The following is a 51,781-nucleotide window of genomic DNA, read 5'->3' as shown; positions in this document are numbered from 1 at the left end:
AGGTTTTAGCTATTTTTTTAATTATTAGGGGAAAGTGCCAAGCCATTTCGACTACATAGCACTGGGAAGGGATCAGGAAAATGATTTGGGATGGGACGGAGGAAAAGAATGGTGCCCAACCACTTGTATGTCTGCAATCCCCGATTATGCAGGTCGGGGATTGAACGCCGACCTGCATAGTCCCTCATTAATGGGGGTCATGTTAACAATTAGGTCTTGGCCGGCATAACTAGACAACAGCCAGGACGCCTGAAAAGTTATCTTTTTCTGGTAGGAAACTATATTAGCACGCAATATATTCCATTATTACGTCGACGTCCTTGCAGAGGAAATTGTCTGCCATATCTGTGTTTTTGTGGATTTTGCAACATTGATGAGAAAATTAAGACACGCAGCTGACTAAGGTCTACGTCTGGGACACCAAGATGCCATCCAGCGGTGCTCAAGGAGATCTTGATGCTTAATTACTTCTAAATCTGAAAAATGTCATGTGATGAATATAGAGATGAAGGGGCCCAAAGGTCATGGTGGACGCTGGAGACACAGAAGATCAGGAGAGACGTCGCGACCAGAGGTCATGGAGGAAGCTGGAGACACAGAAGATCAGGAGAGACGTCGCGACCAGAGGTCATGGTGGAAGCTGGAGACAGAAGATCAGGAGAGACGTCGCGACCAGAGGTCATGGAGGAAGCTGGAGACACAGAAGATCAGGAGAGACGTCGCGACCAGAGGTCATGGTGGAAGCTGGAGACAGAAGATCAGGAGAGACGTCGTGACCAGAGGTCATGGTGGAAGCTGGAGACACAGAAGATCAGGAGAGACGTCGCGACCAGAGGTCATGGTGGAAGCTGGAGACAGAAGATCAGGAGAGACGTCGCGACCAGAGGTCATGGAGGAAGCTGGAGATATCATTCATTCCCACTTGTCTTACTCGTGATAACGGATCATCCACTTACAACTGCATTACTTATTACACTGCATCATACACTTTGATCTGTATTACTCATGGCGTTGTATCATACACTGAGCTGTGTGACCCAGGACCTGACATCATACACGACACTGCCAGTGTTCTCTCCTTCAGCAGCTTATGGACTCAGACCCAGAGCCCATGGACTCTGATCCACAGCCCATGGACTCAGACCCACAGCCCATGGACTCAGACCCACAGCCCATGGACTCAGACCCACAGCCAATGGACTCAGACCCACAATCATGGACTCGTAAACACAGTACCTCACAAAAGGCTGTTACAAAAGTTGGAGCAGCAGGCATGAGTAAAAGGGAAGGTGCTCCAGTGGATAAGGGAGTACCTAAGCAACAGGAAACAGCGAGTAACGGTGAGAGGGAAGACATCAGAGTGGCGAGATGTCACTAGCGGACTCCCACAGGGCTCTGTACTCGGACCCATCCTGTTTCTAGAATATGTAAACGACCTTCCAGAGGGTATAGACTCATTCCTCTCAATGTTTGCTGATGATGCAAAAATTATGAGAAGAATCAATACGGATGAAGATAGACAGAGACTACAGGACGACCTGGACAAACTGGAGGAATGGTCTAGAAAATGGCTGCTAAAGTTCAACTCAGGAAAGTGTAAAGTAATGAAATTAGGTGAAGGGAGCAGGAGGCTGAACACAAGGTACCATCTGGGAGGTGAAATCCTGCAAGAGTCAAAGAGAGAGAAAGATCTGGGGTTGATATCACACCGAACCTGTCCCCAGAGGCCCACATCAAAAGGATATCATCAGCGGCATATGCTAGACTGGCCAATATAAGAACTGCCTTTAGAAACTTGTGTAAGGAATCGATCAGGACCCTGTATACCACTTATGTCAGACCAATCCTGGAGTATGCAGCTCCAGCCTGGAGTCCATACCTAGTTAAACACAAGACGAAGTTAGAGAAGATTCAGAGGTATGCCACCAGACTGGTCCCGGAACTGAGAAGAATGAGTTACGAGGAAAGGCTAAGGGAGCTGAACCTCACATCCCTGGAAAATAGAAGAGTAAGAGGAGACATGATAACCACCTACAAAGTTCTCAGGGGAATTGACAGGGTGGACAAAGACAAACTCTTTAGCGCGGGTGGAACACGCATTAGGGGACACAGGTGGAAACCTAGTACCCACATGAGCCACAGAGACGTTAGAAAGAACTTTTTCAGTGTCAGGGTAGTTAACAAATGGAATGCATTAAGTAGTGTTGTGGTGGAGGCTGACTCCATACGCAGTTTCAAATGTAGATATGATAGAGCCCAATAGGCTCAGGAATCAGTACACCAGTTGACTGACAGTTGAGAGGCGGGACCAAAGAGCCAGAGCTCAACCCCCGCAAGCACAACTAGGTGAGTACACTCCATGGACTCATAAGCACAGCCCATGGACTCATAAACACACCCCATTGACTCATGAACATACTCCAGGGACTCAAACACACTCCAGGGACTCATAAACATAGCTCACTCTGCGTGTATAAATATCCATATATGCCAAGTGAGAACTGGTTCATAACTGTGAATACATTTATACAAAACTGTGAGGACTGTGTGAGTGGGGGCGAAGCTTTGCATGTATGAATACTAGTGAAGTATCCAGAGCCTGTGATGTATTACTGTATACGTGCAAGCAATGTATACGAGAGTTATGATGTATTGCTATGTATCCAAGCATGTATACTGACTGAATGAATACTGACCGATGGGATTATTGTGTTTCTGCAGGCAAAGCATCCTGATTGGTTGTTTAATAATCTTAACTTTATATTAACTATACCTTGAGTGGGCGCTTTATATTTTTATTCAAACTTTATATTCATTTTATTGGTTTTATTGATTTTGTTTAAGTATTTATCTATTGAGTCAGTTATATTAATTTTCTAAACTTTGCATCTCTATCATTACTTAGATATCTTTCTTATATGAATAATATATTAAGTAGATGGACGATAGTTATATATAATTATATATCATGAGGAATAAAAAGTTTTTTCTTTTATATTAGTTTCCCTATAATTTACTACTTTTTTCCCCAATAATTCGATAAAACTTTTTTCTCTGTTTTAATTAATAAAGTAGAAGTATCTCTCTATCTTCGAGATAATTATTCACAAAGTTATGCAAAAATTATGCTTAAGACTAAGTTGTGTACTCAGCTTTACTATTAAGATTGTTTGAGAATACTCAACTCCTGTACCAGCCACGGGGCTAGATTCACAAAGCAGTTACGCAGGCACTTACGGGCCTGTACATCTTTTCTCAATCTTTGGCGACTTTGTTTACAATTATTAAACAGTTAATGAGCTCCGAAGCACCAGGAGGCTGTTTATAATACTAACAACAGTTGATTGGCAAGTTTTCATGCTTGTAAACTGTTTAATAAATGTAACCAAAGCCGTCAAAGTCTGAGGAAAGATGTATACGTTAGTAAGTGCTTGCATAACTGCTTCGTGAATCTGGCGCCTGATCTTCGAGCCTGTTGTGGTCTGATGTGATCTGTATACCCTTTTCTGGCGTCTGAAAATGTTGAATAGGATGAGGCTGGACAACATTGATACGATGAATATTAAAATTGTAGCAGTAGGCATCCATGAGTCTCAGGAGACTATGGAGTTGCGCTCTGGTTGTCGGTCTGGAGTGGCCTCACCAGGGCGCAAAGCCTGGGTAGGTTGATGCGGGGAAGAAGTGGTTACCCATGCAGCAAGTCCCCCCCTCTCCACGGCGCCAAAAAGTCTCCAATTGAAAGACAAACGCTAATACGACTGGTTCCAACGCCGTTCAGCTGCCGCCGTTCCAACGAAGCTGTTCGGTTATTACAGCTATAACGAAGCTTTAGGTGAAAAGGCCAAGACATTACGAGTATTTAGCACTGGGAAGAGGTCAGGATAAGGGTTCTGGATAATCCAGAATTCTGGATAATTCCCGATAGTCAGGATAATCTACTCCTTCCCCCCATTTGGATGGGACGGGGAAAAGGAATGGTTCCCAGCCACTTGGACGGTCGGGGATTGAACGCCGGCCTGCATGACGCCAGGCCGGTCAGCCCAGGTGGTTGGGCACGGCTTCAACAACGTGATGACTTATGGAATATACACATGGTAGAGAGGACACAGGTATACTAAAATTTACATGAAGCATCATACATATACATATACATGGGTTTACCTCGCCCCATCATAGACATTAGAGATGAAGGGCCCTTAATCGTAGTGGGAGAGACGCTGTTTAAGGCTTTTGGTAACTTGCCCCGCTTCATGCAGGTCGGAGTTCAATCCCCGACCGTCCAAGTGGTTGGGCTGGTCCAGGTCCTCACTGACTCACCACATGATTCACTCATTACCCACATGATTCACTTTACTCATTCACCATCCCCTTTCCCCTTGAAGCGCAAATGACTCCATTACCTCTTGGTAAGGAATCAATACAGTGTTGATAATACTTGAGATACTTCATTAAATATGGTGATGAGTTTTAAAGAGTTTTGTTACGAGTTCTTCTTCAATTGCGTGCTGATTGGCTTGTTCGTGTGGGTGTCGTCGGCAGGAGTGATCTACGTCCTGGGCTGCCTCAGGCACCACCTCTTGCACCTGCTGCAGGAGCAGCAGGGCTGCTGGAGCTATCTGCCTGTTGTGGGCAGGTTCTTCACGTCGCAGGATGCCATCAGGGGCCTGACCCAAGACCCGGACACAATGATGACGCAAGTGCCGCTCGCTGGCTCGCTGGTTACTCTCTGCTGCCGCATCTGGCAGGTGTCGGTCCTCTTGTGGCGTGTAGAGCCGCGTCGCCTGCTGGAGGGAGGCGCCCTCTACGGTGCTGGGCAGCTGGCAGCCCTCCTGTGTGTTATCTGTGGAGCTGTTATCGTCTTTATGAAGACTCGAATGGCGGACCTCCGGGTGAGGGCCCGGTCTCCCGGTCCTCCCCACCAGCACCACCACCAGCAGCAGCAGGTGGAAGAGGACCACTCTCCCCACCAGCACCACCAGCAGCAGCAGGTGGAAGAGGACCACTCTCCCCACCAGCAGCACCAGCAGCAGCACCAGCAGCAGGGGGATGAGGACCACTCTCCCCACCAGCAGCACCAGCAGCAGCACCAGCAGCAGGGGGATGAGGACCACTCTCCCCACCAGGACCACCAGCAGGGGGATGAGGACCACTCTCCCCACCAGGACCACCAGCAGGGGGATGAGGACCACTCTCCCCACCAGGACCACCAGCAGGGGGATGAGGACCACTCTCCCCACCAGCACCAGCACCAGCACCAGCAGCAGGGGGAAGAGGACCACTCTCTCCGGCTCCAGCATAGAGTGGTTGCGAATCTCCCTTCCTCCAAAAACGGTTGTTCCCAGCAGCAGCAGGTAATCTGCCTCTCTGAACCCTGCGGACGACCGGAGCCCTGTGGACGATCGGAGCCCTGCGGACGACCGGAGCCCTGCGGACGACCGGAGCCCTGCGGACGACCGGAGCCCTGCGGACGATCGGAGCCCTGCGGACGATCAGAATGCTTCAAGCGGATACTGAAGAAGAGAGTGAGAGAAGACGACTGGAGGCAGTTAGTTCTGCCGCAGGAAGATCAGCGTACCACAAACCGGAGGCAGAGGACACCGCAGGAAGATCAGCGTACCGCAGACTGGAGGCAGAGGACACCGCAGGAAGATCAGCGTACCGCAGACCGGAGGCAGAGGACACCGCAGGAAGATCAGCGTACCGCAGACCGGAGGCAGAGGACGCCGCAGGAAGATCAGCGTACCGCGGACCAGAGACAGATGACGTCGCAGGAAGATCAGCGTACCGCAGACTGGATGCAGTTAATGCTGCCGCAGAGACAGTGTGAAGCATACTGGAAGGTGGTGAGTTTACAGAAGCTTCAGCAGGGTCTCGCAGACATTCCATCGCCAGTACGAGACGCAGAATTCGTCTTGGTTTACTTCAAAGTTGGCGGATGTGCGTGCGCCGCCTGTCTCAAGCACCACTTTCAGTTCTACTTGCAGGCGCATCACTCGCTCACTCCTCTCCACTACGAGTGCTCGGCCACAGAAGGGCATTCCAAGGCACACTCGGGCAGCAAAGAGGGACCTCAGATGAGCTCAATAACCAAAGGAGAACCTGAGGTAGGGGCTCACTCATCCCGCCTCCAGCATAGGATTGTTGCGGATCTCTCTCCGTCCACAACGGGCGAATCCCAGCAACAGCAGGAGCAGACCACTTATATCTCTGAACCCTGCGGACGATCTGAACCCAGCGGACGACCTGAACCCAGCGGGCGATCTGAACCCGGCGGACGACCTGAACCCAGCGGACGACCTGAATCCTCCAGACGATCAGCGCTCTGCGGACGACCTGAGCCATGCGGACGACAAGACTGCTTCGAGCAGATTATGAAGAAATGGCAGGAGAGAGATAGAGGAGACGACTGGAGGCAGGAACATCCCATAGTGCGCTTGGCCCCAAAGGAGGAACCTCGGGACCACTCGAGAACCAGAACAGAATACGAGGTCTTCTCTGATCCCGAAAAGAAGATCGATGATCGTCCGGCATTAGAGGAAAAATCTGGGATTCGATCGGTGCCTGAAGAACACACGCTCATCTCAACCACCGAAGAGGAACCTGAGGTGGAAGAAGTATCTGAGGTGAGCTCCATCACTGTGAAAGAACCCGAGGTGAGCTCCATCACCGAGGAAGTACCCGAGGTGGGCTCCATCACTGAGAAAGAACCTGAGGTGAGCTCCATCACCGAGGAAGTACCCGAGGTGGGCTCCATCACCGAGGAAGTACCCGAGGTGAGCTCCATCGCCGAGGAAGTACCCGAGGTGAGCTCCATCGCCGAGGAAGTACCCGAGGTGGGCTCCATCGCCGAGGAAGTACCCGAGGTGAGCTCCATCACCGAGGAAGTACCCGAGGTGGGCTCCATCACCGAGGAAGTACCCGAGGTGGGCTCCATCACCGAGGAAGTACCCGAGGTGGGCTCCATCACCGAGGAAGAACCCGAGGTGAGCTCCATCACCGAGGAAGTACCCGAGGTGGGCTCCATCACCGAGGAAGAACCCGAGGTGGGCTCCATCACCGAGGAAGAACCCGAGGTGAGCTCCATCACCGAGGAAGTACCCGAGGTGGGCGCCATCACCGAGGAAGAACCCGAGGTGGGCTCCATCACCGAGGAAGAACCCGAGGTGAGCTCCATCACCGAGGAAGTACCCGAGGTGGGCTCCATCACCGAGGAAGAACTCGAGGTGGGCTCCATCACCGAGGAAGAACCCGAGGTGAGCTCCATCACCGAGGAAGAACCCGAGGTGGGATCCATCACCGAGGAAGAACCCGAGGTGGGATCCATCACCGAGGAAGAACCCGAAGTGAGCTCCATCACCGAGGAAGAACCCGAGGTGGGCTCCATCACCGAGGAAGAACCCGAGGTGGGATCCATCACCGAGGAAGAACCCGAGGTTGGCTCCACCACCGAGGAAGTACCCGAGGTGGGATCCATCACCGAGGAAGAACCCGAGGTTGGCTCCATCACCGAGGAAGTACCCGAGGTGGGCTCCATCACCGAGGAAGTACCCGAGGTGGGCTCCATCACCGAGGAAGAACCCGAGGTGGGCTCCATCACCGAGGAAGAACCCGAGGTGGGCTCCATCACCGAGGAAGAACCCGAGGTGAGCTCCATCACCGAGGAAGTACCCGAGGTGGGCTCCATCACCGAGGAAGAACCCGAGGTGGGATCCATCACCGAGGAAGAACCCGAGGTGGGATCCATCACCGAGGAAGAACCCGAGGTGGGCTCCATCACCGAGGAAGTACCCGAGGTGGGCTCCATCACCGAGGAAGTACCCGAGGTGGGCTCCATCACCGAGGAAGAACCCGAGGTGAGCTCCATCACCGAGGAAGTACCCGAGGTGGGCTCCATCACCGAGGAAGAACCCGAGGTGGGCTCCATCACCGAGGAAGAACCCGAGGTGGGCTCCATCACCGAGGAAGAACCCGACGTGGGCTCCATCACCGAGGAAGTTGCCGAGGTGGGCTCCATCACCGAGGAAGAACCCGAGGTGGGCTCCATCACCGAGGAAGAACCCGAGGTGGGCTCCATCACCGAGGAAGAACCCGAGGTGGGATCCATCACCGAGGAAGAACCCGAGGTGGGATCCATCACCGAGGAAGAACCCGAGGTGGGATCCATCACCGAGGAAGAACCCGAAGTGGGATCCATCACCGAGGAAGAACCCGAGGTGGGCTCCATCACCGAGGAAGAACCCGAGGTGGGATCCATCACCGAGGAAGAACCCGAGGTGGGCTCCATCACCGAGGAAGTACCCGAGGTGGGCTCCATCACCGATGAAGTACCCGAGGTGGGCTCCATCACCGAGGAAGAACCCGAGGTGAGCTCCATCACCGAGGAAGAACCCGAGGTGAGCTCCATCACCGAGGAAGTACCCGAGGTGAGCTCCATCACCGAGGAAGTACCCGAGGTGGGCTCCATCACCGAGGAAGAACCCGAGGTGAGCTCCATCACCGAGGAAGAACCCGAGGTGGGCTCCATCACCGAGGAAGAACCCGAGGTGGGATCCATCACCGAGGAAGAACCCGAGGTGGGCTCCATCACCGAGGAAGTACCCGAGGTGGGCTCCATCACCGAGGAAGTACCCGAGGTGGGCTCCATCACCGAGGAAGTACCCGAGGTGGGCTCCATCACCGAGGAAGAACCCGAGGTGGGCTCCATCACCGAGGAAGAACCCGAGGTGGGCTCCATCACCGAGGAAGAACCCGACGTGGGCTCCATCACCGAGGAAGAACCCGACGTGGGCTCCATCACCGAGGAAGTTGCCGAGGTGGGCTCCATCACCGAGGAAGAACCCGAGGTGAGCTCCATCACCGAGGAAGAACCCGAGGTGGGCTCCATCACCGAGGAAGAACCCGAGGTGGGCTCCATCACCGAGGAAGTACCCGAGGTGGGCTCCATCACCGAGGAAGAACCCGAAGTGAGCTCCATCACCGAGGAAGAACCCGAGGTGGGCTCCATCACCGAGGAAGAACCCGAGGTGGGATCCATCACCGAGGAAGAACCCGAGGTGGGATCCATCACCGAGGAAGAACCCGAGGTTGGCTCCACCACCGAGGAAGTACCCGAGGTGGGCTCCATCACCGAGGAAGTACCCGAGGTGGGCTCCATCACCGAGGAAGAACCCGAGGTGAGCTCCATCACCGAGGAAGAACCCGAGGTGGGCTCCATCACCGAGGAAGAACCCGAGGTGGGCTCCATCACCGAGGAAGTACCCGAGGTGGGCTCCATCACCGAGGAAGAACCCGAGGTGGGATCCATCACCGAGGAAGAACCCGAGGTGGGATCCATCACCGAGGAAGAACCCGAGGTGGGATCCATCACCGAGGAAGAACCCGAGGTGGGATCCATCACCGAGGAAGAACCCGAGGTGGGCTCCATCACCGAGGAAGAACCCGAGGTGGGCTCCATCACCGAGGAAGTACCCGAGGTGGGCTCCATCACCGAGGAAGTACCCGAGGTGAGCTCCATCACCGAGGAAGTACCCGAGGAGGGCTCCATCACCGAGGAAGAACCCGAGGTGGGCTCCATCACCGAGGAAGAACCCGACGTGGGCTCCATCACCGAGGAAGTTGCCGAGGTGGGCTCCATCACCGAGGAAGAACCCGAGGTGGGCTCCATCACCGAGGAAGAACCCGAGGTGGGCTCCATCAACGAGGAAGAACCCGTCGTGGGCTCCATCACCGAGGAAGTTGCCGAGGTGGGCTCCATCACCGAGGAAGAACCCGAGGTGGGCTCCATCACCGAGGAAGAACCCGAGGTGGGCTCCATCACCGAGGAAGAACCCGAGGTGGGCTCCATCACCGAGGAAGTACCCGAGGTGGGCTCAATCACCGAGGAAGAACCCGAGGTGGGATCCATCACCGAGGAAAAACCCGAGGTGGGATCCATCACCGAGGAAGAACCCGAGGTGGGATCCATCACCGAGGAAGAACCCAAGGTGGGATCCATCACCGAGGAAGAACCCGAAGTGGGATCCATCACCGAGGAAGAACCCGAAGTGGGATCCATCACCGAGGAAGAACCCGAGGTGGGCTCCATCACCGAGGAAGAACCCGAGGTGGGATCCATCACCGAGGAAGAACCCGAGGTGGGATCCATCACCGAGGAAGAACCCGAGGTGAGCTCCATCACCGAGGAAGAACCCGAGGTGAGCTCCATCACCGAGGAAGTACCCGAGGTGAGCTCCATCACCGAGGAAGTACCCGAGGTGGGCTCCATCACCGAGGAAGAACCCGAGGTGAGCTCCATCACCGAGGAAGAACCCGAGGTGGGCTCCATCACCGAGGAAGAACCCGAGGTGGGATCCATCACCGAGGAAGAACCCGAGGTGGGATCCATCACCGAGGAAGAACCCGAGGTGGGATCCATCACCGAGGAAGAACCCGAGGTGGGATCCATCACCGAGGAAGAACCCGAGGTGGGCTCCATCACCGAGGAAGAACCCGAGGTGGGCTCCATCACCGAGGAAGAACCCGAGGTGGGCTCCATCACCGAGGAAGAACCCGAGGTGGGCTCCATCACCGAGGAAGAACCCGACGTGGGCTCCATCACCGAGGAAGAACCCGACGTGGGCTCCATCACCGAGGAAGAACCCGACGTGGGCTCCATCACCGAGGAAGTACCCGAGGTGGGTTCGATCACCGAGGAAGTACCCGAGGTGGGCTCCATCACCGAGGAAGTACCCGAGGTGGGCTCCATCACCGAGGAAGTACCCGAGGTGGGCTCCATCACCGAGGAAGAACCCGAGGTGGGCTCCATCACCGAGGAAGAACCCGAGGTGGGCTCCATCACCGAGGAAGAACCCGAGGTGGGCTCCATCACCGAGGAAGTACCCGAGGTGGGCTCCATCACCGAGGAAGTACCCGAGGTGGGCTCCATCGCCGAGGAAGTAGCCGAGGTGGGCTCCATCGCCGAGGAAGAACCCGAGGTGGGCTCCATCACCGAGGAAGTACCCGAGGTGGGCTCCATCGCCGAGGAAGAACCCGAGGTGGGCTCCATCGCCGAGGAAGAACCCGAGGTGGGCTCCATCGCCGAGGAAGAACCCGAGGTGGGCTCCATCGCCGAGGAAGAACCCGAGGTGGGCTCCATCACCGAGGAAGTACCCGAGGTGGGCTCCATCACCGAGGAAGAACCCGAGGTGGGCTCCATCACCGAGGAAGAACCCGAGGAGGGCTCCATCACCGAGGAAGAACCCGAGGTGGGCTCCATCACCGAGGAAGTACCCGAGGTGGGCTCCATCTCCGAGGAAGAACCCGAGGTGGGCTCCATCACCGAGGAAGTACCCGAGGTGGGCTCCCTCACCGAGGAAGTACCCGAGGTGGGCTCCATCACCGAGGAAGAACCCGAGGTGGGCTCCATCACCGAGGAAGTAGCCGAGGTGGGCTCCATCACCGAGGAAGTAGCCGAGGTGGGCTCCATCACCGAGGAAGTACCCGAGGTGGGCTCCATCACCGAGGAAGAACCCGAGGTGGGCTCCATCACCGAGGAAGAACCCGAGGTGGGCTCCATCACCGAGGAAGTACCCGAGGTGGGCTCCATCACCGAGGAAGAACCCGAGGTGGGCTCAATCACCGAGGAAGAACCCGAGGTGAGCTCCATCACCGAGGAAGTACCCGAGGTGGGCTCCATCACCGAGGAAGAACCCGAGGTGGGCTCCATCACCGAGGAAGTACCCGAGGTGGGCTCCATCACCGAGGAAGTACCCGAGGTGGGCTCCATCACCGAGGAAGAACCCGAGGTGGGCTCCATCACCGAGGAAGTACCCGAGGTGGGCTCCATCACCGAGGAAGAACCCGAGGTGGGCTCAATCACCGAGGAAGTACCCGAGGTGAGTTCCATCACCGAGGAAGTACCCGACGTGAGCTCCATCACCGAGGAAGTACCCGAGGTGGGCTCCATCACCGAGGAAGAACCCGAGGTGGGCTCCATCACCGAGGAAGTACCCGAGGTGGGCTCCATCACCGAGGAAGTACCCGAGGTGGGCTCCATCACCGAGGAAGAACCCGAGGTGGGCTCCATCACCGAGGAAGAACCCGAGGTGGGCTCCATCGCCGAGGAAGTACCCGAGGTGGGCTCCATCGCCGAGGAAGAACCCGAGGTGGGCTCCATCGCCGAGGAAGTACCCGAGGTGAGCTCCATCACCGAGGAACTACCCGAGGTGGGCTCCATCACCGAGGAAGTACCCGAGGTGGGCTCCATCACCGAGGAAGAACCCGAGGTGGGCTCCATCGCCGAGGAAGAACCCAAAGTGGGCTCCATCACCGAGGAAGTACCCGAGGTGGGCTCCATCACCGAGGAAGAACCCGAGGTGGGCTCCATCACCGAGGAAGTACCCGAGGTGAGCTCCATCACCGAGGAAGTACCCGAGGTGAGCTCCATCACCGAGGAAGAACCCGAGGTGGGCTCCATCACCGAGGAAGAACCCGAGGTGGGCTCCATCACCGAGGAAGTACCCGAGGTGAGCTCCATCACCGAGGAAGTACCCGAGGTGAGCTCCATCACCGAGGAAGTACCCGAGGTGGGCTCCATCACCGAGGAAGTAGCCGAGGTGGGCTCCATCACCGAGGAAGTAGCCGAGGTGGGCTCCATCACCGAGGAAGAACCCGAGGTGGGCTCCATCACCGAGGAAGTACCCGAGGTGGGCTCCATCACCGAGGAAGTACCCGAGGTGGGCTCCATCACCGAGGAAGTACCCGAGGTGGGCTCCATCACCGAGGAAGTACCCGAGGTGGGCTCCATCACCGAGGAAGTACCCGAGGTGGGCTCCATCACCGAGGAAGTACCCGAGGTGGGCTCCATCACCGAGGAAGTACCCGAGGTGGGCTCCATCACCGAGGAAGTACCCGAGGTGGGCTCCATCACCGAGGAAGTACCCGAGGTGGGCTCCATCACAGAGGTGGGCTCCATCACCGAGGAAGTAGCCGAGGTGGGCTCCATCACCGAGGAAGTAGCCGAGGTGGGCTCCATCACCGAGGAAGTAGCCGAGGTGGGCTCCATCACCGAGGAAGAACCCGAGGTGGGCTCCATCACCGAGGAAGTAGCCGAGGTGGGCTCCATCACCGAGGAAGTACCCGAGGTGGGCTCCATCACCGAGGAAGTAGCCGAGGTGGGCTCCATCACCGAGGAAGTACCCGAGGTGGGCTCCATCACCGAGGAAGTAGCCGAGGTGGGCTCCATCACCGAGGAAGTACCCGAGGTGGGCTCCATCACCGAGGAAGTAGCCGAGGTGGGCTCCATCACCGAGGAAGAACCCGAGGTGGGCTCCATCACCGAGGAAGTAGCCGAGGTGGGCTCCATCACCGAGGAAGTACCCGAGGTGGGCTCCATCACCGAGGAAGTACCCGAGGTGGGCTCCATCACCGAGGAAGTAGCCGAGGTGGGCTCCATCACCGAGGAAGTAGCCGAGGTGGGCTCCATCACCCAGGAAGAACCCGAGTTGTTCTCCATCACCGAGGAAGAACCCGAGGTGAGCTCCATCACCGAGGAAGAACCCGAGGTGAGCTCCATCACCGAGGAAGTACCCGAGGTGAGCTCCATCACCGAGGAAATACCCGAGGTGAGCTCCATCACCGAGGAAGTAGCCGAGGTGGGCTCCATCACCGAGGAAGTAGCCGAGGTGGGCTCCATCACCGAGGAAGTAGCCGAGGTGGGCTCCATCACCGAGGAAGTAGCCGAGGTGGGCTCCATCACCGAGGAAGAACCCGAGGTGGGCTCCATCACCGAGGTGGGCTCCATCACCGAGGAAGTAGCCGAGGTGGGCTCTATCACCGAGGAAGTAGCCGAGGTGGGCTCCATCACCGTGGAAGAACCCGAGGTGAGCTCCATCACCGAGGAAGTACCCGAGGTGAGCTCCATCACCGAGGAAGAACCCGAGGTGGGCTCCATCACCGAGGAAGAACCCGAGGTGGGCTCCATCACCGAGGAAGTAGCCGAGGTGGGCTCCATCACCGAGGAGGAACCCGAGGTGGGCTCCATCACCGAGGAAGAACCCGAGGTGGGCTCCATCACCGAGGAAGAACCCGAGGTGGGCTCCATCACCGAGGAAGTACCCGAGGTGGGCTCCATCACCGAGGAAGAACCCGAGGTGGGCTCCATCACCGAGGAAGAACCCGAGGTAGGCTCCATCACCGAGGAAGAACCCGAGGTGGGCTCCATCACCGAGGAAGTAGCCGAGGTGGGCTCCATCACCGAGGAAGAACCCGAGGTAGGCTCCATCACCGAGGAAGTACCCGAGATGAGCTCCATCACCGAGGAAGTACCCGAGGTGGGCTCCATCACCGAGGAAGTACCCGAGGTGAGCTCCATCACCGAGGAAATACCCGAGGTGGGCTCCATCACCGAGGAAGAACCCGAGGTGAGCTCCATCACCGAGGAAGAACCCGAGGTGGGCTCCATCACCGAGGAAGTACCCGAGGTGGGCTCCATCACCGAGGAAGAACCCGAGGTGGGCTCCATCACCGAAGAAGTACCCGAGGTGAGCTCCATCACCGAGGAAGTACCCGAGGTGGGCTCCATCACCGAGGAAGTACCCGAGGTGGGCTCCATCACCGAGGAAGAACCCGAGGTGGGCTCCATCACCGAGGAAGTACCCCAGGTGAGCTCCATCACCGAGGAAGAACGTGAGGTGAGCTCCATCACCAAGGAAGAACGTGAGGTGATCTCCATCACCGTGGTAATACCCCAGGTGAGCTCCATCACCGTGGAAGTACGCCAGGTGAGCTCCATCACCGAGGAAGAACGTGAGGTGACCTCCATCACCGTGGAAGTACCCCAGGTGAGCTCCATCACCGAGGAAGAACGTGAGGTGAGCTCCATCACCGTGGAAGTACCCCAGGTGAGCTCCATCACCGAGGAAGAACGTGAGGTGACCTGCATCACTGAGGAAGTACCTGAGGTGAGCTTCATCACCGAGGAAGTACCCGGGGTGACCTGCATCACCGAGGAAGTACCTGAGGTGAGCTTCATCACCGAGGAAGTACCCGGGGTGACCTGCATCACCGAGGAAGTACCTGAGGTGAGCTTCATCACCGAGGAAGTACCCGAGGTGACCTGCATCACCGAGGAAGTACCTGAGGTGAGCTTTATCACCCAGGAAGTACCCGAGGTGAGCTCCATCACCGAGGAAGTACCTGAGGTGACCTGCATCACCGAGGAAGTACCTGAGGTGAGCTTCATCACCGAGGAAGTACCCGAGGTGAGCTTCATCACCGAGGAAGTACCTCAGGTGAAGTACTCCAGGTGAGCTCCATCACCGAGGAAGTACCTGAGGTGAGCTCCATCACCGAGGAAGTACCCGAGGTGAGCTCCATCACCGAGGAAGTACCTGAGGTGAGCTTCATCACCGAGGAAGTACCCGAGGTGAGCTCCATCACCGAGGAAGTACCTGAGGTGAGCTCCATCACCGAGGAAGTACCCGAGGTGAGCTCCATCACCGAGGAAGTACCTGAGGTGAGCTTCATCACAGAGGAAGTACCTCAGGTGAAGTACTCCAGTTGAGCTCCATCACCGAGGAAGTACCCGAGGTGAGCTCCATCACCGAGGAAGTACCCGAGGTGAGCTCCATCACCGTGGAAGTACCCCAGTTGAGCTCCATCACCGAGGAAGTACCTGAGGTGAGCTCCATCACCGAGGAGACGACTACGACGTGGTAGTCCCCCTCCCAGCGAGTCCCCCTCCCGGCGAGTCCCTCTCCCAGCGAGTCCCCCTCCTGGCGAGTCCCCCTCCCAGCGAGTCCCCCTCCCAGCGAGTCCCCCTCCCGGCGAGTCCCCCTCCCAGCGAGTCCCCCTCCCTGCGGGCTTCCCGACCGGCGGGCTTCCCGACCGGCGGGCTTCCCGACCGGCGGGCGTCCCGACCGGCGGGCGTCCCGACCGGCGGGCGTCCCGACCGGCGGGCGTCCCGGCCGGCGGGCGTCCCGACCGGCGGGCGTCCCGGCCGGCGGGCGTCCCGACCGGCGGGCGTCCCGACCGGCGGGCGTCCCGACCGGCGGGCGTCCCGACCGGCGGGCGTCCCGACCGGCGGGCTTCCCGACCGGCGGGCGTCCCGACCGGCGGGCGTCCCGACCGGCGGGCGTCCCGACCGGCGAGGGGGCCTCGCTGGGAGGGGGACTCGCTGGGAGGGGGACTCGCTGGGAGGGGGACTCGCCGGGAGGGGAACTCGCCGGGAGGGGAACTCGCCGGGAGGGGAACTCGCCGGGAGGGGAACTCGCCGGGAGGGGGACTCGTCGGGAAGGGAACTCGCCGGGAGGGGGACTCGTCGGGAGGGGGACTCGCAGGGAGGGGGTCTCGCCGGTCGGGTCGCTCACCGGTCGGGACGTATTTGATTTGAAGTATAGAGTATCATTCAAATAATTCATTACCAAAACCGCCACCAGTGGCGTCCTGGCCCATTGTCGGCCTGAGGTGACACCAATTTTGTCGGTTCGTGACCAGACCGACCACCAGTGGCGTCCGGTCTGGTCACTGGCGTCCGGTGATGAGCTCCATCACCGAGGAAGAACGTGAGGTGAGCTCCATCACCGAGGAAGAACGTGAGGTGAGCTCCATCACCGAGGAAGTACCCCAGGAGAGCTCTATCACCGAGGAAGAACGTGAGGTGAGCTCCATCACTGAGGAAGAACGTTAGGTGAGCTCCGTCACCGTGGAAGTACCTCAGGTGAGCTCCATCACCTAGGAAGAACGTGAGGTGAGCTCCATCACCGTGGAAGTACCCGAGGCGAGTTCCATCACCGAGTTTCAATGTTTTGTTTCATTATTTTTTTGTATCAAAATATAACTATGGAGAGGAGATATGGGAGGCCCAGCGATCAAGAAACTTTGCTGGGTGACTGGTTTGTGTCCGGGAATGGTCACATTGGGTCAGGTTCGAGCCCCATGCCACCCATTGGCGTGAAATGAGAAATAATCCTGATTTCCAATTGTCGGAAATCCGACACACAAGTTAACATACAACAGTTACCCCTTGAAGGCTTTAGAGAATGGGTGATTCCGTGACGGAATCTTCTCTTGCGGGGTCTTGTTTGAGCATTGTTAATAATAGTAAAGTGTTTCAGGTCAGAGCTGGTGATGAGTGGAGCTGTGTTCGCGCCTCCGTCAACACGTGAAGCACCAGAATGCCACGAAGACCTTCCAACAAGCAAAAAAATCAAAATAATTTAAAATATGAACACCGTGTAAATCACCGTGTAAATCATCGAGTAAATCACTGAGTGTCTCAATGATCCCGAACTGGCGGTTTCATCACCGTATGAAGTACGCTTGTTTTTCTTCGTTCATCAACATAACAGCTTTACAAATGAATAGAAACTCAAAGAGTTGGATTAAACTAAAGCCGATCGTGTCATCACGTGTAGCAGTAGCCGCCGTGTTCAGTGAGATTGTATCATGTCATCATGATACAATCATTGTATTGTATCATGATCAGACGTCATGATGCATGATACAGACATGATACATTGAATTCTATCATGTAGACGTCATGATTGTATCATATAATCATGATACAGATTCATGGAAGACACTCTAACCAGCAGGATTGAATTGATAAATAATTTAATTACATGTAATTTGTGAACTTCCTCGGTTCATCACCGAGGAAGTACCCGAGGTGGGCTCCATCACCGAGGAAGTACCCGAGGTGGGCTCCATTACCGAGGAAGTACCCGAGGTGGGCTCCATCACCGAGGAAGAACCCGAGGTGGGCTCCATCACCGGGGAAGAACCCGAGGTGGGCTCCATCCCCGAGGTGGGCTCCATCACCGAGGAAGAACCCGAGGTGGGCTCCATCACCGAGGAAGTACCCGAGGTGGGCTCCATCACCGAGGAAGTACCCGAGGTGGGACCCATCACCGAGGAAGTAGCCGAGGTGGGCTCCATCACCGAGGAAGAACCCGAGGTGGGCTCCATCGCCGAGGAAGAACCCGAGGTGGTCTCCATCACCGAGGAAGTAGCCGAGGTGGGCTCCATCACCGAGGAAGAACCCGAGGTGGGCTCCATCGCCGACAAAGAACCCGAGGTGGTCTCCATCACCGAGGAAGTACCCGAGGTGGGCTCCATCACCGAGGAAGTAGCCGAGGTGGTCTCCATCACCGAGGAAGAACCCGAGGTGGGCTCCATCGCCGAGGAAGAACCCGAGGTGGTCTCCATCACCGAGGAAGAACCCGAGGTGGGCTCCATCACCGAGGAAGAACCCGAGGTGGGCTCCATCGCCGAGGAAGAACCCGAGGTGGTTTCCATCACCGAGGAAGTAGCCGAGGTGGGCTCCATCACCGAGGAAGAACCCGAGGTGGGCTCCATCGCCGACAAAGAACCCGAGGTGGTCTCCATCACCGAGGAAGTACCCGAGGTGGGCTCCATCACCGAGGAAGTAGCCGAGGTGGTCTCCATCACCGAGGAAGAACCCGAGGTGGGCTCCATCACCGAGGAAGAACCCGAGGTGGGCTCCATCACCGAGGAAGTACCCGAGGTGGGCTCCATCACCGAGGAAGTACCCGAGGTGAGCTCCATCACCGAGGAAGTACCCGAGGTGTGCTCCATCACCGAGGAAGTACCCGAGGTGGGCTCCATCGCCGAGGAAGAACCCGAGGTGGGCTCCATCACCGAGGAAGAACCCGAGGTGGGCTCCACCGAGGAAGTACCCGAGGTGGGCTCCATCACCGAGGAAGTACCCGAGGTGGGCTCCATCACCGAGGAAGAACCCGAGGTGGGCTCCATCGCCGAGGAAGAACCCAAGGTGGGCTCCATCACCGAGGAAAAACCCGAGGTGGGCTCCATCACCGAGGAAGTACCCGAGGTGGGCTCCATCACCGAGTAAGTACCCGAGGTGGGCTCCATCACCGAGGAAGAACCCGAGGAGAGCTCCACCACCGAGGAAGAACCCGAGGTGGGCTCCATCACCGAGGAAGAACCCGAGGTGGGCTCCATCACCGAGGAAGAACCCGAGGTGGGCTCCGTTACCGAGGAAGTACCCGAGGTGGGCTCCGTCACCGAGGAAGTACCCGAGGTGAGCTCCATCACCAAGGAAGTACCCGAGGTGGGCTCCATCACCGAGGAAGTAGCCGAGGTGGGCTCCATCACTGAGGAAGTAGCCGAGGTGGGCTCCGTCACCGAGGAAGAACCCGAGGTGGGCTCCATCACCGAGGAAGAACCCGAGGTGGGCTCCATCACTGAGGAAGTACCCGAGGTGGGCTCCATCACCGAGGAAGTACCCGAGGTGGGCTCCGTACCCGAGCTGGGCTCCATCACCGAGGAAGTACCCGAGGTGGGCTCCATCACCGAGGAAGTACCCGAGGTGGGCTCCATCACCGAGGAAGTAGCCGAGGTGGGCTCCATCACCGAGGAAGAACCAGAGGTGGGCTCCATCGCCGAGGAAGAACCCGAGGTGGGCTCCATCACCGAGGAAGAACCCGAGGTGGGCTCCATCACCCAGGAAGAACCCGAGGTGGGCTCCATCACCGAGGAAGAACCCGAGGTGAGCTCCATCACCGAGGAAGTACCCGAGGTGAGCTCCATCACCGAGGAAGTACCCGAGGTGGGCTCCATCACCGAGGAAGTACCCGAGGTGAGCTCCATCACCGAGGAAGTACCCGAGGTGGGCTCCATCACCGAGGAAGTAGCCGAGGTGGGCTCCATCACCGAGGAAGTACCCGAGGTAGGCTCCGTCACCGAGGAAGTACCCGAGGTGGGCTCCGTCACCGAGGAAGTACCCGAGGTGAGCTCCATCACCGAGGAAGTACCCGAGGTGGGCTCCATCACCGAGGAAGTAGCCGAGGTGGGCTCCATCACCGAGGAAGTAGCCGAGGTGGGCTCCATCACCGAGGAAGAACCCGAGGTGGGCTCCATCACCGAGGAAGTACCCGAGGTGGGCTCCATCACCGAGGAAGTAGCCGAGGTGGGCTCCATCACCGAGGAAGTAGCCGAGGTGGGCTCCATCACCGAGGAAGAACCCGAGGTGGGCTCCATCACCGAGGAAGTACCCGAGGTGGGCTCCATCACCGAGGAAGTACCCGAGGTGGGCTCCATCACCGAGGAAGTACCCGAGGTGGGCTCCATCACTGAGGAAGTACCCGAGGTGGGCTCAATCACCGAGGAAGTACCCGAGGTGGGCTCCATCACCGAGGAAGTAGCCGAGGTGGGCTCCATCACCGAGGAAGAACCCGAGGTGGGCTCCATCGCCGAGGAAGAACTCGAGGTGGGCTCCATCACCGAGGAAGAACCCGAGGTGGGCTCCATCACTGAGGAAGAACCCGAGGTGGGCTCCATCACCGAGGAAGAACCCGAGGTGAGCTCCATCACCGAGGAAGTACCCGAGGTGAGCTCCATCACTGAGGAAGTACCCGAGGTGGGCTCCATCACCGAGGAAGTACCCGAGGTGAGCTCCATCACCGAGGAAGTACCCGAGGTGGGCTCCATCACCGAAGAAGTAGCCGAGGTGGGCTCCATCGCCGAGGAAGTAGCCGAGGTGGGCTCCATCACCGAGGAAGAACCCGAGGTGAGCTCCATCACCGAGGAAGAACCCGCGGTGGGCTCCATTACCGAGGAAGTAGCCGAGGTGGGCTCCATCACCGAGGAAGTAGCCTTGGTGGGCTCCATCACCGAGGAAGTAGCCGAGGTGGGCTCCATCACCGAGGAAGAACCCGAGGTGGTCTCCATCACCGAGGAAGAACCCGAGGTGGGCTCCATCACCGAGGAAGAACCCGAGGTGGGCTCCATCACCGAGGAAGTACCCGAGGTGGGCTCCATCACCGAGGAAGTACCCGAGGTGAGCTCCATCACCGAGGAAGTACCCGAGGTGTGCTCCATCACCGAGGAAGTACCCGAGGTGGGCTCCATCGCCGAGGAAGAACCCGAGGTGGGCTCCATCACCGAGGAAGAACCCGAGGTGGGCTCCATCACCGAGGAAGTACCCGAGGTGGGCTCCATCACCGAGGAAGTACCCGAGGTGGGCTCCATCACCGAGGAAGAACCCGAGGTGGGATCCATCGCCGAGGAAGAACCCAAGGTGGGCTCCATCACCGAGGAAAAACCCGAGGTGGGCTCCATCACCGAGGAAGTACCCGAGGTGGGCTCCATCACCGAGGAAGTACCCGAGGTGGGCTCCATCACCGAGGAAGTACCCGAGGTGGGCTCCATCACCGAGGAAGTACCCGAGGTGGGCTCCATCACCGAGGAAGTACCCGAGGTGGGCTCCATCACCGAGGAAGTAGCCGAGGTGGGCTCCATCACCGAGGAAGAACCCGAGGTGGGCTCCATCGCCGAGGAAGAACTCGAGGTGGGCTCCATCACCGAGGAAGAACCCGAGGTGGGCTCCATCACCGAGGAAGAACCCGAGGTGGGCTCCATCACTGAGGAAGAACCCGAGGTGGGCTCCATCACCGAGGAAGAACCCGAGGTGAGCTCCATCACCGAGGAAGTACCCGAGGTGAGCTCCATCACTGAGGAAGTACCCGAGGTGGGCTCCATCACCGAGGAAGTACCCGAGGTGAGCTCCATCAACGAGGAAGTACTTGAGGTGGGCTCCATCACCGAAGAAGTAGCCGAGGTGGGCTCCATCGCCGAGGAAGTAGCCGAGGTGGGCTCCATCACCGAGGAAGAACCCGAGGTGAGCTCCATCACCGAGGAAGAACCCGAGGTGGGCTCCATTACCGAGGAAGTAGCCGAGGTGGGCTCCATCACCGAGGAAGTAGCCTTGGTGGGCTCCATCACCGAGGAAGAACCCGAGGTGGGCTCCATCGCCGAGGAAGAACCCGAGGTGGGCTCCATCACCGAGGAAGAACCCGAGGTGGGCTCCATCACCGAGGAAGAACCCGAGGTGGGCTCCATCACCGAGGAAGTACCCGAGGTGGGCTCCATCACCGAGGAAGTACCCGAGGTGGGCTCCATCACCGAGGAAGTACCCGAGGTGGGCTCCATCACCGAGGAAGTACCCGAGGTGGGCTCCATCGCCGAGGAAGAACCCGAGGTGGGCTCCATCACCGAGGAAGAACCCGAGGTGGGCTCCATCACCGAGGAAGTACCCGAGGTGGGCTCCATCACCGAGGAAGTACCCGAGGTGGGCTCCATCACCGAGGAAGAACCCGAGGTGGGCTCCATCGCCGAGTAAGAACCCCAGGTGGGCTCCATCACCGAGGAAAAACCCGAGATGGGCTCCATCACCGAGGAAGTACCCGAGGTGGGCTCCATCACCGAGGAAGTACCCGAGGTGGGCTCCATCACCGAGGAAGTACCCGAGGTGGGCTCCATCACCGAGGAAGTATCCGAGGTAGTCTCCGTCACCGAGGAAGTACCCGAGGTGGGCTCCGTCACCGAGGAAGTACCCGAGGTGAGCTCCATCACCGAGGAAGTACCCGAGGTGGGCTCCATCACCGAGGAAGTAGCCGAGGTGGGCTCCATCACCGAGGAAGTAGCCAAGGTGGGCTCCATCACCGAGGAAGAACCCGAGGTGGGCTCCATCGCCGAGGAAGAACCCGAGGTGGGCTCCATCACCGAGGAAGAACCCGAGGTGGGCTCCATCACCGAGGAAGAACCCGAGGTGGGCTCCATCACCGAGGAAGTACCCGAGGTGGGCTCCATCACCGAGGAAGTACCCGAGGTGTGCTCCATCACCGAGGAAGTACCCGAGGTGGGCTCCATCACCGAGGAAGAACCCGAGGTGAGCTCCATCACCGAGGAAGAACCCGAGGTGGGCTCCATCACCGAGGAAGAACCCGAGGTGGGCTCCATCACCGAGGAAGTACCCGAGGTGGGCTCCGTCACCGAGGAAGTACCCGAGGTGGGCTCCGTCACCGAGGAAGTACCCGAGGTGAGCTCCATCACCGAGGAAGTACCCGAGGTGGGCTCCATCACCGAGGAAGTAGCCGAGGTGGGCTCCATCACCGAGGAAGTAGCCGAGGTGGGCTCCATCACCGAGGAAGAACCCGAGGTGGGCTCCATCACCGAGGAAGTACCCGAGGTGGGCTCCATCACCGAGGAAGTACCCGAGGTGGGCTCCATCACCGAGGAAGTACCCGAGGTGGGCTCCATCACCGAGGAAGTACCCGAGGTGGGCTCCATCACCGAGGAAGTACCCGAGGTGGGCTCCATCACCGAGGAAGTAGCCGAGGTGGGCTCCATCACCGAGGAAGAACCCGAGGTGGGCTCCATCGCCGAGGAAGAACCCGAGGTGGGCTCCATCACCGAGGAAGAACCCGAGGTGGGCTCCATCACCCAGGAAGAACCCGAGATGGGCTCCATCACCGAGGAAGAACCCGAGGTGAGCTCCATCACCGAGGAAGTACCCGAGGTGAGCTCCATCACCGAGGAAGTACCCGAGGTGGGCTCCATCACCGAGGAAGTACCCGAGGTGAGCTCCATCACCGAGGAAGTACCCGAGGTGGGCTCCATCACCGAGGAAGTAGCCGAGGTGGGCTCCATCACCGAGGAAGTACCCGAGGTAGTCTCCGTCACCGAGGAAGTACCCGAGGTGGGCTCCGTCACCGAGGAAGTACCCGAGGTGAGCTCCATCACCGAAGAAGTACCCGAGGTGGGCTCCATCACCGAGGAAGTAGCCGAGGTGGGCTCCATCACCGAGGAAGTAGCCAAGGTGGGCTCCATCACCGAGGAAGAACCCGAGGTGGGCTCCATCACCGAGGAAGTTCCCGAGGTGGGCTCCATCACCGAGGAAGTAGCCGAGGTGGACTCTATCACCGAGGAAGTAGCCGAGGTGGGTTCCATCACCGAGGAAGAACCCGAGGTGGGCTCCATCACCGAGGAAGTACCCGAGGTGAGCTCCATCGCCGAGGAAGAACCCGAGGTGGGCTCCATCACCGAGGAAGAACCCGAGGTGGGCTCCATCACCGAGGAAGTACCCGAGGTGGGCTCCATCACCGAGGAAGTACCCGAGGTGGGCTCCATCACCGAGGAAGTACCCGAGGTGAGCTCCATCACCGAGGAAGTACCCGAGGTGAGCTCCATCACCGAGGAAGTACCCGAGGTGGGCTCCATCACCGAGGAAGTACCCGAGGTGGGCTCCATCACCGAGGAAGTACCCGAGGTGGGCTCCATCACCGAGGAAGTACCCGAGGTGGACTCCATCACCGAGGAAGTACCCGAGGTGAGGTCCATCACCGAGGAAGTACCCGAGGTGGGCTCCATCACCGAGGAAGAACCCGAGGTGGGCTCCATCGCCGAGTAAGAACCCCAGGTGGGCTCCATCACCGAGGAAAAACCCGAGATGGGCTCCATCACCGAGGAAGTACCCGAGGTGGGCTCCATCACCGAGGAAGTACCCGAGGTGGGCTCCATCACCGAGGAAGTACCCGAGGTGGGCTCCATCACCGAGGAAGTATCCGAGGTAGTCTCCGTCACCGAGGAAGTACCCGAGGTGGGCTCCGTCACCGAGGAAGTACCCGAGGTGAGCTCCATCACCGAGGAAGTACCCGAGGTGGGCTCCATCACCGAGGAAGTAGCCGAGGTGGGCTCCATCACCGAGGAAGTAGCCAAGGTGGGCTCCATCACCGAGGAAGAACCCGAGGTGGGCTCCATCGCCGAGGAAGAACCCGAGGTGGGCTCCATCACCGAGGAAGAACCCGAGGTGGGCTCCATCACCGAGGAAGAACCCGAGGTGGGCTCCATCACCGAGGAAGTACCCGAGGTGGGCTCCATCACCGAGGAAGTACCCGAGGTGTGCTCCATCACCGAGGAAATACCCGAGGTGGGCTCCATCACCGAGGAAGAACCCGAGGTGAGCTCCATCACCGAGGAAGAACCCGAGGTGGGCTCCATCACCGAGGAAGAACCCGAGGTGGGCTCCATCACCGAGGAAGTACCCGAGGTGGGCTCCGTCACCGAGGAAGTACCCGAGGTGGGCTCCGTCACCGAGGAAGTACCCGAGGTGAGCTCCATCACCGAGGAAGTACCCGAGGTGGGCTCCATCACCGAGGAAGTAGCCGAGGTGGGCTCCATCACCGAGGAAGTAGCCGAGGTGGGCTCCATCACCGAGGAAGAACCCGAGGTGGGCTCCATCACCGAGGAAGTACCCGAGGTGGGCTCCATCACCGAGGAAGTACCCGAGGTGGGCTCCATCACCGAGGAAGTACCCGAGGTGGGCTCCATCACCGAGGAAGTACCCGAGGTGGGCTCCATCACCGAGGAAGTACCCGAGGTGGGCTCCATCACCGAGGAAGTAGCCGAGGTGGGCTCCATCACCGAGGAAGAACCCGAGGTGGGCTCCATCGCCGAGGAAGAACCCGAGGTTGGCTCCATCACCGAGGAAGAACCCGAGGTGGGCTCCATCACCCAGGAAGAACCCGAGATGGGCTCCATCACCGAGGAAGAACCCGAGGTGAGCTCCATCAGCGAGGAAGTACCCGAGGTGAGCTCCATCACCGAGGAAGTACCCGAGGTGGGCTCCATCACCGAGGAAGTACCCGAGGTGAGCTCCATCACCGAGGAAGTACCCGAGGTGGGCTCCATCACCGAGGAAGTAGCCGAGGTGGGCTCCATCACCGAGGAAGTACCCGAGGTAGTCTCCGTCACCGAGGAAGTACCCGAGGTGGGCTCCGTCACCGAGGAAGTACCCGAGGTGAGCTCCATCACCGAAGAAGTACCCGAGGTGGGCTCCATCACCGAGGAAGTAGCCGAGGTGGGCTCCATCACCGAGGAAGTAGCCAAGGTGGGCTCCATCACCGAGGAAGAACCCGAGGTGGGCTCCATCACCGAGGAAGTTCCCGAGGTGGGCTCCATCACCGAGGAAGTAGCCGAGGTGGACTCTATCACCGAGGAAGTAGCCGAGGTGGGTTCCATCACCGAGGAAGAACCCGAGGTGGGCTCCATCACCGAGGAAGTACCCGAGGTGAGCTCCATCGCCGAGGAAGAACCCGAGGTGGGCTCCATCACCGAGGAAGAACCCGAGGTGGGCTCCATCACCGAGGAAGTACCCGAGGTGGGCTCCATCACCGAGGAAGTACCCGAGGTGGGCTCCATCACCGAGGAAGTACCCGAGGTGAGCTCCATCACCGAGGAAGTACCCGAGGTGAGCTCCATCACCGAGGAAGTACCCGAGGTGGGCTCCATCACCGAGGAAGTACCCGAGGTGGGCTCCATCACCGAGGAAGTACCCGAGGTGGGCTCCATCACCGAGGAAGTACCCGAGGTGGACTCCATCACCGAGGAAGTACCCGAGGTGAGGTCCATCACCGAGGAAGTACCCGAGATGAGGTCCATCACCGAGGAAGAACCCGAGGTGGGCTCCATCACCGAGGAAGTACCCGAGGTGGGCTCCTTCACCGAGGAAGTATCCGGGGTGAGCTCCATCACCGAGGAAGTACCCGAGGTGAGCTCCATCACCGAGGAAGTACTTGAGGTGAGCTCCATCACCGAGGAAGAACCCGAGGTGGGCTCCATCACCGAGGAAGTACCCGAGGTGGGCTCCATCACCGAGGAAGTACCCGAGGTGAGCTCCATCACCGAGGAAGTACCCGAGGTGAGCTCTATCACCGAGGAAGTACCCGAGGTGAGGTCCATCACCGAGGAAGAACCCGAGGTGGGCTCCTTCACCGAGGAAGTACCCGAGGTGGGCTCCATCACCGAGGAAGTACCCGAGGTGGGCTCCATCCCCGAGGAAGTACCCGAGGTGGGCTCCATTACCGAGGAAGTAGCCGAGGTGGGCTCCATCACCGAAGAAGTACCCGAGGACGTGGGCTCCATCACCGAGGAAGAACCCGAGGTGGGCTCCATCACCGAGGAAGTACCCGAGGTGGGCTCCATTACCGAGGAAGTAGCCGAGGTGGGCTCCATCACCGAGGAAGAACCCGAGGTGGGCTCCATCACCGAGGAAGTACCAGAGGTGAGCTCCATCGCCGAGGAAGAACCCGAGGTGGGCTCCATCACCGAGGAAGACCCCGAGGTGGGCTCCATCACCGAGGAAGAACCCGAGGTGGGCTCCATCACCGAGGAAGTACCCGAGGAGGGCTCCGTACCCGAGGTGGGCTCCATCACCGAGGAAGAACCCGAGGTGGGCTCCATCACCGAGGAAGTACCCGAGGTGGGCTCCATCACCGAGGAAGTACCCGAGGTGGGCTCCATCACCGAGGAAGAACCCGAGGTGGGATCCATCACCGAGGAAGAACCCGAGGTGGGCTCCATCACCGAGGAAGTACCCGAGTTGGGCTCCATCACTGAGGAAGTACCCGAGGTGGGCTCCATCACCGAGGAAGTAGCCGAGGTGGCCTCCATCACCGAGGAAGAACCCGAGGTTGGCTCCATCACCGAGGAAGAACCCGAGGTGGGCTCCATCACCGAGGAAGAACCCGAGGTGGGCTCCATCACTGAGGAAGAACCCGAGGTGGGCTCCATCACCGAGGAAGTACCCGAGGTGGGCTTCATCACCGAGGAAGAACCCGAGGTGGGCTCCATCGCCGAGGAAGAACCCGAGGTGGGCTCCATCACCGAGGAAGAACCCGAGGTGGGCTCCATCACCGAGGAAGAACCCGAGGAGGGCTCCATCACCGAGGAAGAACCCGAGGTGGGCTCCATCACCGAGGAAGTACCCGAGGTGAGCTTCATCACCGAGGAAGTACCCGAGGTGGGCTCAATAACCGAGGAAGAACCCGAGGTGGGCTCCATCACCGAGGAAGAACCCGAGGTGGGCTCCATCACCCAGGAAGTTCCCGAGGTAGGCACCATCACCGAGGAAGTACCCGAGGTGAGCTACATCACCGAGGAAGAACCCGAGGTGAGCTCCATCACCGAGGAAGTACCCGAGGTGGGCTCCATCACCGAGGAAGAACCCGAGGTGGCGTCCATCACCGAGGAAGAACCCGAGGTGGGCTCCATCACCGAAGAAGAACCCGTGGTGGGCTCCATCACCCAGGAAGTACCCGAGGTAGGCTCCATCACCGAGGAAGTACCCGAGGTGAGCTACATCACCGAGGAAGAACCCGAGGTGAGCTCCATCACCGAGGAAGTACCCGAGGTGGGCTCCATCACCGAGGAAGAACCCGAGGTGGCGTCCATCACCGAGGAAGTACCCGAGGTGGGCTCCATCACCGAGGAAGAACCCGAGGTGGCGTCCATCACCGAGGAAGAACCCGAGGTGGGCTCCATCGCCGAGGAAGAACCCGAGGTGGGCTCCATCACCGAGGAAGAAGCAGAGGTGAGCTCCATCACCGAGGAAGAACCCGAGGTGGGCTCCATCACCGAGGAAGTACCCGAGGTGGGCTCCATCACCGAGGAAGAACCCGAGGTGAGCTCCATCACCGAGGAAGAACCCGAGGTGGGCTCCATCACCGAGGAAGTACCCCAGGTGAGCTCCATCACCGAGGAAGAACGTGAGGTGAGTTCCATCACCGTGGAAGTACCCCAGGTGAGCTCCATCACCGAGGAAGTACCCGAGGTGGGCTCCATCACCGAGGAAGTACCCGAGGTGGGCTCCATCACCGAGGAAGAACCCGAGGTGGGCTCCATCACCGAGGAAGTACCCGAGGTGGGCTCCATCACCGAGGAAGTACCCGAGGTGGGCTCCATCACCGAGGAAGTACCCGAGGTGAGCTCCATCACCGAGGAAGTACCCGAGGTGGGCTCCATCACCGAGGAAGTACCCGAGGTGGGCTCCATCACCGAGGAAGAACCCGAGGTGGGCTCCATCACCGAGGAAGTACCCGAGGTGGGCTCCATCACCGAGGAAGTACCCGAGGTGGGCTCCATCACCGAGGAAGTACCCGAGGTGGGCTCCATCACCGAGGAAGTACCCGAGGTGGGCTCCATCACCGAGGAAGAACCCGAGGTGGGCTCCATCACCGAGGAAGATCCCGAGGTGGGCTCCATCACCGAGGAAGTACCCGAGGTGGGCTCCATCACCGAGGAAGTACCCGAGGTGGGCTCCATCACCGAAGAAGTACCCGAGGTGGGCTCCATCACCGAGGAAGTACCCGAGGTGGGCTCCATCACCGAGGAAGAACCCGAGGTGGGCTCCATCACCGAGGAAGTTCCCGAGGTGGGCTCCATCACCGAGGAAGAACCCGAGGTGGGCTCCATCACCGAGGAAGAACCCGAGGTGGGCTCCATCACCGAGGAAGTACCCGAGGTGGGCTCCATCACCGAGGAAGTACCCGAGGTGTGCTCCATCACCGAGGAAGTACCCGAGGTGGGCTCCATCACCGAGGAAGAACCCGAGGTGAGCTCCATCACCGAGGAAGAACCCGAGGTGGGCTCCATCACCGAGGAAGAACCCGAGGTGGGCTCCATCACCGAGGAAGTACCCGAGGTGGGCTCCGTCACCGAGGAAGTACCCGAGGTGGGCTCCGTCACCGAGGAAGTACCCGAGGTGAGCTCCATCACCGAGGAAGTACCCGAGGTGGGCTCCATCACCGAGGAAGTAGCCGAGGTGGGCTCCATCACCGAGGAAGTAGCCGAGGTGGGCTCCATCACCGAGGAAGAACCCGAGGTGGGCTCCATCACCGAGGAAGTACCCGAGGTGGGCTCCATCACCGAGGAAGTACCCGAGGTGGGCTCCATCACCGAGGAAGTACCCGAGGTGGGCTCCATCACCGAGGAAGTACCCGAGGTGGGCTCCATCACCGAGGAAGTACCCGAGGTGGGCTCCATCACCGAGGAAGTAGCCGAGGTGGGCTCCATCACCGAGGAAGAACCCGAGGTGGGCTCCATCGCCGAGGAAGAACCCGAGGTGGGCTCCATCACCGAGGAAGAACCCGAGGTGGGCTCCATCACCCAGGAAGAACCCGAGATGGGCTCCATCACCGAGGAAGAACCCGAGGTGAGCTCCATCACCGAGGAAGTACCCGAGGTGAGCTCCATCACCGAGGAAGTACCCGAGGTGGGCTCCATCACCGAGGAAGTACCCGAGGTGAGCTCCATCACCGAGGAAGTACCCGAGGTGGGCTCCATCACCGAGGAAGTAGCCGAGGTGGGCTCCATCACCGAGGAAGTACCCGAGGTATAGTCTCCGTCACCGAGGAAGTACCCGAGGTGGGCTCCGTCACCGAGGAAGTACCCGAGGTGAGCTCCATCACCGAAGAAGTACCCGAGGTGGGCTCCATCACCGAGGAAGTAGCCGAGGTGGGCTCCATCACCGAGGAAGTAGCCAAGGTGGGCTCCATCACCGAGGAAGAACCCGAGGTGGGCTCCATCACCGAGGAAGTTCCCGAGGTGGGCTCCATCACCGAGGAAGTAGCCGAGGTGGACTCTATCACCGAGGAAGTAGCCGAGGTGGGTTCCATCACCGAGGAAGAACCCGAGGTGGGCTCCATCACCGAGGAAGTACCCGAGGTGAGCTCCATCGCCGAGGAAGAACCCGAGGTGGGCTCCATCACCGAGGAAGAACCCGAGGTGGGCTCCATCACCGAGGAAGTACCCGAGGTGGGCTCCATCACCGAGGAAGTACCCGAGGTGGGCTCCATCACCGAGGAAGTACCCGAGGTGAGCTCCATCACCGAGGAAGTACCCGAGGTGAGCTCCATCACCGAGGAAGTACCCGAGGTGGGCTCCATCACCGAGGAAGTACCCGAGGTGGGCTCCATCACCGAGGAAGTACCCGAGGTGGGCTCCATCACCGAGGAAGTACCCGAGGTGGACTCCATCACCGAGGAAGTACCCGAGGTGAGGTCCATCACCGAGGAAGTACCCGAGATGAGGTCCATCACCGAGGAAGAACCCGAGGTGGGCTCCATCACCGAGGAAGTACCCGAGGTGGGCTCCTTCACCGAGGAAGTATCCGGGGTGAGCTCCATCACCGAGGAAGTACCCGAGGTGAGCTCCATCACCGAGGAAGTACCCGAGGTGAGCTCCATCACCGAGGAAGAACCCGAGGTGGGCTCCATCACCGAGGAAGTACCCGAGGTGGGCTCCATCACCGAGGAAGTACCCGAGGTGAGCTCCATCACCGAGGAAGTACCCGAGGTGAGCTCTATCACCGAGGAAGTACCCGAGGTGAGGTCCATCACCGAGGAAGAACCCGAGGTGGGCTCCTTCACCGAGGAAGTACCCGAGGTGGGCTCCATCACCGAGGAAGTACCCGAGGTGGGCTCCATCCCCGAGGAAGTACCCGAGGTGGGCTCCATTACCGAGGAAGTAGCCGAGGTGGGCTCCATCACCGAAGAAGTACCCGAGGACGTGGGCTCCATCACCGAGGAAGAACCCGAGGTGGGCTCCATCACCGAGGAAGTACCCGAGGTGGGCTCCATTACCGAGGAAGTAGCCGAGGTGGGCTCCATCACCGAGGAAGAACCCGAGGTGGGCTCCATCACCGAGGAAGTACCAGAGGTGAGCTCCATCGCCGAGGAAGAACCCGAGGTGGGCTCCATCACCGAGGAAGACCCCGAGGTGGGCTCCATCACCGAGGAAGAACCCGAGGTGGGCTCCATCACCGAGGAAGTACCCGAGGAGGGCTCCGTACCCGAGGTGGGCTCCATCACCGAGGAAGAACCCGAGGTGGGCTCCATCACCGAGGAAGTACCCGAGGTGGGCTCCATCACCGAGGAAGTACCCGAGGTGGGCTCCATCACCGAGGAAGAACCCGAGGTGGGATCCATCACCGAGGAAGAACCCGAGGTGGGCTCCATCACCGAGGAAGTACCCGAGTTGGGCTCCATCACTGAGGAAGTACCCGAGGTGGCCTCCATCACCGAGGAAGTAGCCGAGGTGGCCTCCATCACCGAGGAAGAACCCGAGGTGGGCTCCATCACCGAGGAAGAACCCGAGGTGGGCTCCATCAACGAGGAAGAACCCGAGGTGGGCTCCATCACTGAGGAAGAACCCGAGGTGGGCTCCATCACCGAGGAAGTACCCGAGGTGGGCTTCATCACCGAGGAAGAACCCGAGGTGGGCTCCATCGCCGAGGAAGAACCCGAGGTGGGCTCCATCACCGAGGAAGAACCCGAGGAGGGCTCCATCACCGAGGAAGAACCCGAGGTGGGCTCCATCACCGAGGAAGTACCCGAGGTGAGCTCCATCACCGAGGAAGTACCCGAGGTGGGCTCAATAACCGAGGAAGAACCCGAGGTGGGCTCCATCACCGAGGAAGAACCCGAGGTGGGCTCCATCACCCAGGAAGTTCCCGAGGTAGGCACCATCACCGAGGAAGTACCCGAGGTGAGCTACATCACCGAGGAAGAACCCGAGGTGAGCTCCATCACCGAGGAAGTACCCGAGGTGGGCTCCATCACCGAGGAAGAACCCGAGGTGGCGTCCATCACCGAGGAAGAACCCGAGGTGGGCTCCATCACCGAAGAAGAACCCGTGGTGGGCTCCATCACCCAGGAAGTACCCGAGGTAGACTCCATCACCGAGGAAGTACCCGAGGTGAGCTACATCACCGAGGAAGAACCCGAGATGAGCTCCATCACCGAGGAAGTACCCGAGGTGGGCTCCATCACCGAGGAAGAACCCGAGGTGGCGTCCATCACCGAGGAAGTACCCGAGGTGGGCTCCATCACCGAGGAAGAACCCGAGGTGGCGTCCATCACCGAGGAAGAACCCGAGGTGGGCTCCATCGCCGAGGAAGAACCCGAGGTGGGCTCCATCACCGAGGAAGAAGCAGAGGTGAGCTCCATCACCGAGGAAGAACCCGAGGTGGGCTCCATCACCGAGGAAGTACCCGAGGTGGGCTCCATCACCGAGGAAGAACCCGAGGTGAGCTCCATCACCGAGGAAGAACCCGAGGTGGGCTCCATCACCGAGGAAGTACCCCAGGTGAGCTCCATCACCGAGGAAGAACGTGAGGTGAGTTCCATCACCGTGGAAGTACCCCAGGTGAGCTCCATCACCGAGGAAGTACCCGAGGTGGGCTCCATCACCGAGGAAGTACCCGAGGTGGGCTCCATCACCGAGGAAGAACCCGAGGTGGGCTCCATCACCGAGGAAGTACCCGAGGTGGGCTCCATCACCGAGGAAGTACCCGAGGTGGGCTCCATCACCGAGGAAGTACCCGAGGTGAGCTCCATCACCGAGGAAGTACCCGAGGTGGGCTCCATCACCGAGGAAGTACCCGAGGTGGGCTCCATCACCGAGGAAGAACCCGAGGTGGGCTCCATCACCGAGGAAGTACCCGAGGTGGGCTCCATCACCGAGGAAGTACCCGAGGTGGGCTCCATCACCGAGGAAGTACCCGAGGTGGGCTCCATCACCGAGGAAGTACCCGAGGTGGGCTCCATCACCGAGGAAGAACCCGAGGTGGGCTCCATCACCGAGGAAGATCCCGAGGTGGGCTCCATCACCGAGGAAGTACCCGAGGTGGGCTCCATCACCGAGGAAGTACCCGAGGTGGGCTCCATCACCGAAGAAGTACCCGAGGTGGGCTCCATCACCGAGGAAGTACCCGAGGTGGGCTCCATCACCGAGGAAGAACCCGAGGTGGGCTCCATCACCGAGGAAGTTCCCGAGGTGGGCTCCATCACCGAGGAAGTATCCGAGGTGGGCTCCATCACCGAGGAGGAACCCGAGGTGGGCTCCATCACCGAAGAAGTACCCGAGGTGGGCTCCATCACCGAGGAAGAACCCGAGGTGGGCTCCATCACCGAGGAAGTACCCGAGGTGAGCTCCATCACCGAGGAAGTACCCGAGGTGGGCTCCATCACCGAGGAAGTACCCGAGGTGAGCTCCATCACCGAGGAAGTACCCGAGGTGGGCTCCATCACCGAGGAAGAACCCGAGGTGGGCTCCATCACCGAGGAAGTACCCGAGGTGAGCTCCATCACCGAGGAAGTACCTCCGGTGAGCTCCATCACCGAGGAAGTACCTCCGGTGAGCTCCATCACCGAGGAAGTACCTCCGGTGAGCTCCATCACCGAGGAAGAACGTGAGGTGATCTCCATCACCGTGGTAGTACCCCATGTGAGCTCCATCACCGTGGAAGTACGCCAGGTGAGCTCCATCACCGAGGAAGAACGTGAGGTGAGCTCCATCACCGTGGAAGTACGCCAGGTGAGCTCCATCACCGAGGAAGAACGTGAGGTGAGCTCCATCACCGTGGAAGTACCCCAGGTGAGCTCCATCACCGAGGAAGAACGTGAGGTGAGCTCCATCACCGTGGAAGTACCCCAGGTGAGCTCCATCACCGAGGAAGTACCTGAGGTTAGCTTCATCACCGAGGAAGTACCCGGGGTGACCTGCATCACCGAGGAAGTACCTGAGGTGAGCTTCATCACCGAGGAAGTACCCGGGGTGACCTGCCTCACTGAGGAAGTACCTGAGGTGAGCTTCATCACCGAGGAAGTACCTGAGGTGAGCTTCTTCACCGAGGAAGTACCCGGGGTGACCTGCATCACCGAGGAAGTACCTGAGGTGAGCTGTATCACCAAGGAAGTACCCGAGGTGACCTGCATCACCGAGGAAGTACCTGAGGTGAGCTCCATCACCGTGGAAGTACCCCAGGTGAGCTCCATCACCGAGAAAGTACCTGAGGTGAGCTTCATCACCGAGGAAGTACCCGGGGTGACCTGCATCACCGAGGAAGTACCTGAGGTGAGCTTCATCACCGAGGAAGTACCCGGGGTGACCTGCCTCACTGAGGAAGTACCTGAGGTGAGCTTCATCACCGAGGAAGTACCTGAGGTGAGCTTCTTCACCGAGGAAGTACCCGGGGTGACCTGCATCACCGAGGAAGTACCTGATGTGAGCTTTATCACCGAGGAAGTACCCGAGGTGACCTGCATCACCGAGGAAGTACCTGAGGTGAGCTTCATCACCGAGGAAGTACCCGAGGTGAGCTCCATCACCGAGGAAGTACCCGTGGTGAGCTGCATCACCGAGGAAGTACCTCAGGTGAAGTACTCCAGGTGAGCTCCATCACCGAGGAAGTACCCCAGGTGAGCTCCCTCACCGAGGAAGTACCCCAGGTGAGCTCCATCACCGAGAAAGTACCCCAGGTGAGCTCCATCACAGAGAAAGTACCCCAGGTGAGCTCCATCACCGAGGAAGTACCCCAGGTGAGCTCCATCACCGAGGAAGTACAGGAGGTGAGCTCCATTACCGAGGAAGTACCCCAGGTGAGCTCCATTACCGTGGAAGTACCCGAGGTGAGCTCAATCACCGTGGAAGTACCCCAGTTGAGCTCCATCACCGAGGAAGTACCTGAGGTGAGCTCCATCACCGAGGAGACGACTACGACCTGGTAGTCCCCCTCCCAGCGCGTCCCCCTCCCGGCGTGTCCCTGTCCCAGCGAGTTTCCCTCCCAGCGAGTCCCCCTCCCGGCGAGTCCCTCTCCCAGCGAGTTCCCCTCCCAGCGAGTTCCCCTCCCGGCGAGTCCCCCTCCCAGCGAGTCCCTCTCCCAGCGAGACCCCCTCCCAGCGAGTCCCCCTCCCAGCGAGTTCCCCTCCCAGCGAGTCCCCCTCCCAGCGAGTTCCCCTTCCAGCGAGTTCCCCTCCCGGCGAGTCCCCCTCCCAGCTAGTCCCCCTTCCAGCGAGTTCCCCTCCCAGCGAGTCCCCCTCCCAGCGAGTTCCCCTCCCAGCGAGTTCCCCTCCCGGCGAGTCCCCCTCCCAGCGAGTCCCCCTCCCGGCGAGTCCCCCTCCCAGCGGGCTTCCCGACCGGCGGGCTTCCCGACCGGCTGGCGTCCCGACCGGCGGGCGTCCCGACCGGCGGGCGTCCCGACCGGCGGGCTTCCCGACCGGCGAGGGGGACTCGCCGGGAGGGGAACTCGCTGGGAGGGGAACTCGCTGGGAGGGGGACTCGCCGGGAGGGGAACTCGCTGGGAGGGGAACTTGCTGGGAAGGGGACTCGCTGGGAGGGGAACTCGCTGGGAGGGGGACTCGCCGGGAGGAGAACTCGCTGGGAGGGGAACTCGCTGGGAGGGGGATTCGCTGGGAGGGGAACTCGCTGGGAGGGGAACTCGCCGGGAGGGGGTCTCGCCGGTCGGGTCTCTCGCCGGTCGGGTCGCTCACCGGTCGGGACGTTTCAGACAGTGTTCTCTCATGTTTCAGTGTTCTCTCATGTTTCAGACAGTGTTCTCTCATGTTTCAGTGTTCTCTCATGTTTCAGACAGTGTTCTCATGTTTCAGACAGTGTTCTCATGTTTCAGACAGTGTTCTCTCATGTTTCACACAGTGTTCTCTCATGTTTCAGACAGTGTTCTCTCATGTTGCGTGCTGGGAAGCAGTCTGGTCTTCGCTGAGTGTCAGTTACTTGTTCTTCAGTCCCTATAATTCCGGTACAGGTTTAACTTTTAGTTCACTTTCCAACTGTTTTCTTTATCCCTGAAAAGAAATTCTGATAGTCAGGTTAACTACCTTCAGAGTTTGCTATTATCGTCTATTCTCTCTCTCTTCCTCTTTCTCTTTCACTTACGTACAATGATATCACATATATAAAGGGTAATAGACAAGATATCACTCATCGTATATGTGATATCTTTTTAAGCCAATGAAAGAAGAAAGAAAATTATGAAGGAAAAACGATTATCAAGCCAATACGACTATATAGCACTTGGAAGGAATCAGGATATAAGGATTTAGGATGGGACGGGGGGAAAGGAATGGTGCCCAACCACTTGTGGACGGTCGGGGATTGAACGCCGACCTGCAATAAGCGAGACCGAGAGACGGTAATAATAGCAAAGCTACGGAGGAAATTATTCTGAATGTCAGGATTTTTTTATGGATAAAGAACACAGTTGGAAAGTGAAGTAATATTTATACCTACACCCTTCCCCCCCCCCCCGTCCCATCCCTAATCCTTATCTTTCCCACTGATATATAGTTTAACGGCTTGGCGCTTTCCTCCTGATAGTTACCTGCCCTTTATTATATAGGGAATATTAGCACATTATACATGTTAATTTCACTATGTGTGTAACCGTGTCCAGCTTGGTAAACTCACTACTCACTCATGAGTACGTGTCCAGCCTGGTAAACTCACTAAACACACTCATGAGTGTGTCCAGCTTAGTAAACTCACTATATACTCATGAGTGAGTCCAGCTTGGTAAACACACTACATACTCATGAGTACGTGTCCAGCCTGGTAAACTCACTAAACACACTCATGAGTGTGTCCAGCTTAGTAAACTCACTATATACTCATGAGTGAGTCCAGCTTGGTAAACTCACTATATACTCATGAGTGTGTCCAGCTTGGTAAACTCACTACACACTTATGAGTGTGTCCAGCCTGGTAAACTATCTACACACTTATGAGTGTGTCCAGCCTGGTAAACTCACTATATACTCATGAGTACGTGTCCAGTTTGGTAAACTCACTACATACTCATGAGTACGTGTCCAGCTTGGTAAACTCACTACATACTCATGAGTCTGTGTCCAGCCTGGTAAACTCACTACATACTCATGAGTACTTGTCCAGCTTGGTAAACTCACTATATACTCATGAGTGTGTCCAGCTTGGTAAACTCACTATATACTCATGAGTACGTGTCCAGCTTGGTAAACTCACTATATACTCATGAGTACGTGTCCAGCTTGGTAAACTCACTACACACTTATGAGTGTGTCCAGCCTGGTAAACTCACTATATACTCATGAGTACGTGTCCAGTTTGGTAAACTCACTACATACTCATGAGTACGTGTCCAGCTTGGTAAACTCACTACATATTCATGAGTCTGTGTCCAGCCTGGTAAACTCACTACATAGTCATGAGTACTTGTCCAGCTTGGTAAACTCACTATATACTCATGAGTGTGTCCAGCTTGGAAAACTCACTATATACTCATGAGTACGTGTCCAGCTTGGTAAACTCACTATATACTCATGAGTGTGTCCAGCCTGGTAAACTCACTACCCACTCATGAGTGTGTCCAGCTTAGTAAACTCAATACTCATGAGTGTGTCCAGCTTGGTAAACTCACTACACTCTCATACGTGTGTCCAGCTTGGTAAACTCACTACATACTCATGAGTACGTGTCCAGCTTGGTAAACTCACTACACACTCATGAGTGGGTCCAGCCTGGTAAACTCACTACACACTCAGGAGTGTGTCCAGCCTGGTAAACTCACTACACACTCAGGAGTGTGTCCAGCCTGGTAAACTCACTACACACTCATGAGTGTGTCCAGCCTGGTAAACTCATTACACACCCATGAGTGTGTCCAGCATGGTAAACTCACACTCACATTTCTGGTAAACTCTAACGCAACATTTCCCACAAGGTCGGTCACCATATTTACAAACTTTTAAACCACTTAAGATCCTTTACAAAGCAAATCTCTCGCAGTTTTCTCGGTAAATATTGAACATTTCCGCCTCGACTCTTAAATGGTCCATTGGTTCTCAGCTCGGATACGTGTCTGACGGAAACGCTTGTGCTCAGAAACTGAAGCGGGGGTGAAGAGACGTGTCAGGTGAAAAACGCAAAACCATTACAGGTATACTGACCCACCACCGGCAGGTAGACTGTTGACCTAGATATGACGGAATGAAGTAACCTCTGTATATACCTTCCTTGGAGTTCCACACACCATATCCAGGACCCAATTAAACCTGCCGGCTGGTCAGCAGGCTGGTGCCACAGCTTCAATAACTCTTCAGAGACTGACAGGCTCTAGGCCAGACTCAAAGCCAACCACAACAGCCAAGTGGAAACCAAAACTTTAATGATATTCGAATGTAATAACGTTATCTCTTGTACAATTTTCTGCGTCACATTGACAGGAATTTTGTCCACAAAATATTCCGAACGGAACACTAAACCTGCAAACTTTATTAGTGCCTTTACAGACTTTATTGCTCAGCACGCTGTCAGCTGCTCAGTAATATTGCTCAGCACGCTGTCAGCTGCTCAGTAATATTGCTCAGCACGCTGTCAGCTGCTCAGTAATATTGCTCAGCACGCTGTCAGCTGCTCAGTAATATTGCTCAACACGCTGTCATCTGCACAGTAATATTGCTCAGCACGCTCTCATCTGCACAGTAATATTGCTCAGCACGCTGTCAGCTGCACAGTAATATTGCTCAACACACTGTCAGCTGCACAGTAATATTGCTCAACACGCTGTCAGCTGCACAATAATATTGTTCAACACACAGTCAGCTGCACAGTAATATTGTTCACCACGCTGTCAGATGCACAATAATATTGCTCAGCACGTTGTCAGCTGCACAATAATATTGCTCAGCACGCTGTCAGCTGCACAGTAATATTGCTCAACACACTGTCAGCTGCACAGTAATATTGCTCAACACACTGTCAGCTGCACAGTAATATTGCTCAGCACGCTGTCAGCTGCACAATAATATTGTTCAACACACAGTCAGCTGCACATTAATATTGCTCAGCACGCTGTCAGCTGCACAATAATATTGCTCAACACGCTGTCAGCTGCACAGTAATATTGCTCAACACGCTGTCAGCTGCACAGTAATATTGCTCAACACACTGTCAGCTGCACAGTAATTTTGCTCAACACACTGTCAGCTGCACAGTAATATTCTTCAACACACTGTCAGCTGCACAATAATATTGCTCAGCACGCTGTCAGCTGCACAGTAATATTGCTCAACACGCTGTCAGCTGCATAATAATATTGCTCAACACGCTGTCAGCTGCACAATAATATTGCTCAACACTGTCAGCTGCACAATAATATTGCTCAACACACTGTCAGCTGCACAATAATATTGTTCAACACACTGTCAGCTGCACAATAATATTGCTCAACACACTGTCAGCTGCACAGTAATATTGCTCAACACACTGTCAGCTGCACAATAATATTGCTCAACACACTGTCAGCTGCACAGTAATATTGCTCAACACACTGTCAGCTGCACAATAATATTGCTCAACACGCTGTCAGCTGCACAATAATATTGCTCAACACTGTCAGCTGCACAATAATATTGCTCAACACACTGTCAGCTGCACAATAATATTGCTCAACACGCTGTCAGCTGCACAATAATATTGCTCAACACACTGTCAGCTGCACAGTAATATTGCTCAACACACTGTCAGCTGCACAATAATATTGCTCAACACGCTGTCAGCTGCACAATAATATTGCTCAACACTGTCAGCTGCACAATAATATTGTTCAACACACTGTCAGCTGCACAATAATATTGCTCAACACACTGTCAGCTGCACAGTAATATTGCTCAACACACTGTCAGCTGCACAATAATATTGCTCAACACGCTGTCAGCTGCACAATAATATTGCTCAACACACTGTCAGCTGCACAATAATATTGCTCAACACGCTGTCAGCTGCACAATAATATTGCTCAACACACTGTCAGCTGCACAATAATATTGCTCAACACTGTCAGCTGCACAATAATATTGCTCAACACTGTCAGCTGCACAATAATATTGCTCAACACGCTGTCAGCTGCACAATAATATTGCTCAACACGCTGTCAGCTGCACAATAATATTGCTCAACACACTGTCAGCTGCACAATAATATTGCTCAACACGCTGTCAGCTGCACAATAATATTGCTCAACACACTGTCAGCTGCACAATAATATTGCTCAACACTGTCAGCTGCACAATAATATTGCTCAACACACTGTCAGCTGCACAATAATATTGCTCAACACGCTGTCAGCTGCACAATAATATTGCTCAACACACTGTCAGCTGCACAATAATATTGCTCAACACTGAGCCATCAAGGTGACTCTTTATTACTGAGCACAGCGTCAACTGCGTCACTCTTCATTAATAAATTATCAAGTTATGACTTTATTAGTAGTGACTTTATTGTGCACGTGTGTTGTTGTTGTTGTTGTTGTTGTTGTTGTAATTGTTGTAGTTGTTGTTGTTGTTATTGTTGTTGTTGTTGTTGTTGTTGTTGTTGTTGTTGTTCAGAGCGTGGACTCCTACACCTGCGGCCTTATTGTCAAACACACACATCTGTTTTTTATTAATAATATCGTTGGCATCTGTTATTCCAACTATTTACTCAATATAGGGACACTTGTACTCGCCTAGTTGTGTTTATGGAGGGTTGAGCTCTGGCTCTCTCGGCCCGCCTCTCAACTGTCAATCTACCTTTTTACTTGTACTCCTGAATCTTTTCAATTTCTTCAATCGGGTATGAATAGTGTATTTGCAGCTGTATTTTCCGTAATCTCCCGTGTGGGCTGTACAAGGAACTCTCATTAAGTTGCTGTATTGTTGAGAAATTAGTAGGAGCCTTCAGCAAGGGTTCGATCCCCCTGCTGGGGTTGGACTGCTTCTACTCCCCGGCTCCGGGGAGTACAAGAAACTCTCCGCAGGTATGTTCCAGGTAAGCAGTAATAATAATAACCCTTGTTGGGAGAAAGTTGGGCCGAGTGAATATTTCTTGAGAGTCAGAAAGGTTTTAGCTATTTTTTAATTATTAGGGGAAAGTGCCAAGCCATTTCGACTACATAGCACTGGGAAGGGATCAGGAAAATGATTTGGGATGGGACGGAGGAAAAGAATGGTGCCCAACCACTTGTATGTCTGCAATCCCCGATTATGCAGGTCGGGGATTGAACGCCGACCTGCATAGTCCCTCATTAATGGGGGTCATGTTAACAATTAGGTCTTGGCCGGCATAACTAGACAACAGCCAGGACGCCTGAAAAGTTATCTTTTTCTGGTAGGAAACTATATTAGCACGCAATATATTCCATTATTACGTCGACGTCCTTGCAGAGGAAATTGTCTGCCATATCTGTGTTTTTGTGGATTTTGCAACATTGATGAGAAAATTAAGACACGCAGCTGACTAAGGTCTACGTCTGGGACACCAAGATGCCATCCAGCGGTGCTCAAGGAGATCTTGATGCTTAATTACTTCTAAATCTGAAAAATGTCATGTGATGAATATAGAGATGAAGGGGCCCAAAGGTCATGGAGGAAGCTGGAGACACAGAAGATCAGGAGAGACGTCGCGACCAGAGGTCATGGTGGAAGCTGGAGACAGAAGATCAGGAGAGACGTCGCGACCAGAGGTCATGGAGGAAGCTGGAGACACAGAAGATCAGGAGAGACGTCGCGACCAGAGGTCATGGTGGAAGCTGGAGACAGAAGATCAGGAGAGACGTCGTGACCAGAGGTCATGGTGGAAGCTGGAGACACAGAAGATCAGGAGAGACGTCGCGACCAGAGGTCATGGTGGAAGCTGGAGACAGAAGATCAGGAGAGACGTCGCGACCAGAGGTCATGGAGGAAGCTGGAGATATCATTCATTCCCACTTGTCTTACTCGTGATAACGGATCATCCACTTACAACTGCATTACTTATTACACTGCATCATACACTTTGATCTGTATTACTCATGGCGTTGTATCATACACTGAGCTGTGTGACCCAGGACCTGACATCATACACGACACTGCCAGTGTTCTCTCCTTCAGCAGCTTATGGACTCAGACCCAGAGCCCATGGACTCTGATCCACAGCCCATGGACTCAGACCCACAGCCCATGGACTCAGACCCACAGCCCATGGACTCAGACCCACAGCCAATGGACTCAGACCCACAGTCATGGACTCGTAAACACAGTACCTCACAAAAGGCTGTTACAAAAGTTGGAGCAGCAGGCATGAGTAAAAGGGAAGGTGCTCCAGTGGATAAGGGAGTACCTAAGCAACAGGAAACAGCGAGTAACGGTGAGAGGGAAGACATCAGAGTGGCGAGATGTCACTAGCGGACTCCCACAGGGCTCTGTACTCGGACCCATCCTGTTTCTAGAATATGTAAACGACCTTCCAGAGGGTATAGACTCATTCCTCTCAATGTTTGCTGATGATGCAAAAATTATGAGAAGAATCAATACGGATGAAGATAGACAGAGACTACAGGACGACCTGGACAAACTGGAGGAATGGTCTAGAAAATGGCTGCTAAAGTTCAACTCAGGAAAGTGTAAAGTAATGAAATTAGGTGAAGGGAGCAGGAGGCTGAACACAAGGTACCATCTGGGAGGTGAAATCCTGCAAGAGTCAAAGAGAGAGAAAGATCTGGGGTTGATATCACACCGAACCTGTCCCCAGAGGCCCACATCAAAAGGATATCATCAGCGGCATATGCTAGACTGGCCAATATAAGAACTGCCTTTAGAAACTTGTGTAAGGAATCGATCAGGACCCTGTATACCACTTATGTCAGACCAATCCTGGAGTATGCAGCTCCAGCCTGGAGTCCATACCTAGTTAAACACAAGACGAAGTTAGAGAAGATTCAGAGGTATGCCACCAGACTGGTCCCGGAACTGAGAAGAATGAGTTACGAGGAAAGGCTAAGGGAGCTGAACCTCACATCCCTGGAAAATAGAAGAGTAAGAGGAGACATGATAACCACCTACAAAGTTCTCAGGGGAATTGACAGGGTGGACAAAGACAAACTCTTTAGCGCGGGTGGAACACGCATTAGGGGACACAGGTGGAAACCTAGTACCCACATGAGCCACAGAGACGTTAGAAAGAACTTTTTCAGTGTCAGGGTAGTTAACAAATGGAATGCATTAAGTAGTGTTGTGGTGGAGGCTGACTCCATACGCAGTTTCAAATGTAGATATGATAGAGCCCAATAGGCTCAGGAATCAGTACACCAGTTGACTGACAGTTGAGAGGCGGGACCAAAGAGCCAGAGCTCAACCCCCGCAAGCACAACTAGGTGAGTACACTCCATGGACTCATAAGCACAGCCCATGGACTCATAAACACACCCCATGAACTCATGAACATACTCCAGGGACTCAAACACACTCCAGGGACTCATAAACATAGCTCACTCTGCGTGTATAAATATCCATATATGCCAAGTGAGAACTGGTTCATAACTGTGAATACATTTATACAAAACTGTGAGGACTGTGTGAGTGGGGGCGAAGCTTTGCATGTATGAATACTAGTGAAGTATCCAGAGCCTGTGATGTATTACTGTATACGTGCAAGCAATGTATACGAGAGTTATGATGTATTGCTATGTATCCAAGCATGTATACTGACTGAATGAATACTGACCGATGGGATTATTGTGTTTCTGCAGGCAAAGCATCCTGATTGGTTGTTTAATAATCTTAACTTTATATTAACTATACCTTGAGTGGGCGCTTTATATTTTTATTCAAACTTTATATTCATTTTATTGGTTTTATTGATTTTGTTTAAGTATTTATCTATTGAGTCAGTTATATTAATTTTCTAAACTTTGCATCTCTATCATTACTTAGATATCTTTCTTATATGAATAATATATTAAGTAGATGGACGATAGTTATATATAATTATATATCATGAGGAATAAAAAGTTTTTTCTTTTATATTAGTTTCCCTATAATTTACTACTTTTTTCCCCAATAATTCGATAAAACTTTTTTTCTCTGTTTTAATTAATAAAGTAGAAGTATCTCTCTATCTTCGAGATAATTATTCACAAAGTTATGCAAAAATTATGCTTAAGACTAAGTTGTGTACTCAGCTTTACTATTAAGATTGTTTGAGAATACTCAACTCCTGTACCAGCCACGGGGCTAGATTCACAAAGCAGTTACGCAGGCACTTACGGGCCTGTACATCTTTTCTCAATCTTTGGCGACTTTGTTTACAATTATTAAACAGTTAATGAGCTCCGAAGCACCAGGAGGCTGTTTATAATACTAACAACAGTTGATTGGCAAGTTTTCATGCTTGTAAACTGTTTAATAAATGTAACCAAAGCCGTCAAAGTCTGAGGAAAGATGTATACGTTAGTAAGTGCTTGCATAACTGCTTCGTGAATCTGGCGCCTGACCTTCGAGCCTGTTGTGGTCTGATGTGATCTGTATACCCTTTTCTGGCGTCTGAAAATGTTGAATAGGATGAGGCTGGACAACATTGATATGATGAATATTAAAATTGTAGCAGTAGGCATCCATGAGTCTCAGGAGACTATGGAGTTGCGCTCTGGTTGTCGGTCTGGAGTGGCCTCACCAGGGCGCAAAGCCTGGGTAGGTTGATGCGGGGAAGAAGTGGTTACCCATGCAGCAAGTCCCCCCCTCTCCACGGCGCCAAAAAGTCTCCAATTGAAAGACAAACGCTAATACGACTGGTTCCAACGCCGTTCAGCTGCCGCCGTTCCAACGAAGCTGTTCGGTTATTACAGCTATAACGAAGCTTTAGGTGAAAAGGCCAAGACATTACGAGTATTTAGCACTGGGAAGAGGTCAGGATAAGGGTTCTGGATAATCCAGAATTCTGGATAATTCCCGATAGTCAGGATAATCTACTCCTTCCCCCCATTTGGATGGGACGGGGAAAAGGAATGGTTCCCAGCCACTTGGACGGTCGGGGATTGAACGCCGGCCTGCATGACGCCAGGCCGGTCAGCCCAGGTGGTTGGGCACGGCTTCAACAACGTGATGACTTATGGAATATACACATGGTAGAGAGGACACAGGTATACTAAAATTTACATGAAGCATCATACATATACATATACATGGGTTTACCTCGCCCCATCATAGACATTAGAGATGAAGGGCCCTTAATCGTAGTGGGAGAGACGCTGTTTAAGGCTTTTGGTAACTTGCCCCGCTTCATGCAGGTCGGAGTTCAATCCCCGACCGTCCAAGTGGTTGGGCTGGTCCAGGTCCTCACTGACTCACCACATGATTCACTCATTACCCACATGATTCACTTTACTCATTCACCATCCCCTTTCCCCTTGAAGCGCAAATGACTCCATTACCTCTTGGTAAGGAATCAATACAGTGTTGATAATACTTGAGATACTTCATTAAATATGGTGATGAGTTTTAAAGAGTTTTGTTACGAGTTCTTCTTCAATTGCGTGCTGATTGGCTTGTTCGTGTGGGTGTCGTCGGCAGGAGTGATCTACGTCCTGGGCTGCCTCAGGCACCACCTCTTGCACCTGCTGCAGGAGCAGCAGGGCTGCTGGAGCTATCTGCCTGTTGTGGGCAGGTTCTTCACGTCGCAGGATGCCATCAGGGGCCTGACCCAAGACCCGGACACAATGATGACGCAAGTGCCGCTCGCTGGCTCGCTGGTTACTCTCTGCTGCCGCATCTGGCAGGTGTCGGTCCTCTTGTGGCGTGTAGAGCCGCGTCGCCTGCTGGAGGGAGGCGCCCTCTACGGTGCTGGGCAGCTGGCAGCCCTCCTGTGTGTTATCTGTGGAGCTGTTATCGTCTTTATGAAGACTCGAATGGCGGACCTCCGGGTGAGGGCCCGGTCTCCCGGTCCTCCCCACCAGCACCACCAGCAGCAGCAGCAGGTGGAAGAGGACCACTCTCCCCACCAGCACCACCAGCAGCAGCAGGTGGAAGAGGACCACTCTCCCCACCAGCAGCACCAGCAGCAGCACCAGCAGCAGGGGGATGAGGACCACTCTCCCCACCAGCAGCACCAGCAGCAGCACCAGCAGCAGGGGGATGAGGACCACTCTCCCCACCAGGACCACCAGCAGGGGGATGAGGACCACTCTCCCCACCAGGACCACCAGCAGGGGGATGAGGACCACTCTCCCCACCAGCACCAGCACCAGCACCAGCAGCAGGGGGAAGAGGACCACTCTCTCCGGCTCCAGCATAGAGTGGTTGCGAATCTCCCTTCCTCCAAAAACGGTTGTTCCCAGCAGCAGCAGGTAATCTGCCTCTCTGAACCCTGCGGACGACCGGAGCCCTGTGGACGATCGGAGCCCTGCGGACGACCGGAGCCCTGCGGACGACCGGAGCCCTGCGGACGACCGGAGCCCTGCGGACGATCGGAGCCCTGCGGACGATCAGAATGCTTCAAGCGGATACTGAAGAAGAGAGTGAGAGAAGACGACTGGAGGCAGTTAGTTCTGCCGCAGGAAGATCAGCGTACCACAAACCGGAGGCAGAGGACACCGCAGGAAGATCAGCGTACCGCAGACCGGAGGCAGAGGACACCGCAGGAAGATCAGCGTACCGCAGACCGGAGGCAGAGGACACCGCAGGAAGATCAGCGTACCGCAGACCGGAGGCAGAGGACGCCGCAGGAAGATCAGCGTACCGCGGACCAGAGACAGATGACGTCGCAGGAAGATCAGCGTACCGCAGACTGGATGCAGTTAATGCTGCCGCAGAGACAGTGTGAAGCATACTGGAAGGTGGTGAGTTTACAGAAGCTTCAGCAGGGTCTCGCAGACATTCCATCGCCAGTACGAGACGCAGAATTCGTCTTGGTTTACTTCAAAGTTGGCGGATGTGCGTGCGCCGCCTGTCTCAAGCACCACTTTCAGTTCTACTTGCAGGCGCATCACTCGCTCACTCCTCTCCACTACGAGTGCTCGGCCACAGAAGGGCATTCCAAGGCACACTCGGGCAGCAAAGAGGGACCTCAGATGAGCTCAATAACCAAAGGAGAACCTGAGGTAGGGGCTCACTCATCCCGCCTCCAGCATAGGATTGTTGCGGATCTCTCTCCGTCCACAACGGGCGAATCCCAGCAACAGCAGGAGCAGACCACTTATATCTCTGAACCCTGCGGACGATCTGAACCCAGCGGACGACCTGAACCCAGCGGGCGATCTGAACCCGGCGGACGACCTGAACCCAGCGGACGACCTGAATCCTCCAGACGATCAGCGCTCTGCGGACGACCTGAGCCATGCGGACGACAAGACTGCTTCGAGCAGATTATGAAGAAATGGCAGGAGAGAGATAGAGGAGACGACTGGAGGCAGGAACATCCCATAGTGCGCTTGGCCCCAAAGGAGGAACCTCGGGACCACTCGAGAACCAGAACAGAATACGAGGTCTTCTCTGATCCCGAAAAGAAGATCGATGATCGTCCGGCATTAGAGGAAAAATCTGGGATTCGATCGGTGCCTGAAGAACACACGCTCATCTCAACCACCGAACAGGAACCTGAGGTGGAAGAAGTACCTGAGGTGAGCTCCATCACTGTGAAAGAACCCGAGGTGAGCTCCATCACCGAGGAAGTACCCGAGGTGGGCTCCATCACTGAGAAAGAACCTGAGGTGAGCTCCATCACCGAGGAAGTACCCGAGGTGGGCTCCATCACCGAGGAAGTACCCGAGGTGAGCTCCATCGCCGAGGAAGTACCCGAGGTGAGCTCCATCGCCGAGGAAGTACCCGAGGTGGGCTCCATCGCCGAGGAAGTACCCGAGGTGAGCTCCATCACCGAGGAAGTACCCGAGGTGGGCTCCATCACCGAGGAAGAACCCGAGGTGGGATCCATCACCGAGGAAGAATCCGAGGTGGGATCCATCACCGAGGAAGAACCCGAAGTGAGCTCCATCACCGAGGAAGAACCCGAGGTGGGCTCCATCACCGAGGAAGAACCCGAGGTGGGATCCATCACCGAGGAAGAACCCGAGGTTGGCTCCACCACCGAGGAAGTACCCGAGGTGGGATCCATCACCGAGGAAGAACCCGAGGTTGGCTCCATCACCGAGGAAGTACCCGAGGTGGGCTCCATCACCGAGGAAGTACCCGAGGTGGGCTCCATCACCGAGGAAGAACCCGAGGTGGGCTCCATCACCGAGGAAGAACCCGAGGTGGGCTCCATCACCGAGGAAGAACCCGAGGTGAGCTCCATCACCGAGGAAGTACCCGAGGTGGGCTCCATCACCGAGGAAGAACCCGAGGTGGGATCCATCACCGAGGAAGAACCCGAGGTGGGATCCATCACCGAGGAAGAACCCGAGGTGAGCTCCATCACCGAGGAAGAACCCGAGGTGGGATCCATCACCGAGGAAGAACCCGAGGTGGGCTCCATCACCGAGGAAGTACCCGAGGTGGGCTCCATCACCGAGGAAGTACCCGAGGTGGGCTCCATCACCGAGGAAGAACCCGAGGTGAGCTCCATCACCGAGGAAGTACCCGAGGTGGGCTCCATCACCGAGGAAGAACCCGAGGTGGGCTCCATCACCGAGGAAGAACCCGAGGTGGGCTCCATCACCGAGGAAGAACCCGACGTGGGCTCCATCACCGAGGAAGAACCCGACGTGGGCTCCATCACCGAGGAAGTTGCCGAGGTGGGCTCCATCACCGAGGAAGAACCCGAGGTGGGCTCCATCACCGAGGAAGAACCCGAGGTGGGCTCCATCACCGAGGAAGAACCCGAGGTGAGCTCCATCACCGAGGAAGAACCCGAGGTGGGATCCATCACCGAGGAAGAACCCGAGGTGGGATCCATCACCGAGGAAGAACCCGAGGTGGGATCCATCACCGAGGAAGAACCCGAAGTGGGATCCATCACCGAGGAAGTACCCGAGGTGGGCTCCATCACCGAGGAAGAACCCAAGGTGGGATCCATCACCGAGGAAGAACCCGAGGTGGGATCCATCACCGAGGAAGAACCCGAAGTGAGCTCCATCACCGAGGAAGAACCCGAGGTGGGATCCATCACCGAGGAAGAACCCGAGGTTGGCTCCACCACCGAGGAAGTACCCGAGGTGGGCTCCATCACCGAGGAAGTACCCGAGGTGGGCTCCATCACCGAGGAAGAACCCGAGGTGAGCTCCATCACCGAGGAAGAACCCGAGGTGAGCTCCATCACCGAGGAAGTACCCGAGGTGGGCTCCATCACCGAGGAAGAACCCGAGGTGGGATCCATCACCGAGGAAGAACCCGAGGTGGGATCCATCACCGAGGAAGAACCCGAGGTGGGATCCATCACCGAGGAAGAACCCGAGGTGGGATCCATCACCGAGGAAGAACCCGAGGTGGGATCCATCACCGAGGAAGAACCCGAGGTGGGCTCCATCACCGAGGAAGAACCCGAGGTGGGCTCCATCACCGAGGAAGTACCCGAGGTGGGCTCCATCACCGAGGAAGTAACCCGAGGTGAGCTCCATCACCGAGGAAGTACCCGAGGTGGGCTCCATCACCGAGGAAGAACCCGAGGTAGGGCTCCATCACCGAGGAAGAACCCGAGGTGGGCTCCATCACCGAGGAAGAACCCGACGTGGGCTCCATCACCGAGGAAGTTAGCCCGAGGTGGGCTCCATCACCGAGGAAGAACCCGAGGTGGGCTCCATCACCGAGGAAGAACCCGAGGTGGGCTCCATCACCGAGGAAGAACCCGACGTGGGCTCCATCACCGAGGAAGTTGCCGAGGTGGGCTCCATCACCGAGGAAGAACCCGAGGTGGGCTCCATCACCGAGGAAGAAACCCGAGGTGGGCTCCATCACCGAGGAAGAACCCGAGGTGGGCTCCATCACCGAGGAAGTACCCGAGGTGGGCTCCATCACCGAGGAAGAACCCGAGGTGGGATCCATCACCGAGGAAGAACCCGAGGTGGGATCCATCACCGAGGAAGAACCCGAGGTGGGATCCATCACCGAGGAAGAACCCGAGGTGGGATCCATCACCGAGGAAGAACCCGAGGTGGGATCCATCACCGAGGAAGAACCCGAGGTGGGCTCCATCACCGAGGAAGAACCCGAGGTGGGATCCATCACCGAGGAAGAACCCGAGGTGGGATCCATCACCGAGGAAGTACCCGAGGTGGGCTCCATCACCGAGGAAGAACCCGAGGTGAGCTCCATCACCGAGGAAGAACCCGAGGTGAGCTCCATCACCGAGGAAGTACCCGAGGTGGGCTCCATCACCGAGGAAGTACCCGAGGTGGGCTCCATCACCGAGGAAGAACCCGAGGTGGGCTCCATCACCGAGGAAGAACCCGAGGTGGGATCCATCACCGAGGAAGAACCCGAGGTGGGATCCATCACCGAGGAAGAACCCGAGGTGGGCTCCATCACCGAGGAAGAACCCGAGGTGGGCTCCATCACCGAGGAAGAACCCGAGGTGGGCTCCATCACCGAGGAAGAACCCGAGGTGGGCTCCATCACCGAGGAAGAACCCGAGGTGGGCTCCATCACCGAGGAAGAACCCGAGGTGGGCTCCATCACCGAGGAAGAACCCGAGGTGGGCTCCATCACCGAGGAAGTACCCGAGGTGGGCTCCATCACCGAGGAAGTAACCCGAGGTGAGTTCGATCACCGAGGAAGTACCCGAGGTGAGGCTCGATCACCGAGGAAGTACCCGAGGTGGGCTCCATCACCGAGGAAGTACCCGAGGTGGGCTCCATCACCGAGGAAGTAACCCGAGGTGGGCTCCATCACCGAGGAAGTACCCGAGGTGGGCTCCATCACCGAGGAAGAACCCGAGGTGGGCTCCATCACCGAGGAAGTAACCCGAGGTGGGCTCCATCACCGAGGAAGTACCCGAGGTGGGCTCCATCACCGAGGAAGTACCCGAGGTGGGCTCCATCACCGAGGAAGTACCCGAGGTGGGCTCCATCACCGAGGAAGAACCCGAGGTGGGCTCCATCACCGAGGAAGAACCCGAGGTGGGCTCCATCACCGAGGAAGAACCCGAGGTGGGCTCCATCACCGAGGAAGAACCCGAGGTGGGCTCCATCACCGAGGAAGTAACCCGAGGTGGGCTCCATCACCGAGGAAGAACCCGAGGTGGGCTCCATCACCGAGGAAGTAACCCGAGGTGGGCTCCATCACCGAGGAAGAACCCGAGGTGGGCTCCATCACCGAGGAAGAACCCGAGGTGGGCTCCATCGCCGAGGAAGAACCCGAGGTGGGCTCCATCACCGAGGAAGTAACCCGAGGTGGGCTCCATCACCGAGGAAGAACCCGAGGTGGGCTCCATCACCGAGGAAGTACCCGAGGTGGGCTCCATCACCGAGGAAGAACCCGAGGTGGGCTCCATCACCGAGGAAGAACCCGAGGTGGGCTCCATCACCGAGGAAGTAACCCGAGGTGGGCTCCATCACCGAGGAAGTACCCGAGGTGGGCTCCATCACCGAGGAAGTACCCGAGGTGAGGTTCCATCACCGAGGAAGTACCCGAGGTGGGCTCCATCA

General features: G+C 56.6%; 4 protein-coding genes across 4 annotated transcripts; all 4 read left to right on the top strand.

Moving 5' to 3' along the window:
* Positions 1-16,516: 16,516 nt before the first annotated feature.
* Positions 16,517-22,141, top strand: LOC138353796 (uncharacterized). Its single transcript, XM_069307204.1, has 5 exons — positions 16,517-16,636; positions 19,211-19,330; positions 20,489-20,641; positions 21,479-21,610; positions 22,079-22,141. The coding sequence occupies exons 1-5, from the start codon at positions 16,517-16,519 to the stop codon at positions 22,139-22,141; spliced, it is 588 nt and encodes a 195-aa protein (XP_069163305.1).
* Positions 22,142-22,180: 39 nt separating this feature from the next.
* LOC138353795 (uncharacterized) lies at positions 22,181-24,211 on the top strand. Its single transcript, XM_069307203.1, has 3 exons — positions 22,181-22,360; positions 23,189-23,320; positions 24,149-24,211. Exons 1-3 carry the CDS (start codon positions 22,181-22,183, stop codon positions 24,209-24,211), a joined length of 375 nt encoding a protein of 124 aa, XP_069163304.1.
* Positions 24,212-24,250: 39 nt separating this feature from the next.
* Positions 24,251-29,977, top strand: LOC138353794 (fap1 adhesin-like). The gene is made up of 9 exons (XM_069307201.1): positions 24,251-24,430; positions 25,259-25,390; positions 26,249-26,380; positions 26,639-26,773; positions 27,110-27,241; positions 27,620-27,751; positions 27,800-27,931; positions 29,690-29,821; positions 29,930-29,977. The coding sequence occupies exons 1-9, from the start codon at positions 24,251-24,253 to the stop codon at positions 29,975-29,977; spliced, it is 1,155 nt and encodes a 384-aa protein (XP_069163302.1).
* A 686-nt stretch (positions 29,978-30,663) lies between these two features.
* Positions 30,664-35,147, top strand: LOC138353793 (aggrecan core protein-like). The gene is made up of 9 exons (XM_069307200.1): positions 30,664-30,813; positions 31,072-31,206; positions 31,543-31,674; positions 32,023-32,154; positions 32,203-32,334; positions 33,793-33,924; positions 34,123-34,374; positions 34,453-34,794; positions 34,929-35,147. Exons 1-9 carry the CDS (start codon positions 30,664-30,666, stop codon positions 35,145-35,147), a joined length of 1,626 nt encoding a protein of 541 aa, XP_069163301.1.
* The last annotated feature ends 16,634 nt before the right edge of the window (positions 35,148-51,781 follow it).

This window comes from Procambarus clarkii, chromosome 59 (assembly GCF_040958095.1).
Source record: "Procambarus clarkii isolate CNS0578487 chromosome 59, FALCON_Pclarkii_2.0, whole genome shotgun sequence".
Taxonomy (NCBI): Eukaryota; Metazoa; Arthropoda; class Malacostraca; order Decapoda; family Cambaridae; genus Procambarus; species Procambarus clarkii.
Note: the sequence above shows the minus strand (reverse complement) of the source record. Positions and strands in the feature narration are given on the sequence as shown.

Bases quoted from the DNA above. Each gene is read 5' to 3' on its own strand.
- LOC138353796 (XM_069307204.1), top strand. From the start codon at position 16,517: ATGAGCTCCATCACCGAGGAAGAACGTGAGGTGAGCTCCATCACCGAG. The intron at 20,642-21,478 runs GTAGCCGAGGTG...TCCATCACTGAG, and splicing joins TGGGCTCCATCACCGAGGAA to GAAGTACCCGAGGTGGGCTC. The intron at 21,611-22,078 runs GTGGGCTCCATC...TCCATCACCGAG, and splicing joins TCGCCGAGGAAGTAGCCGAG to GAAGTACCCGAGGTGGGCTC.
- LOC138353795 (XM_069307203.1), top strand. From the start codon at position 22,181: ATGGGCTCCATCACCGAGGAAGTACCCGAGGTGGGCTCCATCACCGAG. The intron at 22,361-23,188 runs GTGAGCTCCATC...TCCATCGCCGAG, and splicing joins TCACCGAGGAAGTACCCGAG to GAAGAACCCGAGGTGGGCTC. The intron at 23,321-24,148 runs GTGAGCTCCATC...TCCATCACCGAG, and splicing joins TCACCGAGGAAGTACCCGAG to GAAGTACCCGAGGTGGGCTC.
- LOC138353794 (XM_069307201.1), top strand. From the start codon at position 24,251: ATGGGCTCCATCACCGAGGAAGTACCCGAGGTGGGCTCCATCACCGAG. The intron at 27,242-27,619 runs GTGGCCTCCATC...TCAATAACCGAG, and splicing joins TCACCGAGGAAGTAGCCGAG to GAAGAACCCGAGGTGGGCTC. The intron at 27,932-29,689 runs GTGAGCTACATC...TCCATCGCCGAG, and splicing joins TCACCGAGGAAGTACCCGAG to GAAGAACCCGAGGTGGGCTC.
- LOC138353793 (XM_069307200.1), top strand. From the start codon at position 30,664: ATGAGGTCCATCACCGAGGAAGAACCCGAGGTGGGCTCCATCACCGAG. The intron at 31,675-32,022 runs GTGGCCTCCATC...TCAATAACCGAG, and splicing joins TCACCGAGGAAGTAGCCGAG to GAAGAACCCGAGGTGGGCTC. The intron at 32,335-33,792 runs GTGAGCTACATC...TCCATCACCGAG, and splicing joins TCACCGAGGAAGTACCCGAG to GAAGTACCTCCGGTGAGCTC.